The sequence below is a fragment of the Hesperophylax consimilis genome, chromosome 10 (genome assembly GCF_061612785.1).
Source record: "Hesperophylax consimilis isolate HC1 chromosome 10, BYU_Hcon_1.0, whole genome shotgun sequence".
Lineage (NCBI taxonomy): Eukaryota > Metazoa > Arthropoda > Insecta > Trichoptera > Limnephilidae > Hesperophylax > Hesperophylax consimilis.
In genome coordinates, this window is record NC_142845.1 from 35,123,087 (window position 1) to 35,195,175 (window position 72,089).

Genomic DNA, 72,089 nt, shown 5'->3' on the forward strand with positions numbered 1-72,089 from the left:
GTATTAATCTATTCCTCCCACTGAGGCGAAGTTGGTGGGCAGTCTCCAGACGTATTCTAGATCCGGACAAACTTCACCTAATGAACCCGGGCACCCCTGCTAAGTCACTCGCATCCAAAAAAGGATGTTTCTAATTATCTCTTATTTGAAAAAAAAACCTAAATTTCCCATGAAATTAAAAGATTTTTAAGTAGGTAATGAAATACATACCTACTTAATTATAACCATAAATGTTTCACGTAATATTTTTTTAAATTTAAGAAATTATATTTTTCTCAAGAAATGTCACAATATGCCGCCATGTGAGATGGCGTTCCATCTCAGTAAAATTATTTTTTTTAAACTTTCTTCAGGCCGGTAGGTACCATAATTGATTATTCCGATTTGTCAGCTAGGAACCACGATCACACGAACTCTGGCGGGCAATCAAAAGGTAGTATCTAATAAGGCCACCATATTGAACCAGAACCGAAACGTGACAAACAAATATACCTCTGTAAGATGAAATGCTAAATGGTCGAGTTAAAACTTGCTACGCTCAGCCAATTAGTAAGAATATGCAAATAATAATTACTTGGTTATTTTACACTGGTATCCCTAATGTCGACTGCAATGTTAACTGTGTCAAGCTGTATTGCGTTTCGCTAGTGCTTCTTTGTAAATTAAATCTATATTGATTCGGATCGCTTTCTGAAAACCGTTTCAATCGAACCGTTACTACAGTAATAACGGCTATAATCAGATAATGGTGTGGTAGTTAGAAAAAAGAAAGCGAATTTTAGGTTGTTCGTTATTTTAATTAACAATTAAAATAGATTTTATTAAATGAAACAAACGCATTGTTTTAAACCAATATTTTATTCAAATGTATTCATCAGCAAGCTTCATCAGGGTAAACATAAATGAAAAATAAACTTTTAAGCGTCCTTTAAAATACCCTTTTTAAATATTTCGGGATTTCACTCATCAAGTGTATTCTTAGTATTCTAGACCATATTTTCAAATTATGGAGAGAGTAAAAGTGAATTTATGCATTACTTTTATCAAAACAGGAAAATTTAATAATTAAACGAAAGATTGTAATTTGGAATCGAGTTGAATTCAGAAGAGATGAGATGTTGAACGGAGGATAGACAATTTTAGATAAGGCTTGATAGAAGAGAGGATATTTGTTTAGAGAAAGACAGTAAAAAATGTGTGATCTAAAGTTCCTCTTTCTAGGCCACAGTACAATCTCAGGAGTTAAGCACACGAATTTTAAAAAGGTCAGAACAGAGGCCATCTGACCCATTTTCAAATATCGCCTGGCTAGCAGATCACGGATATCAATATAGGAGGTAAAATTATGGCTGAATGACGCAGATATCGAAACGCTCTTTATACAGGGTGTCCGGAAACTCGTAGTACAAGCGGGAAACTGGTGAATCTACATCACATTTGGAGTCGATTTTGTAGTATATTTTTTTTTTTATTTGAGCTTTCGTTATCGAGTAAATCGAGTTTGAAGTTAATTTTTTTTTTTTTTTTTTTAATCAAATTCTTATAAATTATTACTGAAGATCAAAGTACCCAACTAACTAAAACTGTTTGAAAGTAAAACAAATGAAGAAACTCGGATTTGAAGCATTATTTTGAAATCACCCTTCATTTAACCCGGTGTAATCATAAAATATTTCTGCTCTGCAGGGTTAAAACATCTGTTATTCAACCCTAAACACCAGAAAAAACTTTAACCCTAAAATAGCCGAAAAATATATTTTTTTGGTTTTTTTTTTTTTTTTTGAAAATGCTCAAATCAAAAAACTTTATGTTTTTTTGGGTTCCCCATGTGGTGTAGATTCTCCAGTTTCCCGCTTGTACTACGAGTTTCCGGACACCGTGTATAATTTTATTGATCCTTCCTACAACTCACTTGCTGAAACTTTATAAACTATTGTACATAATGTTTTCTCTTTACTTTTATAATAACTATAAACAAAAAAAAACTTTTTCTACTTATATATAATTATTATACTTAGGTACTTGAAATATAGTAATGGTTTTATACTACCCACACTCAGGCAGTGCCTTAGTGGGTTTTCGTTTTCGGGTTTAAATAAAGTTAAAAAAAAAAAATATATATATATCATTGTCGCCACGCCCACACTTATAACACATCATCTGTCAGGTGTGACTAGGGTTGCCATATTCGGCCAGGGTCTCGTCGGGACGTTTCAAGATGGAACAAATAAAAATTTTGTAATACTTAAACAATTTCTTTATTTTATAATAAGTAAGTAAATATGTTTGTTTTATAGGTTACTTTAATTGGTACTAGCAGAAGTACTTGGCTGACCATACTTTTCAGAAGATTTCGCTTTTCTCAACAATTCTGGGTACCTTTTAACATAATTGTAGAACTCTGTACAAGTCATGTTATAATTGACTTGACACTGTAAAATCGACTCCACAGTCTCTGGGCTATGGGACACACGGAAAATTAAAATTTGCATTGCGCAATTACAATCGGGACATTTAAGGCTTTTGTCGGGACGTCGGGACAGATAGCTCAATAAAGGTGACAGTCCCGATATATCGGGACGGATGGCAACCCTAGGTGTGACAGGTTTGTATGGCGAGCGATGTGGTGTTATATATATATATTATATATGTTATGAGTATAGCGTACAGTGTTGCCACCCTAAAACTCAATAAATTAATGAAACATGATTGGTTATATTATTTATAGACTGCATGCCGCATAGGTAAACTTTTGTGATGTATGAATACCAGCCTTTTCCCCGAGGCAGACGTTGATAATTTATTGGCTCTGCTATTCCATACAGGTCTTGTAAACCCACTCAGGTCTATGCAAGTCACTGATGCATCGTGCAACAGAACAAAGTCGTGATTATTACTCTAATAATAAATATCTAAGTGTTGCGGAAAAAATGGTCACGATGCCATGGAAAATTCAGAGATTCTGAGAATTTTGTTTGGGATTGATAACGATGACCATTTCTACCTTGTTCACACCACTTCTCTTGCGCTTTTTATGAGATCTCGTCGAAGTCCAATGACCTTTGGAATTTAATTGGTCTTGCTCGATTTGTGTGGCCAACCCAGATTTTTTTAACCAATTAATTGATGGCTTTGTTATAGTTGGATGTTTTGAACCTAACGCTTACCAAACTGAAGACCCGAAGCGGCAGAAGTTGCTGGTTGATGGTTGGATTCATTGGACTTTGACAAATGCCAGGATTTTTGGTTTCTAATGCGAAGTTGTGACCAGTAGGAAAATATCAATTTTTAGAGACCTGCTCTGTTATGCCGTTTATTCTTTTTAAAAATACATATGTAAATATCTGAAGTTCCCTTCGTTGCCCTGGCTTTACAGAGTTTTTCGAAATCAAATAATTTTCCTCTTATTTTGAACGTCAAGTGTGCAAAATTTTATCCAAGAAGTTGAAGGAATCATGAACCAAAATTTAAAAAAAGTGTGATCATTAAGTGCTTTTTTTAACCTGAGGGGTCTGCCACCGGGTTCTTACTGTTCTTAAAATTCTTCTCAAAAGTTATTCCAAATACCGTTTCGTGCGGATTATCCGCTACGCCGGATCAACGGCACATCACCAATCTGAGACCCAGACACTGCAGACCTCAGACACGATGTGGGGGAACGAGCACAACAAGCGTGTGAGAGAGAGAGAGAACCGAGTGGTTCGGTGGGAGAAGGAGGAGAACAAGGGGGACAGATGCAGATGCAGATGCAATTCAGATGGCTGAATGTTCCAGTAGAGAAATGGAGTTTGTAATAAAAAAAAAGTAAAATTCTTTTGATATTTTGTTATCTTGATAAAATAACAATTCTTATGGAGAAAGAAAGGGGATCATCATTCGGAGTATCGGTTTGCACCCTCCCCCCCACAAATAAAAGAAAATAGAAAACGGTAGAGATTTGTGCTGTAAGTATTGTCCAATACTGTTTGTTTTGTTCTTCACCCATCCTGATACAAATATATTAGCATATTGAACAATATAACGCGAGTGCCTACAAATCTAGGACTTTTTTTTGACACCTCCAGAAGTTAAGGAGGAAAAGCACGGAGGAAGAATGTAAGGTGGAAGATCGAGGAGGAACGCTGATAGAAGGTCCTTACCGTGCAGAGAGCAAGGAGGAAAGGTATATAAGGTAAGGGGAAGAACGGGGTGGAACGCTGGTGGAAGGTCCTTACTTAGGGCATAAATAAACCACTCACCCTTAGGAAGAGCAAGGAGAAATGGTACAGAAGGTAGAGGGAATATCGGGAAGGAAATGTGTAAAAGGTAAGGGGGAGAGAAAGGAGGAACGGCAGTAAAAGGTAAGAGGGAGATCAAATACGGATGGCAGAGGAATATAAGAGAAGGAGAGAGGAAGAGGAGAGCGAGGAGGAAAGGCGGCGAGAGGAGGGGCTGACCTAGAAACATTCAAGTCTGCAAGCATCCACCAAGGTCGCGCATTCCGACCATTTCATTCACACCGCGGTGCGGCGTTCCTTGCCCCGGTGGCGGTGGTGGTGGCACGGTGATTCGAAAGCCACTCACTTCGGCTGGCAAAAAATAGCCGAAAAACAGGCTCTAGGAATTTGAATAAGTAGAATGAAGAATGCGTGGTAATAATAAATAAGAAGAAGAATTTTGTTTGACCAAATAATTATACTTGAACGATGAACATAATCTATTTAAAGTCGAAAGATGAAGTCACATATAATAAAGTTTTATGAGTGATAGGAAAAAGGTTTTCGGAGTCTTCGATTAATCATTTGAAAAAACGACAAAAAGTGTACAGTTCGTTGCAAAGGTTAGGGTTTATTTTGGCTCATTCACTTCCTTTCGAAAAAAAGCGAGATACAATATAGATTAATAAAATATAGATTAACAGCTAAAAATGACTGGGCCAATGTAAATATTCTTTGCAGGTAATAATTAACCTTTTTTCCCTAAATTATACTAGTAGAAGCATATATTTTTCGGTCTTATGTGGTTTTTTGTTCCGTATAAAAAGAGTGCGGTATTTCAAAATACTTTTAAAAGTGTTATTAATTTTACAAAAAATGTGTAGTTTTTTTTTCTAAGAGAATTCATTAGTCCTTGTGTATGTTCATAATTCCTAATTTATTTAAGTAATATAGGCGCATCCTCAAAACGCCCTGATTAGTCAGGATAACAACTATTTAGTAATTATAGGCGCATCCTCAAAATGCCCTGGTCAGTCAGGATAGCAACTATTTAGTAATTATAGGCGCATCCTCAAAACGCCCTGGTCAGTCAGGTTAGCAACTATTTAGATGATCTTTCAAAAAAATAAAAAAAATCCATATCGTAATCTTGGTTCATCACAAGGAGAGGCAAATTAAAATCAAAATGCTAATCTGATAGCCTGCGGAATGATTTGACAGCATCCGTTTTACCTCCCTCCTACAATAGGGATCTCAGATTCCTGAATCCCTAAAGGTGACATAGACCGTGAAGGAAAACAATTGCTTCCTGTGTTCGATCAAACACAAAGAAAAGTGGATGATGATACTTCACATACTCCGCATCACATATATGATCGATATATCCAAAGTAATACACCCAGTAGAATAAGGCTATTCGTGAGAATTTCTCCGGCTCCAAACTGTTGAATAACCGTTGCGGTTTGATACCGTTCATTACACTTCGTGTTATGGTTTCGTGGTACATACCTAACACCATTATTTATTAACATTTGGTTTCGTTGCCCGCTAATTTTCAGAAAAACCCATTATTAAACACCGTCTGAGATCGGAATTTACCGATTTGGCAAATTGAAGCCACGTTAGTTGAGCCACTGTTACACGTCTATGGCAGAAGACGAAGACACCGACTAAATAATTGAAAAGACATAGATAAATAAAAAGAATAAAAATAATGTTTTAAAACTTGTAGGTAAGGATTTATACGGTGCGAAGTGGACGCAAGATCGTTTTTGCATTTTCGTCGATCAAAATGAGCGATCGCCAAGTTAAAATGTAGCTCAGTCATGGTCATCAACACAGCTGAGTACAATTTTCGAGGATTACTCAAGCCATCAATTTTAATGTACAACGTTGAACTAATATTTAATGGTCTACTACGAAAATATTTCTCTGAGCACCTGATGAGAGGAAAGCATTTAGTTTTGAAATTACACGAGGCGGTAAGTGATGAGATCATTCCAACCTTATTTTTCCCCATCTCTTTACCCTTCTCACTTCATAATTCCTAATTTAGAGATTCCACGGTTCCAATGACTGCAAAATTGACTTTCATCTACGTGGCAAGAGCAAAAATCACAAAATTGTATGAAAGACCAATCGATAATTTACATCTTCGAAGGCAGGAGGTTGGCAACAACTATCAGTTTGTTTGATCTGCGAACGCACCGCCCCGGTCAAAAGGAGTATTCTGCAATGTCACGACAAGATGATTAAAGCCTTTTCTACAGATATCTTTTGGCAATAGGCAGCCCTATTATATTAGATTCGTGACAGCATCTCTCATGCTGCGATGATGGGTCAATGATCTCTGAAATGCGGTCAGAAAAATGCAGTCTTTTAACAAATTAATCTTCTTCTTGTTGTTTTACTTCTTCTATTTCGTATGGTTGGATAGTTAATTGTGGCCATTATAGAATGTTAAGCTTTGTAGAGTGGACATTCTTAAACAATGTTTGTTTTGTTTGAACATAATACAGTCCTTAAAAGTCAAAGTAATAACAAATAGGTGTGTTACTAAAGAAAATGTCTCATATATCTACTGATTTCTATATATTTATTAAATATGTCCTATATTTAACAACCGTTGTTCATATTGCTATATATATGTGCGTACTATGCCACTTTTATTTTATTTATTGACATAGTTTAGAAATGAATAGTACACAAAATAGGGTGACAGGGTATGTCATCAAAATGACAATTCAATACACCTCACAAAGTGATATAAAGTTATGTTCACTTTTAATGACTTTATATCACCTCTTAAAGGTGTGTTGAATCGTTTTCAAGCCATCTTAGAACGCTTACTACGGGGCCGTAACCGGAAGAATCTTATTACAAAACTAAATAAATAAAAGTGTGAAATACACAGCGGAATGTTCGTTTATAATAAAATACGGTCCATGCAGCATTTTCACCTGTATTCTCAAGCAGACTCTGTTCCGAGAAACGGCGGTGAATGCGGAACCATTATTATTATTACCTATTATCTTAGCTTCCCAACTATCGCATCTTGGTGAAAGTAACCCATAGCTCAGTGTTCAGTGCTAATAGTGGTATTCGGCCATTACCTTTGGATTAGTAGATAATTAGGTATAAGCTATCATTAGAAGCTATTCATTCACACCTCAGAAGTTCACATTTTGTGACATTTCTGAAATTAAAAACCGAAAAGTTTAGGTAGAGAACTAATATTGTACAAATTTGCATGATATGCAAATGATAAACTGATGTTTATAAGCCAAGTTTTTTATGCATAGCACAAAGGATAACAAATTCTTCTTCTTCGATGGCGCTACAACCCATATCGAGCTTTGGCCTCCTGCAACAGTCGCCTCCAACTCCTCCTGTCCTCAGCGGCTGACTTTCAGTTTGTCACCTGGAGAAGCTGTGCTGCATCCCCTCTTACCTCATCTTCCCACCTCAGTCTGGGTCTTCCCACTTTTCTCTTTCCACCTGGGTGACCAGTCAGAATTCTTTTTGGGACGCGTGTATCCGGCATTCTCTGTACATGCCCAGCCCATCTCAGCCTGAGGAGTCTCATGTGTGTTCTTGTAAGCAATAATTATTCACCTGAAATACTCCCAAGGAAAAATGAATGCTGCTACCAAGTAGCTTAATAGTAGAGAAGCTGACCGGCAGTCAGAAAGTTGCCGGTTCGATCCCCGTCGATGCCATTTATTTTTTCTCATGAGAATTTTACAATTTGTATGGGTGTCTCAGGCTAATAATTATTGCTTATAATAATTAGCAAAAACGATGTATGAATGTGAATGAGACAAGGAGCGTGCGCCAAGACAGAGTTGTATGACAGTCCGTCCTCTCTGCCTACCCTTGCGGGGAAACGGCGTGATGGTTAGTTAGTTTGTTAATTACCAAATTAAATTGTCTAGTAAAGTTTTTCTTTTCAGACTTGTTCCCGACCTAAGAACCTATATTCCTGTTAACTATAAAGTAGGTACTTACTTAGGTAGGGTTTATTTTTTCATAACCATTCTCACATTCTTACCTAATATATTTTCAGGAAATTTTAATTTAAAATCCGTCACAGACAGTCCCACAACCGAAATAAGTAGGTTTGATAATAATAAATAAATAAAAATTGTAGGATAAGGTCAATAGAATATCGGGTTTCCTGCACGTCCATTGACCATCTGCCATTTGCCATTTGACCCGCAATTTCGGTACAGGTGAACTACATCATCCATCACGCCCGACTTACGCCAGTTTTTGCCTGCTTAGTAGCCCGAGATGACATGATGGATGCTATTTGCCATGACTGTTTGACCTCAGAAAAGATATTCCTCCAAGACTGAAAAAACTGAAAATTCCTACTGATTTTAAATTTAAATTATAAACTACTGGTGGTTTTGTATGTGTTAAGATTTGTTTGGGCTTGATGAAGTCTTCAATAACAGACGCATGGTTTTTTTGTTTTTACTGCACAAAACTGCATTTTTTACTTTATTTAATGTTACAAAGAGTTAAATTATTCCCGACCCGGACAAAACACTTTTACTAATGGTCTGTAGACCATAATGACTGCTTGTTACTATTTTATAGGTGAGAAGAAGAAGGAATCCAGTCGGCGAGGCTTTTTATAATCTAACCAAGTAAAACACATTGACAAGCTAATTGTAAACAAACACTGTCAAAGAAAGCCAATTGATAAGGCAAAACATCTGTTTTATTTGTTAGCCCTAGTTTTACCTCTGACCGCTAGGTGCTAGACAGGAGCCTGTAAAGTAACTGGTGGTGAACTTTGCTAATGGTTCGTACATTTTTAACAGTATGATTGAAGTATGTTTGTAATGTTTGAAGTGCCGTCAATGACAATATTTGTGGAACTGGGACGATTTTGCTGGGCATGACACGTAGCTAGAACGGAAGAGAACTGACCACTGATGAGGCTTACATTTAACAAACATGCAAGATAAAAGAGTATTGGGAGGCTTAATTTTATGTGACTCTTGATATCGCCCTTGGGAATGGCAATCATTTTTTTTTTTTATTTTTTTTTTATTTCATATATATCCCGTTAAACTACAGTTAAGTAGTTTGTCAAACAGGATTTTTATTACAACTTTTTACAGATTACAACTTAGACCTTAATTTATACAATAACAATAAACTTACACATTAAATCGCCTAATACAAATTATTTCTACCTAGTAGCCACGTTTTCAGCAAATATCTGACTCTATTTGGAAATTCGCATTTCTTAATATTACCAGGTAGCATATTATATATTTTAGGCACATTATACTCAAGGGTTCGCTGTCCGTATTTATTATTATGTTTAGGTACAAGCATGCCTTCATTCTTTGTGAACCTAGTATTGTGCCCATGTTCAACTTTCCTCTTATACTCAGAGTCAGATATGTGCTGAATTAATATTTTATACCACAATAAGGCCTGCACCGGCAAAACTGTTAAATTTTGATACAAAAGTGAAATGTTTCGTCTTTGCGAAAAAATATTTTTTTTAACTAGTAATTTAACGATAGAATTTTGTATTGATTGTGCGTAATTTAAATTTGTTTTGCAAGAATGTCCCCAAGTGGTTATTCCATATCTTAAAGTTGATTCCGCGAGTGACATGTAAATAATTCTTAAGGTATTCACAGGAACGAAACACTTCAATTTGTATATTCTACCCACTATCGCCCGCAGCCGTTTACAAATTTTGTGTATTTGTATGTCCCATTTAAAGTAGCAATCAACAGTCACGCCCAAATAAACATATTCGTTTACTAGCTCAATCGTTTCGCATGAGCAGGGCTGCACAATATTTTGATGGATGCAGGTAAAGTTATGAGAAATTATTTCAGGCATGATGGAAACTTTTGCATGTGGAGATCTTATGTGCATGAGTTTAGTTTTTTTTGTATTTATAATTAATCCTACGTCATGACACCATTTAATCAGAGATATAAAGTCTTCTTGCATATATTTAATCGCAGTATATAATTGTTCATCCGATATGACCAGTGCCGTGTCGTCAGCATATACAAAGTGTTTAACATGTGAGAATAGTTTACTCATTATTGATACAAATATTATATAGAGGGTGGGTCCCAAAATTGACCCCTGCGGGACACCGGCGTACATTTTTTTTTCCCACTCAGTTTTTCAAATATTTTTACACAGATATGTCTATTAGATAGATAATTTTTAAATAAATTTAGTAGATTTCCTCTGATTCCTATTGCTTCTAGAATATTTAATAATTTTTGCGGATTAATTGTGTCAAACGCCTTGGAATTATCGATAAATAATACTAAAACATGCATTTTTTTATTTAATTCATTATTTACATAATTCGAGAAATCCTGTAATAATATTTCAGTACTCTTTTTCTTTTGAAAGCCATATTGATTTTTGTCTATAATGGAAAATTTCTGTAAGTATTTGTTTAATTTTAAAGAAATATATTTTTCAAAGATTTTTTCAAGTGCAGGCAAGATACTGATAGGTCGATAGTTTCCTATCTCTGAGTGTACTCCACCTTTGTAAATAGGTCTAATTATAGCACACTTTAGATCATCAGGTATTTCTGCTTGAGTAATAAGTCTATTTACTAAGTGCGTAATAATTGGGGCTAAAATATTTATATGTTTTTTTATGTCGTGCATTCTTATACTATCCATTGCAGCAGATTTTGAGTTTTTAATTTTTTTAACAATATTTGTTATCTCCGTGATAGTTGCTTTAGGTAGGTACATACTGTGAGGTAATTCTACTGTATCAATATTAGATGCTTTAAAATCACACTTGTGCAACATATGACATATAGTATCTGAAAAATAATTCACATATTGGTTAGTTACACTTTCCACTGTCTGATCTTTTATCACATATCGCGAGATGACTTCATCACAATTGCTTTTAGTTTTTCTTCCTAAAATTTTATTTATCTCATCCCACGTTTTTTTAGTATTATTGAAACATGTTTTAAATTTATCTTTAAAAAAATATGATTTTTGTTTAGTAATTAGTTTGTTAACATTATTTCGAAAGGCCTTGTATTCATTTTCGTAATTTTTATTGGTTGGTGAATTCTTCCACCTTCGAAATAGCAAATCTCTTTTTTTAATTTTCTCTAAAATATCAGTAGTTATCCAATTTTTGATCCTGTTTGGTCTTTTATTCGGTTTTTTCAGGAATGATACTGTGCATCTTTCGTATAGGTTAATAAAATTGTTTTTAATTTTTTGATACAGTGTAATACTGTCTTGTTCATCAAGTAAGGAATTCCAATTTATTTTATGTATTTGGCTGTCTATACGTTTTTGGGACAAAACAATAATCTCCTTCGCAATGTTTAAAGGTTCCTTTTGCTCGTCATATTTAATATTAACTGCGACCATGTAATGATCTGCTATAGCAATCTCGCATACGCACGCTGATAACGCGTCCACTTGTTTATGCCCGTTATTGTACCTAACATAAATGTGATCGATGCATGAGCGTGTAACGCGTCCGTCTACAATTGCTTCTCTAGTCACGCCGTCTATACACTTGATTAAGTAATTGCTAGCTAGAATATTTTCATATGAGATTACAGCAGGATCTTGGTAATTCATCAAATTTAGATTAACATCCCCAAAGAACAAAACATTATCGAGAGGATCTATGAAACTTGTCAAAACAGATGTTATTTCCCCAATAAATGATTGTTTGCTAAGATTCGGCGGTCGATATATTGCTAAAATACTAATATTTTCTTTATTTGGAAGAGTAATTACACCAAATACATTTTCAAAATAAAACGATTCTAGTTGTTTTTGTTTGAATACAATATTATTCCGAACATATAGTAGAATGCCCCCACCTGACTTGTTAGTGCGGCAATAGTTATAGCATGTGTAGCCCGGTATCTCATATAAATCAATAAGGTCAGTTTGTATGGAAGTTTCGCATAGCATTAAAATGTCTACAAACTCCCAGCAACTATTTAAGTATACATGTAATACATCCCAATATTTACATATTGATCTAATATTAACTTGGATGCAAATTAAATCTCCTATCTCACTTTTACGTTTCATTTTTACCCATTGATTCAAATTGTTTGTTCTTATAAAGTCCACTTCACAGTCATCTTCTATATAATTATTTAAAGCCATAGTCGATGGTTGCCAAGTCCCTGGATAGTGCTGCTTGATAAGCTGGGCATTCCTTGTCTCCCGTCGGGTGGTCCGCGGCCTTACCGAACCTCGTGCATGTTGCACATACCGGCTTGGCTTCAGCGCTTGGGCACGATTCACGTCCGTGTCCTTCCTTGGCGCAGTGAGCGCATCTTGGTTTTTCCTTACAAAATTTGAATGAATGTCCAGTCATCTGGCAATTAGAGCACACAGTAAGCCCTATAAAATCTCGTACACGGCACACCGTCCAATCCACGAATACCCGTTCCTGTTCTACTAACAGATGACGTAGCTTAGCCGGAACCTCATACACTCGATGACAGGTTGAGCCAGATCGAGCGCCAGCCAAATGGCTGAGTCGGCAATTCGAAATCATCTCTCCAGTGTCCATTTGCTCCATGTTTGGAATTCCAGCTAAAGCGCTATTCAGGAAGCTCTCATCGGATAACTCTCTAGGTACATTGAAAAATATTACCTTGGGATGTCTTTTTGCTGGTAGTCGTGCGCTTAAAGTACTTGAATTCGTATTAGTGAGCGCAATTAATAATTTTTGTTGGTCTTCAACACTGGCAGTATGAATCGCTACTCCCTTATTTCGTATGTTTCTCATGCCGGTTACTCGGACACCTAAAGCTGAGGGCTTTAAAGTTTTTCTTACATTTTGTTTTGTTTCCTCGCTGTCTTTAATGCTATCCAGCTTAGGAAAAACGCATATAGTAGGCTTTGTAGGTCCTACTGCTTGTCCTGTACGAGTGATCGGCAATGGAGTCGCATCTTTAGTTTTTATTTTGGTGATGTCCGCAAATGACATGGTCGCCTCAGTAGCTTCAGCGACACGTCGCATCACAGGTCCTAGGTCCGCCTCTAGCTGCTGAATTTTCTCCGCGAGGTGACGGTTGCAGTCCTCAACCGAACGTTTTTCCGCCTGGGCCACTTTCAAACCAGCCTGGGCAGTAGTCAGATCAGCTCTCAGTTTTTCTCTGTCCAATGTAAGTTGTGATACAGCACCAATTACGTAGGTTACGTTTCTGGCAATTTTTAGTTGCTGCTCCTTGCTTACCTTACATTGCTTTTCAGCTAAAGTGTCCTGCAATTCCTCCAGCGCCATCTGGACATCGCTTAGAGCTTCTTTCCCAGATCTAAAGTATTCTTCAGAATTGTCCGAATCCTCGTCCGAAATATCACCTAGTTCTAGCCTGGGACTGCTGCAGCTGGTGCCCGGGATCTCGGCGGCGGCGGTTGTGGGAGAGTGCGGGGGGGCGCCGCCTCTCTTCTTCCTTCGGCGTACGTTATCGTCCGGTTGATCCATAGATGATGGAAGGTAATTCTGGAGTGGTCTTCTCTGCGTTATTGTTCACTTTGTAAACATATAACTATTATCCTCTACTAAGCACAAGTTAATAATATTATAAACTTCACTCGGTACAGCCGCGAAAACAAACGTCAACTGTCAAAAACTACCGCAAACATAAACGTCAAAATTAACACAAAAAAAGGAATCTAAAAGTATGCTGAATTGACCGTGCCAGATTTCACTCGATGGGAAATGTTTTTTAACGTCTGGGTGGTCTCTTATTTACTAGATTAGAACTGACTTAAGTACTAAAACACTAACTTAAAGACCGGGTCCTTTGGACCGGGCCGAACTGTCACTTTCAAAAACACTAAACCATATAATTACGTTGATTTTAAGTTTTAATATTATGAAACTGATAAATTGGCGGAAAGCCCTTGACTTTCTACGTCGATTGAGCACTTATTTTCTTAATGAAAAACGCTATTTTGAATTTTAGAGTTGAGAATTGCACGGAGCAAGTGTTATTGTGGCCGGTTTTCGGTTAGGGTTCGAATCGTTGCATTACTTGAAATAGCTTTAACCGTTTTTGGTAAACCAGATCTGCATAGCCAGGTAAATCCCAACCTTCTTCCACCCCGTTTCCTTCCCTTCCTCACTTTATTCAGCCACGCAACACACATTTGCACTTTTATTAATAGCAACGTGTTTAGTAACAAATGTTAACTAAACTGTATATTTAGAATACATATTGCAGTCTTAACGCAAGATGTTTACTAATCACTTGCACGACGCACTCGCACTTGCTGCTAAATAATGTGAAATACAATAAAAAGTAATTAGGAGAAAAATCGTAATTGGTTCTACCAAAGAACTATTCATAGAAAGAAACACAATTTTTCTAATGAGTCCGTGTAATCAACCAACAAAGTCTAGACAGGGCATGTGTATGTTAAAAAGAGAAACCGGATAACTCATCAAAATGACAATTCAACACTTCTTTAAAAAGTGATACAAAGTTTTATTTTTTTATTTAGTGTTATTTTAGACAGTGCCAATAATAATAATCCTAATATCTTATAAGTAGCAACAACATTATGTTTATTAATAATATTATGTATACATATTTACATTGTAATTGAACATGTACATCCTATTGACAAACTGCTTAATTGTGGTTTAACTGAAAGAAACTTTAAATAACAATAATCAGATGGGGAGGTTGCTTACGAATTTATCCATTGGTGGGCCGAATAATTCAACCGAATCTATAAGACATGCCATATCTAAAGTTGATATATCGATTCTCCGTGTAAATCCAAGCTAGCAAACCAGTAATATCAGTTAGTAAACTGTCCTGAATTGATCCCTGACCTATAATGCTGAGAATACCAACTACCACGGCTCTGAAGTTAACTGAATCACTATAATCATAATTCGGTGTGAGAGCGATTAACGGCACAATCCGACAGAGCACCACTCCTGAACACTCGGAACAAGATATTAGCATCTTCTGCACTTGCGACCAAATTCTTGAAAAGAAGATTAAATCGGGGATCTACACTATAAATCACACAAAATTCGAAAATCCAGTCCTGCAACTTTTATATTTTAAATTTGTCATTTTCGTTAAATACCTACTTTTTAATGAACACTGATATGAGCAAGATATTTCGGTGTGGAGGTTCCTTTAAGAAAAGTAAGACGAAGTTCTGAGAAGGAAAAATATTTAAAGGGTGGGTAGGAACCTGGAGATCAGTGCGTCCAGAAGTGACGAACGAATTAATCCATTCCTCCCACTGCGGTGAAAGGCGATCGGTCGATAGGGTCCGACTGGAGAGATCAAAGAGTATCCCTCAACCGGCAACTTCTCCGGCTGATCCGGCCAGCTACGCAGCTGGTGGTCAAGACCTGGCCAAACATTTCTTAAATCCCCAAACATAGCTAATCATTTGGGATGGCCTATGGCAGAGGTCATCGATTCGTAGCTTTTTAGGAGACCCTGCGGGGGCCCTTTCCATCAGGACCTGTGTCATATCAGGGAAAGAAAGCGTTTTTGTGGAAATGAAATAGTCAACCTATTTTTGATCTATCTTCTACAGACTGCAACTCGTTGGTTAATATAGGGAATCTATCAAACAGACTGCCTGTTTCTGCAGAGTCGATTCGTCTATCTGTGGATTCATTGGTCCGATGGTTAGTTGTTTCACCGATTATTAGATTCGTTATTTAGGTTGTTTCGTCGTTTGTTGGTTGGTTGATTCGTCGGTTGGCTGTTTCGTTAGTTGGTCCTCAAGCCACCGGTGCTCCAGTGCAGACATTCCGTCGCCCGAGAGCGCCTCGGGCCCTGTAGACTTTCTTCTTCTCACAGTCGGCCGCGACATTGGCGTGATCGTGATCAATCTAGCGGCTCGCGACCTAAACCAGCGGGAGGAATAGGGGATTTTTACATTGATTTTTTTTATTAAAAAATACGATATTGATAGCATTTTAAATAAGTACATGTAGAAATAAGTAACTAAAAAAGAGCAAGATTTGTGGATGGTAGAAAAAAATATCAACAAAGGACTAAACATACATACGTAATTTTTCAATTGAAGCTGATTCATAAATAATTTCGATATATTTTTTTAGATTAAATAAAGGTTGTTCCTAGATAGTGTTCAATTTTGGGATGTTATTCTGATATCTTGTCCCATGATTTTAATTCTAAACTATTGCTAAGGATAATATTCAAATGTCACCCGTCACACCCGTCAGAGCCACTTTAAAAAAAAATTAAAATCCTAGATATTCGTCAATTATGACTATTCTTATATACATATGGGAAAAAAATTGAAGAAAACACAACAAAATATTCACACCCGTCACTAGTCACACCTAAAATGTGTAATTCCTCCAACAAAAACAGCATTCGCCCAGCGAATTCTCTTATATTGCTCCCAGGATATTTAATTCACTCAATATAGATACCAGAAAATTGGAAACTGATCATCATTCAAAATTGGCTATTGGTAAAGGGAAGGAACTATTTCAAAGAATGTCTCGTGTCATTAAATTAAATTAAGTCCTCTTTTATTCCATTCTATTAATATGTTTTCTTTTTTTTTTCATCTCTTTTTTTTCTCTCTATTATCTCTGTACATCTTAACATTATGATTATAATACTACGGGCATGAGCCTAGTATGGTGGTTGTAGACAACAAAATAATTGTAATCATTTTAATTTTTATGAATAAAGAAACACCAAAAAATAAATATATTAACTTGTTTCGTATTTAATTATTTCCCAATAAAACTATCTACTACATTAAATATTGTAAAAAATTCAGTATTATTTTTTTCTATTTTTATTTTTTGTATTAATTTGCCTCTGTGATTTTAATTTTAGTAGTGACTTTAAAGGAATTTTCTTATAAAATTTTCAAACTAATTGAGTATCATATTAAAAACTTATTATGTAAAAGCCCCCTAGGCGTCAAATAAAAAAAAATACGTCGACATTTAAATTTCACATTTTTGATTTGCCGCCAAAATGTTACGTTCGTTTTTGTTCGTGAATATGGCGGTGTTGACGTCGTGTCGACCAACGTTGGTGGCAGCCATTTTACCAAACAGTAGCGTTACCTACATCAAAATGACGTTGTAGCCAATTGGAAACATTTACGAATGTGAGGTTTTAGATCTTTTTAATATAAATAAATTATTAACGAAAATATTAAAATTATACATATTTTAGTTCGATGATCAGAATCATAAAAATAATCTTTATATCTTCCACAGATTTTAACGGTATCCATAGTTTATGAAAATACCCTTTGACCATTGGGCTGTGAACAAGTTCAAACTAATAGGTAAAAACGTTAAAATTAAGAAAAAAAGTAAAATATGTAAGTACTACACAAATATGATACAAATTTGCATAAAAAACTTTTTTTAAATGTGTTACTTACCTACTGATTGTAATGGAGCGCATATAACTCTAGCACACACTTAACCTATCCTAAATCGTGCATTAAGTTGAGTAAAATGAATACAAAAAATCAGAAATGTTTGGTTTATTCCTCTGTGTGAAGCCGCGAGCATCGCAAGGTCATTGTAACCCATACCGGTTCCGGCATTGAAACTGCGGAAAGTAGGTCGGCAGTCTGAGGCCGTTACTGGAGACTCGGCACCGCCACACCGACACACAAACACACTACTGCAACATACAACCACACCAACAGAAAACCATCCCAACAAAATACACCACCAACACCAACCCAACAGATTGCTACAGCTAAAAAATACTACACCAACCACTAACGAAATACTAGCAGAATATCACCTCGATAAAATACCACATAGACATAATGACACACCAGCAGTTTACCACCCCTACAGAATACTACATCAATACACAACCACACCACACCAATAGAATGCCACTCCAACAGAACATAGCTTCAATATAATACCAGACCAATAGAATACAACACCATCAGTTTACTACACCAACACACACTCACACCACACTCTCTGACAGAATGCCAAGCCAGCAGAATACCACCTCAAAAGAGTACCACACCAAAAGAATACTACACCAGCAGTTTACCACCCCAACATAATACTACTCCAACACACAAACTTACAATACTACCAAAATATTGTCTTAATATAATTCCACACTAACAGATACCACACCAACAGATTACTGCACCAAAAGAATACTACACCAATACACCCTCACACCACACCACTCTGACAGAATACCAAGCCAGCAGAATACCACCTCAACAGAGTACCACACCAAAAGAATACCACACTAGCAGTTTACCACCCCAAAAGAAAACTACACGAAAACACAATCTCACAACACTACCAAAATTATATGGTATTATTGATTCACCTTCTCTACTGCAACTCATTCCCTTCAATATCCCCTCGCACAGACTCAGAAATAATGAACTGCTTTTCCTCAACCATCATTCGACAAATTATGGATATTATTCACCATTGTCCAGAATGTGTAGACTGGTCAACTCAAGTCAAAACCTTAACTTTTTTGGGATAAGTCTGAATGATTTTTGCTAGTCTTGCCTTATGTATTTGCTTTCATGTACCTTTGTCTACTCCTGTATTTTTCATTTTACTCTATTCGTGTTATTATTTTGTAATTTGGACGATGTCCGTTAGTAAATAAATAAAATATTGCCTCAATAGAATGCCACGCTAAAATAATACAGCCTCAATAGAATGCCACACCAACAGAATACCACACCAAAAAAATATCGCACCAGTAGAGTACGACCCCAATAGAATACCACCTCAACACCAGACACATTAACACATAACCACACCCCACCAACATAATACCACACCAATACCACATCGTACCAACGGAATACCATACCAGAGGAATTTCATGAAACGACGTATCATACAACAGACTGCCACACCAATAGTACGAATAATATCCGGTGCCAGTAGAACTATGGTATCTTGTGACGCTGAAGTGAGTGGAGATGGGAATTATATGAGACATAGAAAAGTTGTGAAGTTCTCGACTTCAGCATTGCATGAAGAATACACAATATCATGATAAGTAAACCAAATGCAAGCTGTACCGTGGAGCATTTCCCACCAAAACGTCTCACCTTGCAAAATAATTATAAAATCTCAAAGCTCATGCAAACAATGAAAGCGTGATGACTCTCTGAGAATTAATACATATTCGAATTGCAGGTGGGTACAGTTTGCAATACTTAACTTTGCTGTCGGTTGCGTCGCATCTGTAGACGTAGGGAAAATTTTCTTTAATTATTTATTTTTTACATTAACCCTACACAGGATGCTCGGAGGGAAATAAAATCCTGGACACACTCATCAGATGAACCCTGGCACCCCTGCTAAACCACCAAACGTGGCGAACCACTTGAAGGAATCTGTGACAGAGGTGTTGGTTATGCAATAAATGGTTCCCGGGGCGGCGGTACCCAAAACCGCCACCCAAATTGAAATATTGAATACAAAATCTAATAAATCTGAATATAATAAAAATGTAACTGTCAGTTTGTTAGAAATCTTAAATCTCCGATAGTACTTCACCGATTGCTTTGAAATATTGATACAACGTTGTATTTGAATACGCGTGAGTTTTTATATACCTATAGCATATAGATGTCACCTATGACAGGTAAAAACATAATTTTTTTGAAAAACAGCGCCATCTGTTGGACGTAAAAGCAAAACGCACTGTTATTTCTCTATCTGCACAAACAGACCGAACCACAGCAACGCGTAGCGGGGAACAACTAGTTTATAAAAAGGCAAAAATGGCTAAAACATGAAAAAAATAAACCTACGTATTTTTTACAAAAATAAACAAAACTCCTTATATAGCCATTTAAACTAAAAAAATGTACGGCTTGGCAATACATTTATAGTTAGTTGATAACAATAATACTCCACTGTAAACTAAATACGTATAACAAAGTACTTGTGGTGGCTTCCATAAGCCACAATTATTTTATATTTTCTTCTTCTTCTTCTTCTTTGAGAGCTTTCTCGTGTCCAGCTTTAAATATGGGTCTCTCTAATTTTTTTCCAATGACGGAATTCGCCGATTCTGAACAGCTCTCAACTATCCGATCTCAGCAGTCCGCTACAGATCATCAGTCCATCTCATCTACAGGCGTCCTCTGCTCAACGAATGAAGTCATGCATGCGCTCCTTACATATACATAGTGCAGTATTAAATTTTGATGAGAAAAATTAAAGAATTAAATTAAGTTAAAACAAATAAAATAACAGTAAAGAAAGAAGCAATGACAAAAGCCTGTTATGTAGTGACCTCATTAAAATAAGTGGCGTTAAAATGTGTTATTAGTGCAGCTTTATACTTTATAAGGGGAATATTAAAAGTATCTGCAAATTTAGCATAAAAGTTTCCAAGTGTGTGCAATCTATTTATAACTGAATTATATCCTGAGACTGTGGTATAATTGTCACAATAATACATACTAGAGGACCTTGATCTAATGATAGGTACGTGAAATTGAATCAACATTAATATGTCAGGGCTATCCAACTGATAATTTATTATTTTGTATAAAAATATAAGATCAAAAATTTTTCTTCTATCACTTAAGCAATTTCAATGAATGTAATAAGAAATCATAATCTATTGTTTCTAAAGGAATTCCAAGCCTAAAATTAATACACCTAAAAAATTTGCGTTGGACTCTTTCAATGGTATTAATTTGTTAATGGTATTAATTTGACGGCCGGCATAGTCCAGTGGTAACGCATTGGACTGCCATTCCGAAGGTCGCGGGTTCGAACCCGGCGTGCGCAAATAAATTTTATTTGATTAATTTGTGTTATTTCACAATTAATTAATTAAAATAATATATAGTATATTTGCGGCACGTTCCAGAGTGGAAGATACTACCAGTATCGCCCTGGTGTAAGACCACCATTCAGAATTGAAACGTTGATCCAAATGGCTTTAGCCGTGTTTAGTGACTAGATCTGAATAGCCAGGTACTTCCCCACCTTCCTCTTTCCTTCCCCACTTACCTTCAGCCTCACAACATCCCCCAATTGGGGATGCCATAGTCTCACTGGCTCCAGACGGGAGCAGTTGGGACTCTTGTGAGGTATTCACTATAAAAAAATATGTGATTATAAAAGACAGGTGACATTCTAGAATACTTCTAACGAGAGATGTGAACAAAATTTTTAATGTGTTGATATTTTTAAAATCCTTGGACATTCTTACTATAAAACCTAACATTTTTATAGCCCTGTTAGCGATGGAAGTTATGTGAGATACAAAGCAGAGTTTCTGATCAAACATTATGCCTAGGTAAATTTATGTTGAAATACGACACAGATTCGTTCGTTTTCTTTCAGTTTCGGTGACTTCTTAAGACGGGCTAACCCTAGTAGTCGATAGGTAGGTACTGTATGTAGTTATCTACATCTACAGTATACGACTGCTGGTGTCGTGGTCGTGGGCCAGGCGGATCTCACCGCGCAACTTTTACCGAGAATTAACATTTCGCTGACCGAAACACTGTGAATTTATCAGATCGGTTCCTTCGGCCCAATCAAGTCATGAACACATTCTTACGTTCGTGCGAAACCATTGGTACGAGATTATACTTTTTTAATATATTTATTAAGTACTATTTTACTACGAAATATTTTATGATGTATGGTAACTCCTTAAGGTCCGGACTCCACTGCGTTTTTAGTCGCGCGATTGTTCAGTCGCAAATAGAATTTTTTTCCAAGTACAGAAATCGCAGTGGAGTCCGGGACTAATAATATTAATGGCTGATTACGTGATTCTGTTTTTCAATTACTTTTAAAATTGTATTTTGCTTGTGTATAACTTACATGGAACCATTAATTGAATTGTTTATTTTTAAAAGAGGACATGTCACTCGGAACAAATTGTTGGGAAATGAATAAAAACATTGTAATTTATTTATTTGATTTATTTATTTTAGTTTTGATAGTTTAGCACATAGCACATTGCTTGAGTCTGTGCAAAGGAGAGCGATCCGTCTGATTGACAATCCGTTGTTAACAGACCGATTGCCTTCTCTGATGCATAGACGCAATGTAGGCATGCTGTGTCTGTTCTACAGGTATTTCAATGGAGCCTGCTCCAAGGACCTAGCAGCATTGATTCCTGATGCACCGGTGCACGTGCGCGAAACTCGACGGACACGAACTGAACACCCGTTCACGGTTGACGTTGGCTTCATGAGAACGGGCCGTTTTTACGACTCGTTTTTGTGTAAGTCGGCTCGTATGTGGAACGAGCTACCGGCATCTGTTTTTCCTCCCTCCTATAATCCGAGCCTCTTCAAGGCCCGCATTAACAAATCCCTTCCTACAGCCCCTACCTTACTCCGCCTCACAACGCCGCCCAACCGGGTGGTGACATAGTTCCCCTGTCTGTGCACTGCACAGGCAGGGATACTCTTGTGAGGTGTCACATAAACAAAAAAAAAAACAAAAAAAAAAAAACATAGTCAACGTCATTAATCGTCGGGAAATGACTTGTCAATAGGATAATATTGTTTTTTTAAGTTTTGTGTTTTACCACGCCATCAATATATTGATATTATTGTCAATTTAGATTTGCCCCCCCTCCCTATCTGCCTCACCATTGCGTAGGAAAAACAGAAAATCATATACGTAGATTACATTTCTGCAAAAATAAAGTATTGTATTTTTTGGTGACCAGATAACTCATCAAAATGACAATAATAGTGACAAAGTCATGCAAAGTGATGATTTTTTTTTTGTTTAAGAGGAAGCTACAAGCCAAAAATGTGTATATTCTTGGTATACCTTATATTGTAGGTAATATGCATTAAAATCGCTTGACAAACGGAGTCTAGAAACGTTCGGTTTCAAGCCCAAAAATGGTTCTTACTTATTTTGCAAATATTTTTATAAGAAAACAAAAAAGTTAATCAAGTGAAAATGTCACAGATAATCTTAGCTATAATACGGTATTTTTGAAAGTTGTTTTCTTTACGCCTTTCATACATTTCTATTGAAGAAATATTTTTTTTAGCAGTTCAGATTTATATTTTTTATTGAGTAATTTATTATTTTATTTGTATTCCACTCAAACGAAACGATAGGGAAACCTTCAATTTATTTAAAGCACATTTTTTGGTATTCATAATGTACACCAATTCGGGATAAAGATTAATCAAAATAGTGATTTAGCATTAAGCTTCGCCTTAAATAGGTGACGCAGGTTAGATTTGTGTGTTAGTTTTTTTTCATCGCTTTAAATTTTATATCTCTTTTTTAAATATGTGGAATTGTCATGATGTTGAGTTATCATGGAACTATCGTATTTGTATGCCTTTCTTGAAAGAATTGAATTTTTATAAGGACAAAACAATTTATTTATAAAATCGGGCGCAAACAAAAAAATCGTCAGAATAAACGTAAAGGTTGTCCATGCCTTCAGAGGCCGCATGAGAAAAGAAAAAACGTGGCAAAGGTCTCTCGTCTGTCCGGATCTGTGTCGCGACTGTGACTGTATTGTGACTACATGACTGTGACTGTATTGTGACTACATGACTGTGACTGTTGTGTGCCTTGACTGACTGTGCCTGTGTTAGTGCCTGCACTTTCTACCGGAGGCGCGGACATCCGGCTCGCGGCTCGGGAGGGCCTGCCGAATCCGTAGGCCATTCACCCGCACCGGAAGGTCGTTCACCCAAAAGATTACCAGATCCGTCTCTTTCTTACATATACATACAGCAGACAAACACACAGTCATTAATTATCTTAAATACATCCATACGGTACTTTATAATATCGATATGTTTCTTTGGGTAAAGATTTCTAAACGGTTCACGGGGTCTAGTAAAGTGAAATCGATAACTTTGCAATGTCGGATCAATAGGCGTAACTACCGATGATTTAATACCGATTTCCCGAGCACGGTCGCGATTATTGATGTCCAGACCGATGTTGATAACGCAATAAATCAAAATCTATATACACTGGCAACACTATATACACTAATATAAAATACTAATAAATTGACAATGTCGAATTGACACATTAACTATCGTTTTTTATTTTATTTTTTTTTTTTTTTTTATATTTACTCCACACAGGAGGCCCTGAAGAAAATAATTTCCCTCAGGGCCTATGTCATCTTTGGGGATGCTGTGTGGAGGGTCTTTTTGTGGAGAGGAAGGAGTGAACATGGGTCTTGAAGAGTCCCATGTTGTAGGAGGGAGGAAACACAGAGGCCGGCAGTTCGTTCCACAGCCGAGCTGTTGAACTTAAGAACGAATCGTAGAAGCGACCCGTTCTCATGTGACAAGTGTCAACTGTGTACAAATGTTGGGCGCGCGTTTGGCGTGTATCCCGACTACGCACCGGTGCCGAAGGGATCAATGACGCTAGTTCTTCAGAGCATCTTCCATTGTAATACCGATAGAACAAGGACAGCATACCTACCTGACGCCTGTGCTCTAAAGATTGCAGTCCGTTTGTTAAGATTGGGGAATCTATCAAACGGACCGCCCGTTTCTGCACAGAGTCAAGGGTTTTTTTCAGGTATTTTGGGGCTCCAGACCAGAGATGGCTGCCAAATTCGACAGTAGGGCGCACTTGCGATTTGTACAGGGTGAGCAGTTGTGTACTATTAAAGTATCTGCGGGCCCTGTACAGTACGCCCAGCTTCTGAGAGGCCAACTTTACTCTAGCTTCGATGGAGCCCCCGTACCTGAGCTGGTCACTTATAGTTACACCAAGCATATCAATGGAAGGCCTGTTCGGAAGATTGCTTCCGTTGAAGGAGACTAGATTATCATTTGGATCCCTTTTAGACGTAATCAGACAGGATTGGGTCTTTGAAACATTAAATTCGACGAGATTATTTTTACCCCAGGAGGAAATACTCTCGAGATAACCGTCCATTCTCTGCTTCAAAGCCCTCCGAGCCGTTGGAGTTTGTGTGCCCTTTGGGGGCTTGTCAAACAAAAAGCTATCATGAACTGTACTGTCATCCGCGTAACAATGAATCGGTGCACATGTCAAAAGGTCATTGATGTGCAACAAAAACAAAGTTGGAGACAGAACCGATCCCTGTGGGACGCCAGCATTTATGGAGTGCGAGGAAGAGGTGAAACTGTCAGCAACCGCCTGAATCGACCTATCCCTTAAAAAGTCAGCAATCCACGTACACAGGGATGCGGGAAGTCCGTAAGAATGCAATTTGTTGACAAGTCCTCGGTGCCAGACCCGGTCAAAGGCCTTGGATATGTCTAGTGCGACCGTTTGGGTCTCACCGTGACGTTCCAGGCACCGCCCCCAAACATGCGTCACATACGCGAGAAGATCACCGCACGAGCGGTTCCGCCGGAATCCGTATTGACGGTCGTTGATAATTTTGTTCTTCTCGAGGTATGTGAGCAGTTTGTCGTTGATCACACGTTCCATCACTTTGGACAGAACTGATGTGATCGCTATGGGGCGGTAGTTGGCCGGGTTGGAGCGGTCACCTTTCTTGGGAATAGGGTGAATTACCGCTTTTTTCCAACCAGAGGGCACAGTGCCACACTTCAGGGACATTTTGAAGAGCTTTGTCAAAACTGAATCGTTGGCAGTCCGAGTGTATTTTTGACACTAAAAAGGGAATTAATTAGTTCATGAAGTCAATATTGACAACTAACAAATATTGTTTCTCGACACTGCGCGCTGGAACGGAATCAAATTGATAAATGAATCAAGTCGTTTGGATTGCATATACGATTTCTGTCAGTTCTAAGGGCTTAGTTAGTTCAACCCCATTTATAAATAAGCCTGTTATTTTGTATAACGAACGAAATTATCCTAAAAGTCGTGCATGTGGACAGTTTATCCGACATCTCAGAGGCCGCGCTAATAGTTGCGGCTTTTGTCTACCGACTGTCGAAATCATATTCTGACCGTGCTCGCAAATATCGCAAACTGACCAAGATGACGGATTTCGACAATTTCATATTGACATAAGGCTTTATCGATCGTCCGTGCTATACCTCCCGGACAGTGGAGAGAAAACCGACAGAATCGGGTATTTCATTGGGCACTTCGATATAAATTATAAATGAATTATGTAGGTACTTACTTATTCAAATTAATTAGGCATAGAAACATATGATTTTTTTTAAAGCAACACAAACGTTCCCGGGTTACCAATAACCTGACAATATTTGAAAATCTCCTAATACCTGATACCACCACAGTAAGCGGAAAATGTTGCTCGTGTTGTGATGGAGGACTTAGCCAGCCGAGGAATTGAACACACTACGCCTGGTTGGGACCCAAACGCGATGTCAACTCAGCCACCTACCGGATTATTAGATTTATATTTATTTTAATTCAAGCTCACCTAATTGACAATGATAAAACAATCCAAAAATTTTATGAAAAACATAGCAGAGGAAGACGAAATCGAAAATTCGAAATCTACATGACTGGTACGAGTGCAGTTCCGCTAAGTTGTTCCTGGCTATGACCTACCTACAGAGTGAAGATTGTAGTAATGATAACCAACCCCCGATATGATAGGGCACCAGAAGAGATGTTTCAAGACATGCCACCCTAACCACGACTTCCGGCATTTTTTGGTACCTAGCATATTGTGAAAAACTTAATTTATTTTTTTCTTATTTTCTATATTACTATTAAAATTCTTTTGAAAAAATACTGTATTTTCACAAAATTAAATGTTACATGTAAAAATATAGAGACATCTATTTTTCAGGAGACGAAGTTAGGTCATCAACTACCCTTCAATCCCTAAGGCTCCATACAATAACGAACTATCGTAAGAATATATAATATTTTTTCATATATGTATTTCCAGCTTAATGATTTTTAAGATAATTACATTGAAAAAGACGTTTAAAAATATTATTTTATAAATTTGAAAAAAAATATGTACCCCTGGTGGGACTCGAACCCACAATCCCCGGCTTAGGAGGCCGATGCCTTATCCATTAGGCCACAGGGGCCGGTGCCATTATTGTGTATTTCTTCCTACTGGTTCTATTATGACCCAAATAAACCTAAATAGTGAAATAAATTTCTGGAAACAAAATCTGCACGATGTTCACTTTTGTTTATGTCTCTTTTTACTTGTCCAAAACCTAACCTATGCCTAACCTCAAAAAACTTATTAGCTGTCAAAGTTGTGTGTGTGTTTACCGTAGATTTATAAAAGAATAGCTTGTGCTACATCTTGTTTTTTAAATATATAAATCAATCTTAATTTGGAAATGTCGTGTACAATTTGCGATGCAGAAGTATCTAAATACAAATGTCCTGTTTGCCGCGAACCGTAGTAAGTTTTTCACGTGCTGGAAACAGCTCTTTAAAATTGATTTATACTAGTTATAATAGTCGTGTCTATGTTTTATTGGGATCCTATTAAGTTCTTTTCTCATTTGATTTATTTTTGTATATTTGCATTATCTTAGAATGCATCTCACAGCTATTTTTTTTACTTTTAGTTGTTCAGCTTTCATTCATTGGCCAAATGATACCATAGAGCAGTAATTTAAATATGGAGTCACTGTTGTTTTATAAATAAGCTCTGCAGTATTTATTTTGTTTCTCAGTCTTCTATTGATTTTCAGTGCTAATGTATCATTCTATGTCTACTGTTTACAGTTGTTCCGTCATTTGTTGTAAGCAACATAAAGAAAATAAATGCTCACCTCCCCCACGTGCTGAAAATGTAGAAGAAGAAAAATCCAGCTCCCTGTCGACGTACAGATTTCCAACTGAAGACACCGTGGCCATAGAAAAGTTGCAGCTTTTAGGTAAATATTACACAAGAGATACTTACAACCTACATGACTGTGGCTCAACCACAAGTAGCCTACTGATGTGCACTCTTTGAAGCTGGTTTCCGTAAACAGCGCTACCCGAATTACCCTAAAGGTTGTAGCAAAACCCGGTCGCCATTAAGAATAAAAAAAAAAAGTAATTGTTTTATTTTATATTATAATATCATGTCACAAAGTATTTGCTTAATAGAATGAACTTTGTCATTTGTCGCCTAGGAACTACTTGAGAATGATGTGACATTTCATATGTCAATTGACTTTTTTTTCCAACCTTAACCCACACCTTCTCCGCTAAATCCTTTCTTATGTAAGATATCGATAGGGGGGAGGTATCAATCGGGCTCAGGAAAAAATAAGTGTCTTAGTTATGGTAGTTTTATTTACAACTGTACAGTTCACATATAATATTCGTTCAATGCAGCGCCCTTGAGGTGTTTTTGCACAAAAACGGCGCTATACAAGTCATCCAAGTATTATTATTAATGCTAGAGAATGGTAGAAAAAGAGCAAAGATAGAGAGCGTCTATTTCACAAATAGTCTTAATACTACAGAGCGTTTAGTCTATTGAAATTTGTACACAGACGGTGGCACACGACGGAGTGCTTTAGTATGAGGGCACTGAATTTAGTCTATAAATTACTTTTCGAATTACACTTCGCGGTGATCTACTTCCCAAAGGGCGGTCACGGTCCTGAGGGGGGACTTCCACAGTCGGACAGTCCGCGGTAGGGTTGGCAGTTAAGAGTCTGCAGCTTAGGGAGAACTGACTTTGGCTCCAAAAGTCGGCCTTTTTGATGGAGCTCGAACGTGACTGCATGGTTTTGGTTCATTATCATCTCGTATCGAGAGATTTCAGGAAGTTTTAAAATTAATACATATTCTGGTAAATTATAGTTATATTTTTCCCAACTCCAGAATAAATTTAACATTCAAATCATGCTCGAAACCATTTCTGTCTAACGAGAAGTAGATGCATATGCAACTAGCGTAGCGTTCTACCAGCACTGTCACTAGGATGCAGCTGATGTCAAACCTGTATGCGACGCTTACAAAACTCAAGTCGTTTGTAAGTATGTCAATGTAAAAATGGCCTTAAAAATGATTTGACTGTAATTACTGTGTAGCAGTATTCGTATTTGTTTTTATGAGCATATTAATTTATTTTTTATTGCCTACAAATATGTTTATATTATTTTTATTTTTAAAAGACTGATAAATATTAATGGATTACGGATAACCTGACAATATTTGAAAGACTCCTCCTGTCATGATTTTAAGTAGAAGATGTTCCTTGAGTAATGATGGAAGACTTAGCTAGGAGAAGAATTGAACCCATGACTTGTCAATTCAGCCCCTAAATGGACAGCTTTTATACCAGATTTAAATTAGTAGCATAGTGGTCCAAAAATGTAGGTTCCTCCCAGCTGTTGCAGGATTAATCCTCTGCTAACTAAGTTCTTTGTCAATGCACAAGAAACTTTTTCCACTTGTAATGGTGGTGTTAGGAGGAATTCAAATGTTGAAGGGTTTATTGTAACCATAGAATGTTTATTTCTTTTTAAAATATAGAAAACTCGATACCTCCCTAGTTTGTTAGTTTTTCTTTTGGCCGCTTGCAAAGATGATGATGTCGGCTTGTGGCACGTTCCCACCTCATCTATGAAATAGATCAGTGAGAACAGGCTTTCTATGCCATATAATGCCCAATAAAAAAAATGTTAAATCAACTTCAACTTTCATTCTATTCTATATAGAATCGACAATAAAATAGAGCTAAAGTGAACCCGCAACAATTCCTTTCCATTTTCGAACAATTTGTTTTAAGAAATATTATATAGAATAGACCACTCCGTGGTCAAAAGGTAAGAATCTCGACCGGCAATCTGCAAATCACAGGTTCAAATTCCTGCGTGCATAAATTTTATTTGATTAATTTGTGTTTTTTTAATATCACAATTTATTAATTTCAAATAATATATATTATATTTGCGGCACGTTCCGGAGTGGAAGATACTCTCATTATCGCCCTGGTGTAAGACCACCATTGAGAATTTAAATGTTACTTGAAATGATAATACAAATATACAAAGAATCTAAATTATTTAGCATTCGTAAATTATTTATATTACAAACAATGAAATATTTATTTAAAAACAAAAATAATTTCAAAATAAATGAAAACAGAATGAGCAAAAGAACAAATAATATATTTTACACCCCCCAAACAAATACTAAATTAATGCAGACACATAGCAGTTTTATTGGTCCTCGTACATTTAACCTTCTACCACTACAAACTCAAATGATAAATAAAACAATAGAATATGTTAAGGAGGTAAAATTATGGCTGAATGACGCAGATATTGAAACGCTTTTTATATAAATTTATTGATCCTTTCTACAACTCACTTGCTGAAACTTTATAAACTATTGTACATAATGTTTTCTCTTTACTTTTATAATAACTATAAAAAAAAAAAAACTTTTTCTACTTATATATATTATACTTAGGTACTTGAAATATAGTAATGGTTTTATATTACCCACAGTGAGGCAGTGCCTTAGTGGGTTTTCATTTCTTGTGTATACAATTTTGGTAATATATATTATGTTATTATTTACTGTCTATTATTATGTATAATATATGTAAAGAAATGAAAATAAATAAAGTAAAAAATAATAAAAAAAATGGCTGAAATGGCTTTATCCGTGTATGGAGACCAGATCTGAATAGCCAGGTACTTCCCCATCTTTCTCTTCCCCATCTCCAACCCCTCCCAATTACCTTCAGCCTCACAACATTCCCCAATTGGGGATGCCACTCTCTCACTTGCTCTAGACAGTTGGTAGCAGTTAGGACTCTTGTGCGGTATTCACGTAAACAAAAAAAAAATATATATCTGATGGAATCCCAGTTATACATTGGAACTTTTCATTTTTTTATTAATAATTGTCTAAAACTAACTAACCATCACGCCGTTTTCTCGTAGGGGTATGCAAAGAGGATGAACCGCCAAACAACTCGGTCTTGGCACACACTCCGTGCCTCTTTCAAAATCATGCATCGTCTCTTACATACTCTTCTATTATTCTGACTCTGGACATGACCTGACTCAAATACCTTCTTTACTTGATCGTGCCATGTATTCCTCGGGCGTCCCCGACTTCTTCCGTATTCACATTTGCGTCATATATTCTCCTTACACTCCTTTCTTCGTTCATTCGTTCCACATACCCAAACCATCTGAGCGTTCCTTTCATAATCTTACTCTCATTACGCTTACATCATCCTTGAATTATTTGTGAATCTCCACATTTCTCATACGATCGATCATACATGGTTTTACCAAACAGGGATCTCATTTCTACAACATTCGGTCTACTTTCATCCTTCCTTAGCCAGTTCCATGCTTCACTTCCATACATCAGGGTAGGTATAGGTAACGCAACGAAAGAAGGAAGCAATAAAAATGCTTAGAATTGATGTATTGGTCTATCTGTGTGAACGTCAAGCGCCGCCCACTAACGCGATAAGGCTCTCTGTCTTGCTTACGCTCACTTATTGTAACTAGTTAGAAGAGAGGCAAGTTTTAACAATACCGTTACGGGGTATACTTACGGGGTGTCCTATTCATTCAGTTCGTAATTTGATTTAAACATACGTGCACCTACATATCGCAAGTGAAATAATTACCAATTTTTGAATTTGAAATAATAAATAGTTTTCATCATTTTTAATTCGAATTAGTAGATTTACAGAGTGTTTTTAAAGTGTGCAAGTGAATATTTATTACGACATCATGGAGTCCTGTTACAAAACGGGACGTGGCAAATCACTGAATGGACAAAGTTGTGAAATTTTATTCCGCGTGTTTAATTATTTTATGCATAATATAAAAAACGGTGGTCAATTTTTAAGCATGACTGACTTATATGATTTGACGTCTATGGCAACTGGAGTATCGCAGACTAGTATTCGACATATCGTAACTGGAGTGGCAAAGGAAGCAGAAACACAACCGTCATCATCGTCAACTCAACGACCAACCTTCAGCACACCAGGGAAGAAACGACGCAGACTATCAACCAAATCAGATGTAGATGATTTCGATAAGGAAGTTATTAGAAGATGTGTGTATGATTTTCATTTAGTTCATAAGTCTTTGCCAACGATGAAAAAGATTCATAGTGTTCTGAAAGGGGACATCGACTACGCAGGGTGTATAACTACGTTAAGGAAAGTTGTTCACAATTTGGGTTTTCGATGGAGAAAAACAGAAACAAACCGAAAGTTGCTTATTGAAAAAAATGATATCCGACTTAAACGTACCACATATCTCACTAAATTAGAAGAATATAGGAATGACGGACGTCCAATTGTGTATTCTGATGAAACATACATTCATAGTACACATACAACACCGCGTGCGTGGACTGACAACTCCAATAAAGGAGCTAAAGTTCCTGTGTCTAAAGGCAAACGTCTAATAATACTTCATGCATGCAGTGAAAATGGTTTTGTACCCAACGCACTGTTAACATTTAAATCTGATCAGAGGACTGGCGACTAACATGGTGCTATGAATTCTGCCAATTACAGAAAATGGATCACGGAAAAGGTTTTGCCAAATCTGGAACCAAAATCTGTGCTTGTTATAGACAATGCGTCATACCACAATGAAGAATGCGAAAGGATCCCGACATCAAGTTCAAGAAAAGGAGTTATGCTGACCTGGTTGGAAAAGCATGGAATACCGTATCCGATTAAAAACACAATACCAATATTGTATGATATTATTAAGCTCCACAAGATACGAGTCAAGAAATACATTCTGGACCAATTGCTGGAAAAGCATGGTCACTCAGTATTGCGTCTGCCACCATACCACCCGGAGCTGAACCCAATCGAACTCTGTTGGGGAATAATAAAAGGACGCGTAGCTGTCAGGAATGTTACTTTTACGATGGATTCCGTCCAGACTTTACTTGGAGAAGAAGTTGTCGCAATTAATGCCCAGACATTCAAAGACATTTTTAGAAAGGTCAAGGAACAAGAGGATAAATACGAAAAATTAGAACCCAAGATCGATACTTACACTGATGAATTCACAATACATCTTGGGGAATCAGATGAAGATACCTCCGTTGGATCATCTTTGGGATCTTCAATCAGTGGGGAAATAAGTGGTATAGGTGAACTTTTAGATGATTCTGACTAATGTGCTAAAGGTCCAGTGGGATAGTTTTTATCGTAAATTATTGATATTATCTCACTGTTCTTAAAAATTTTGTTGCTTATATTTTCATTTCATTTATATACTTTTTATCTCCATCATAACTTTATTTATACTATTTTTTTCTCATGTTAAAGTATTTTATCATGTTAATATGTACTGCTTTTATTATTTATGTAAAAGCCCTCTGGGCGCAAAACAAAATAAATAAAGAAACAACTAACAAATTAATGTTCTCCAAAACGAGCTTGAAAAAAAAATCATTTGTCATATACTTGGTTTATAAATGTGTAAAATCTACTACTTAAGAAATTCTAAAAATTATAGTACTTTATTTAAAATTAAATATCTAGTCATATAAACATTGGGAACTCATATGTCATAAATATATTGGTTTATAAATGTGTACATTCTAATTATACAATTATAAATGTTCTCTAAAAAATGGTATGGAAAGAATCTCCTACTTATGATCTCACTGAAGAAACCACTCATTCACTCTGAATGCAATTATTGATGTTTTCCGAAATGACCCTGTAAAAAAAATCACATCTTTGCGATTCTTTCAAAGACATAAAGAAACCATCCCTTCGTTAAAATAGATAAATAAATATTCTAGGAAACGATAAAATTTTGGAAATGTGGGTTTATTATACTTCTAGGAAATATATCAAATTAACATTAAACATGCTTTGTAAAATAAATATTTCTGGTCAGAATAATAATTATTCCCCGAAAAACAATTAGGTATAAATTCCAATTGCCGTAATTTCCGTGAATTAGGGTCATTATCGATGGAAGTTTGTTATGTACAGCATTCTTACATAAATGACTAAGAATTGTTAGCAATACCATTGTCTTTTTTAAGAATACCTACCCATTTGAATTCAATCCTGAAAATTATCACATTAGTTTAGAAAAAAAAATGATAAACTTCAATATTTCAATAACGATGTCGTAAAACAAAATAAGTTTTATGTGACCGACTTCAACACGCTTTGGCTTAGGACGGGTTGTTTCGGAAAATTTGAACAATTCATCAAATTTCAACGTTCATTTTCGGGTTCTGTGAAAGACTTATTCAAGTTCTGTTTTTATATTATTGTAGGCTAGTTGCTTGACAAAACTGAAATAAAAACAGAACTTGAAAAAATCTTTAACAGAACTTGAAAATGAACGTTGAAATTTGATGAATTATTCAGATTCTCCGAAACAACCCGTCCTTAGAGTTCATCAATTGTTTTTTTTTTCAATCTTAAATCGAAACACGCTGTATGTAAGTTTTGCATCTGTGTGAGTACTGTGATGAAGCCAACTTAACTTGCGAGACCTATACCAGCACTCACACATTGTGGACTGCTAGCTTCGCTTCTTTGGACAATTTTTTGTTAGCACCAACCGCGTTCAGTTCTCCATTAATGGAGTTTCCTGCATTTACCCTTCTTTAATTATCTCTTATCAGCCTTCCCATCTCTCGTACTTCCCAAATACAGAAATAATAATATTGATTGGAGGACCATTGACTAATGAATTATTTACCTGTTCGCAGAGCAAAGTGAAGGCTTGAGGAATTGCATCCGGAACCCACATTTGAAAGCTATCCTTAAGACCTTGGACAGTTGTGATGCCCCCGCACAAATGCTGAAAAACTTCATGCAGGAACCAATCTTCATAGAGTATGTCGAAGAGTGCCTTAAAGTTGTAGCACCGGAAGAAAACAAAAAGAAACCTGATATTTTAGAAGAACTATTAACATCATAAATTAATAATAAACATATTAATATAATAAGTTGTCAATTTTATACAGCGCCTTTTAGTGATTCAATCACTTGGGATCTACGATAATTCAACACATCACTTTTCATGACTTTATATCACTTTTTAAAGGTGTTTGGAATTGCCATTTTGATGAGTCATCCGGTCACCAATCACTTCAAAGGAGCTTGGCATTGGTTATAGTAAAAGGTAGACTTTTATAAAGAAAGTTTGTGTTTTAATTGACTATAGATCCTTCTTTCAAAGGGATCTCAAGTATCCAATACTCAACAATTCAATTATCATGGCGATAATGCCATAAATCTGCGCGGAGGTGTCGGCGAGGTTGTGAAAGCATTCTAGTTTTGACGATTAGTTCATCAACGATTGGTAGCGACACGGAAATCGTGATTTCAATAGCGACTTGTTCAGACTGTGCGTGACAAGTTTTTTGCGACATGAGTACACAATATTAATATTGGATACTTGCATATCCCTGTAAAAAAAGGGCCTTAAAGTTAACAAAGCCAGTTTTTGACTTGTTCAGATTAAATGGCAGGTCATTCCAATAATGCGTACCTGGCACATTGAATGCTCTGTCCATCTCTCAAAACTTTGGAATATTCATAGGAGAGGGTTTAACCTTGTTGGATGCATCGGACTTGACTGACCTGAGTATGATCTGCTTTGCTCAGTTGTCCCTTACACAATGATTAATGATTATGCAAAAATAGTTTAGGTATACATTGTAAGGCCCACTGTGATTTTAAATACTGGGTAGACAGTGTCGGTTGTAGTCATGTACAATCAATTAACGTCTATACCTTTCAACTGATTCTGTCTGCATATTTTGCAAGTTGTGTTTACGCAGGCCTGTAGAAGTTACTTCCTGTTATATATTGACTGCTCCGAGATTGTGTAAAATGGGCTACATGCACTTGTTACCAAAGTGTTTGCATTGTACTTACGTCGCTGATATCAGCATGTCTAAATTGTCTGCTCCAGAATCGACGATCTTGTGAAATCTTTATAAACCCATGAGGGTTAATTTCTATTTGTAAAAATGTATCTAAATACTATGTAATTAGATACATTTTATTATATATTTGTGCATATAAATTTGTCTAAATAAATCTTTTGTTTTCTCATTTTTTAATCTTGTTCCTATTCTACTACAGCTGTGAATATTTGTTTGGTAGTTCCTTCAAGCAGATTCCAAAAACACCCACAGAACAGAATCAGCACTAGTAGACTGGTAGACGGTAAGTGCTCTAAAAAATTCCCTAAATCGTTTAAAGATGCTATTGATGATAATTCCGCAGGCTACCCAGAGTACAGGAGAAAATTTTTCTGAAAATTACGTCATTTCGGATATACGTATCGACAATCGATTTGCTGTTCCATATAATGCATTCCTTAGCAAAAATATGATGCTCATATTAATGTTGAAATTTGTTCCTCTGTGGACAGTATTAAATATATACATATTCATAAATATAAATCTAAAGGTTTTGATTGCGCTAGAATCGAAATAATACAAGAAGCTGGAAATTTGGAAGAGAATGCGGTTATTCAATATAGTGAAATTACGCATTATATCAATTGTCGGTATGTAAGTGCCCCTGAAGTTGTCTGGAAAATTATGGAAAATCCTATGCATGATCAATCTCATTCAATTTTACTTCTGGCTTTACATCTGTTTATTTTGTAGAAGAGCGGGAGGAACAGGTTCTCAGGGAAGCATCTACAAGGAACCTCTTTAACAGCGTGGTTCCAATTGAATCTTCAAGATATTGAGGGACGCTCTATTCTGTATCAATATGTACCAAATAAGTCTTTTCAGCTGGTAAAAAGTGGACGAGGCGGCAACATCATTGGACGAATACCTTCAATTTCTCCTAGAAATATAGAACTGTATCATTTACGGCTGATTCTTATAAAGGTGGCTGGAGCTACATAATTTGAATCTTTGCGAACTGTTAATGGCAATTTACTAGCTACTTTTCATGATGCCGCGCGTGAACTGGAGCTCATTGACGATATAGGAGAATGGACGCAGTGCGTGACGGAGGCTTCATTGTATTTGATGCCTAAAACTCTTCGACATCTATTTGTTTTAATAAGCGGAGCGGGTTTTTAACTATCAGTTATAATTAATCCTTTATTTAAAACTATGTAACATCAAGTCCTTCAGATAGACGCAGTAATGTCGATCTGATGAAAGGACGCAGAAATTATAGTGGGATGTAAATATAATATGTTTATTCAATTTGGTTTATTTACTATGTATGTTTGGAAAGGGAGGAGGGGGGAGAAAGCAGAGCTTTTTTAAAATTGTTTTATTTTATAAGAATACCACACGACAGTTCTAACTGCTCCCAGCTGTCCAAAGCCTGTGGGACTATGGTATCCTCAAGTGGGGTACGTTGTGAGGCTGAAGGGAGCGGGGAGGGGAAGGAGATGTGGAAGAGAAAGGTTGGGAAGTATCATTAAGATAAAAATGTGATCTTAATCTAGCCTTACAATGATTGTACTGATAGTACTACTTTATAGTGGGTCCTGAGGGATGAGTTCACAGCTCGGAGTGGGGCATGTACGAGCTACTGCGGCCGGGGGTGAGGTAGGGGAACAGATCTGCCGGAGGGTTCACTCCGTCCAGCTCCTTTGCCAGGAGGTTGTACCTGCCCCGGAGATGGTGTGCTGAAGCTTTGGGCTGTCTCTCGCGAGTGAAGATGCCCTTTTTGTTACCACCGACGCGGATTATGGCTGAAATTAAAAAAAGATATATATACGATAAGGTCACCATCATTGAATAAAGAAGAACACAAGAAATGTGATGTGGGCGTGTTTTGTGGTCCAAAACTCAAGACCGACCAAACGTAAATTTAAAATAATTTTTGTGTTTCATCATCATTATGAAATTTTCATTTGTATCAAATGTATTTTTTCCCCTTCTACTAACATAGAAACAGAGGCAAGTACTCTACTAACAAACTAACACTGTACACAGTAAGCACTCGCAGACTGCTTCCCTAAAAACGTATGCGGGGACATTCGAGGTTTAGCTTCGTTCTTATTAAATGTAGAGTCGTTCTTAACAAAAAAATTAGCGTACTTGCAAGAGCCCTGAAGGGGTAACCATAAGTTACCTATACCGGGGCGGGTAAGTGGTGGGATCCTCGAATGTATCAAATGTAATAGCGATATACAATGTCAGGCACTGTAAGAAAGATGGAACGCGTCCTAAATGGGCTAGAACCAAAAGGTACTAAGTCAGAGGTGGCATATAAGGCATTTATTATCTATTCAGAGGTCACCACCCAAATGTCTACTTTAGGAAAGAGACTAAACCATCATTAAACAATTGCAGTATTATTACACCAATGATACTGCAATATAGTAACACAATTTTTACAATGAATTTCTATATTTGTAACCTGTTAATAAAATATTATGTTGTAGGTAAGTTGTAACCTCTCTCTTTCATGCGTTATCGGTCGTTTATGAGAAAGTGGTAGAGGTTTCAACGGAGCTATCAAATGAATGCCGATGTGTGTTACTTACATTGACCAGTCATGAAGTCAGCAAAGTTCCAAATGAATTCACCGATGAAGAAGCCATTTTCTCTCAGTTCATCAAAGGCTTTGAAATGCCTCGACATTAGCTGCACTTGATATTCTTCGGACCACACATATTCTGGACTCTGCAAAGCAGAACATGATTTTTCAAGTTTACATCAGTACAAAGCTTTCAATATGATTATATAATATTCTGTTTAGAACTGGATATTATCATGGATGGATCTGGGTACCTATACATATATGTTGCTAGCTGACGTGTACCCGGCGTTGCTTGGGGTTATCTTTAGGAGATAGACATATACCATCGGGGACTTTTCGGTAGGCTTATTTAAGATATACAATTCCATAGTACATCATTTTGATATATCTCATAAGGTACCGTTTCGTAGTTTATAAGAACTAAGCGCACAAACAGAGAGACGCGGATAGCAACTTTGTTTTATACTATTTAGAGATGTAGCAATGTAACTAACCATGTGTAATCCAGTAACTGTGTCTGCTCCATATTCGGAGATGAGGACGGGCTTGTTAAACTTTGCGTTCCACGCCTTGGCTTCGTCCACCACTTGGTCCGTGATCATGTCCAGCCGGCCTGTATTGTTGTACCAGCCATTGTAGCTGTTGAAGCTCACAATGTCCAGGTGCTGCCCCTAGAACAAATAAATAAACTACTGTTACCGTTACTTTGAGAAGTGAAAAATACAAGTTAACCCAATTGGGAAATATTTATGGCAGATGCACCACATCATGATTAAAAACTTTCTCGACTGGTAAGATTGCAGTTCTACTGTAAGTAAAGATTGCCTTTATGAAGGGGCTGCCTCGTATGGTTGGGGGATGGGGACATCTAGGTCTGTGAGCCAGTAAAGAGCCTCAGGCGTCACCCTGTGTTGTGACTAGTGAGCGCTACAGAACTGTGATCAACAACTTCTTGCTCATACAAATTTGACTTTAGGTTCGGAGAGCATAATGTAGTTCCAGCAGGGCGGTGCACCCTCACACACAACACGAGCGACGGTGGACGTTCCGAAGAAAGATTTTCCCGGCCACTGGGAATTTATAAAGTCACGGGTCTTTAGGAACAAGCCACAGACCATGCAGGTCCAAAAGGAGAACACCTGACAAAAAGTGAAGAATTTATCACTAGAAATTTTGAGAAAAGTCACGGAAAATGGTTGGAAAGGAACCCGAAGTGCGTCAACTCTGGCGGCGGCCACTTGACCGATATTATCTTTGTAATGTAATGGAAGAAAATTTGAATGTCGATAAAAACATAATCAACAAACAGAATGAATTATTTTTATTTACAATTAAAGTTATTTTCTTAGGAAATTGAGTGAGGACTTTTGCAGCACCATGTACTAGAAAATGAAAGGAATTAAAATGACTATCTCGATACGTATTTTAGATCTAGGAATTTATAGGATTAGTTTAGTATAAAAGTATTCTTACAATTTTATTTACAGAGGAACTTCCAAATACGGATAATGTTATAGCTCTGGATGAATCCAAGTCCTTAGCATGTTTAGCAACACTCCTGAAAAAATAATGTCGTTGAAATAAAAACAGATTTCGGAATTGAGCAAAATTTCCAGAAGAATATATTTTAGTGTATTTTACCTACAACTTCTAATCATATTTTTTGATTGCAAAGCACTACTACTATTTGTAGGTATTTATGTAAGTGGCAAATGGCAAAAATTTTAAATGGTGCTGATTCCTGATTTGATGACTATGTCAAATATGATCTCGGAATAATTGATATTCTCTCCGTTCTGGCCATAGATATTCAAATTGATAGACTATCCAATCAAGGAAAGGAACAAACCAATAATTGCACGGAGCGCGGGAGGCGCGTGACCGTCTCCCTCTCTGTGATTTATCAATAAATGAATCTGACAGTACACAGGCAACTCGCATTGTAATATCATTATTCAGTCCTCGAAAACATAATCTGCTTAAGAAATACCAGTACTTTTTACAATGGCGCTCAAATTGCTGCCTGTGTAAAACTTAACTACAAATCCCAAATCGGGTAAACAATAGTTCCGGCTATTTAATAGCTATTAAAACTATTTAGTTAGACACTTGTGTTATAATTTACCCACCTCACTCATTTTTAGTGTCGCTACCCCAGGCGGTTCGTTTAAAAACAAACATTCAGATCCTGTGCAGAAAAGTCTTCCAATGGACTGCGCTGCAAATCTTTTCCTTACTTAAACAAACTCTAATTTTCTGCGTAGGGTCTGGTTATTTCAATGTGCGCTCTTCAGCGGTCAATGTACGACTGATGTTCTAGTTTATTCAAAGCATTCTGGATCCTTCCTGGTGCCAAAAATATGGTCACGTGGTTTGCCTTCAGCTCGTCGAAATGATACCCAGATTTCATGTTAGGTCAAGTCTATCAATTTGGATGTCCGTGGTTCTGGCCAAAATCATAATCTTCTTTTATTATATACAGGAACCCTGAGGGAAACCATTTCACTCGGGACATATGTAGTCTTTGAGGATGCTATGTGAAGGATAACTTTAACAAGTTCTCATTTCTGATGGAATAATGAGTGATGGATTAATTCGAAACTAACCTAATAAAATGAATTAACTCTCCGAATAATAACAATTCCAATTGTTAAGACTTCAATAGAGAATTATTATTCTTGAAAACTTACCCAAAATAAACATCGGAAGCATCAAGGTCAGACCTGGGCTCATTAGCGATGGACCACATGATAACACTTGGATGATTCTTATCTCTCTTGATTAGTGCTGTTAAGGAGGCCTTGTGATTCTCTAACAGAGCCTCGGAGAAGTGACTAAAAGAGAACAAGATTGTCCATTAGTCCACTGACAATATGAGAACCTTTCAACTAACATTGGAAGCAGCAATTATGGCTGAAAATATATTTATTATAATTATTATTTTAAAAGGAAACATCTCTCATTTACATTTATCTAAATATGTACATATTTAATTTTAAAACCATTATTTTAAATGACTCCTGATGAAACATTGAAAGATATGAGAAAAATAATAATATGGCCATTTGTCTTGTTTTGTGACGAATTAGGAAATTTCAAATCTTTTTACATTAACTCTATATCCTCAATTGCTCATGATGGAAAATACGTTGCAAGCTAAAAACAGTTGTGAAGATCTTAATTGTCTGGACAGAAAAGCTGGAAAAATTTCATAACGCCACCTATTAAAGAAAACAATGTCCCAAAAAATTAATGTTACCCAATTTAATAAAAAAATTTACAACATGTTAGTCAATTTAATAAATGTTTCACAGTTTTATTAAAAATTAACAACATTTTAGATGCACGCTGAAAAAATGTTTATGTGAAAAAGATTTTTGCACTAATCTTTTCTTTTTCTCATTTTCACTGCAATTTTTGTAATTTATTTTTTACAATTATGAAATGGATGTATATTTTTGTTGTTTTTTTCTGTAAATATCATAGGTCTTTGCATAGGTCTATGCAAAGTTTGATAAAATTTGAAAAAATAAAGGAATATTTAAGAAAAAAAAAGAGACACCCGGTGACGCATTCGTGCGCACAGCTATTACTGCTTCAGCAAAATTCAATTGAAACCATTTATTTATCCATACATTTACTTTTCAGGTTACCATTACCGTTTTATTCGAGAATTTATGTTTTATGTGAGAGAAAGGTTCACAAAACATCACAAATTCTCGAAGACATCACAAAATTTAATTCTTTTTGTCTATTTAAGGATTTGTAATGATGTGATTATTTGTAAAATCATGATTGTGTGCACCAGTGGAAGCATGCCAGCTACAGACCGAGGAAGAGATAGACTGCATAGAAGAGGACTGGATTAGGACGAGAAAGACTATAATAGTAGAGATCATTGGTGGAGGAGGTCAAATCTCAAATGCCCCTGGGAGGAAAAGCCGTGATGGTGATGATCATAAAAATAACACCAAGTAAACTTACTCTGTGTCGACACTTGGGCATTCATCGATGATCATAATACCCTGTTCATCGGCAAAGTCATACAACTCCTCAGAATATGGGTAGTGGGAAGTCCTGTAAGTGTTGGCACCGATCCAGCGGATCAAGTTATAGTCCTTGGTAGCCAGAGTCAGGTCCAAGCCTCTCCCGTGAATCTAATTACAATTTCAATTGAAGTTCATGCACATACCAACTCTGTACAAGTACAGTTAAAAGCAAATTGACAATAAAATGTAGAAATTCAATAAAATGGAAGCACCTTGGTGTTGCCATATTAAGCAATTCAAAGAATTGCATCGATCTCATTTTTTCCACATTTACACTGTATAGCCATTAAGATGGTAACTAGTAACATTTGTCTCACGTTAGAGTCTTCGTGCCTGCCAAATCCTCGGAGGTACGCGGGTTTATTGTTGATGAAGAATTGGGTATTAGACCATGTCACTGTTCTGATGCCAACCTTCAGTCTGTAGATATCAGCATTTGGAATGGAGTCTGTAGAAATGTGAACCTGAAAACACATTCAAATTGAAACAAAGTATTGAACATTACAAATTAAGAAAGTCAATGGTGTATTCAAAAGAAATATTAAGATATGGATTATGGACACGAAAAGGAAGAATATAAATAAAATGTTGCAACCTTACAAAGATTAACGTTATGTTTTTCTTCTATATGTTTTTCCACTATATATTTTTTTATACAATGTTATGTTTTTCTTCTATCATTTCACTTTATAATTTACCTCTAACTTTATTTTGACACACTTACAAAAACTTTAAAAAAATTAACATATTCAATAATCTTGACCAAATTGATAATTTACACAAATAACCATGTACAATGTGACCTTAGAACGGGGTACCCCAGTAAGGTCACATTCTTTTCAACAGTTGTAAAAAATTATAAATCAAATAAATAAAAAAAAAACAATGAACATGCTTCTTTTTTAGATGCATGCACTGTTTTGAGAAAATAACTAAAATTAAGTAATGCACCCACTTCCATATTTAACATTCTGGCAGACTGGCATCATCAGCAAGAGAACCTGGACGAGCGTTATCTGTAATATTAAGATGTCAACACGAGAGAATACGGGTTGTGGCATCAGACAAGGGGGAAGCTTATCCCCGATTACAATACACTAGAAGAATACTGTATATGTTTGACAGTTGACATGGTCATGATGTCAAACATACAATACAAGAAAACTTTTGAGCAACAATGAAACCTCTTGATGGGCATGGCCCAAATCAGAATTCCGGGCGGAATACTATGCAATCCTAAAGACATGAGGAGATTGTAAAAGCTACATTTGTGAGTAAAATACCGCTGAACACAACATAGTCTACAACCTAACTAAATCTGTGTTACTAGTATTCAAGGCCGGCGTACCACTGCGCCAACCTGTACACCTCGTTTTGGACCAATTTCAACAAAACAAACTTTCAAAATAATGGAAATAAATACAATATAACAACTCGTACTGATTGCTTTTTGAGCTGTACTGGTACTGTACTGCCACTAAAATAATATTTGATAAAGCCTAGTCAGAAAACGGATCACACGAGCCTAAAAGCTCTTGCGATGACTTCAGTGACTCCTGGTAAGGTCCCATTTACAACCAATTGAGCCAATTCTTAAATGTCTCTAAGATGATATTTTTTTAAGTATTTTTTTCCCTTTTTACCTTAATAATGATAATAATATACAGGGTGTCCGGAGGTAAAGTGCAATAACTCCGGGAGGTGATTCTACATGATGGTAGGAGTAAAAAAAGTACACTAGCTTCGGGAGGTGATTCTATGTGATAGTACAAGTAAAAAACATAACTAACTTTTGCCGAAATTCCACATTTCAACTTTTTTTTCCCATACAAAAAGATATACCTACTAAAAATCCTTAGTGTGAAGACAAACTTACCTGATAAATTCGCTGTGAGCTTGCTAAGAACTAGGTGACAATGTTATGATCGGCTCGTATCCATTGAAACAGCAAGTAAACAATAATGTTAGGCCTAGTGTTTGAAATTTACAATTATGCTACAATTCGTATGTTTTAAACCAAATTCAAAAGAGAACTGTACTATAATTAACAAAATTTTAACACTTAAAATTAACAAAAGTTATTTTACTATTAAACACTTACTAAAATCACTGTTTTCGACTAATTTAACGAATTTTCAAAATGTCCACTTTCCATCAATGTTTGACTTCACCCATTCTTCGTGGGTGAAGCCAAACACTGTCACAGTAAATAAAATTTCTCAAAAATAAACACAACGTTAAAAGTAAGTCTTTGGAAAAAAACACGCACTGAATAGAGATGTTCTTTCAAGTAAGTCTTAATACATGCAGACTAAGATAAAAACACACTACATTACCAAGTTTTGATTAAAATTATCAAATTTTTAAAGATAAACACTGGTAGATACATTAAATTATCAGATCTTTTGGGATTAAAACGAAATTATCGACACAAAGCGCAGCAATTAAAGACTGATGGAACGCGCGAGATTGTAGATTTAGCAACAGCGCAGAAATAATTCCAGACCCACCCCTAAATGTTGAAATTTCGTTATGTTTTTTAATTATACTATCACGTAGAAACACCTCCCGAAGTTAGCGCACTTTACCCCCGAAGGCCCTGTATTGTATGTATTAGATACATGGAGCTTATAGGATTGCACCATCCTCCCCAAGATATTGAATAAACAATAAATATATATTTTTATTTAAATGATCGCCTTACCTCCAGTTTGTAAAGGTATCCGGGTTCGGGATGCATCAGGAATGGCCACCATAGATTGGCATTTGGTATTTCTATGCTGTTAATTAAGCCCTGACTTGTGGCTACAATAGTGTCTTCCTTGTCCAAAACATTGACATAACAATACACCTCTTGGTCGCCAGAAGAACCTCCATATGAAACATTGTACGATATAATACCTGGGAACAAAAAATGATATTATTTTAATGTTTGAGAATTGAGAATTTGCATCAATGCTAAGTTAATAATTTTGTTGATCAGTAATTTTATTATTAATGCTGTAAATTTCCTGGATTCCAGATAGTATTATTTTTGCTTTGAATTCATTGCCTACAACTCTGACGATTATTGACTGAGCGTAGCGAAGACCTATTTTAACTCAACCATTTGTCATTTCATCTGTCTAGATTTGTTTGTTTCGTTTCTGTTCCAGTTGAAGATGGCAACCCTTTTTAGGTACTACCTGTTTATGCAGAGTTTGGATGATCGATGATCTACGAGCTGCCGGAATAATCAATATTATGATACCTAACGGCCTGAAGAAAAGTTTTGTCATTGAGATGGTGGTATTTCTTTATATAAATTTTATAATTCCTTATTTGAAATTTTAAAAAAAATGAAGTAAAATATTTATGGTTTATAATTAAGTACCTACTCACAAATGATTCTTAATATGATTTCAGAGGAAATTTTGGTTTTGATCAGAGAAAATTAGAAACATACTTTGATGGGCGCGAGGTCTATTGTTCAGAGAACCAAATAAAATCATCGCTAAATAAAATACGAACTAGTACTAGTTTTAATTTCTCCTTGAATGTACAAATAGGTACGTTCTTCGCCTCACTAAACAATGTCTATTTCGATAAGTATATTGATTATGTACCTGTGATGTTGTCGTTGTCAATATTTGTGTTGATGATAATGTCGTCAATGTAGAGGTTGGGAGTGGTGTACAGGACAACCGGACGGTCGATACCGGCGTAGTTGAAGAAGTCAAAAGGATAGGTCTGCTCCAGTTTGATGGTCACGTTATTTCTGAAATATTAAACAATAACACAGTGTAACAGTTGATTTAATTTTTTTTACATGATTGTGCCCTTGCTGCTCTGCGACGAAGGCTAATTTAGTTAGGAATGAAAAAAAGTGTTTATTTACGATTTTATTTCGGTAACTTCTCCCTGTGGAATGGTGTCGTTGTAAAGTCTATTGTCACAAGCCACGGTGAGCCTATTTTCCACTCCGTAGTCGATGTACTCGGTTATTTCCTGCTCGAAGGGAAGGTGTCCTATCTCGTGAGTCATCACCTCGTTGCCATTCACCCACTGAAAATAAAATAAATTTAAAAACCTTCGTCAAAAAAACATTAATAAGATTTTCATATAACCTAACTATTAATCTTTTTACTATGTTTTATATTACCTAACTACTAATCTTTTATTTTTCAAGGGAAATAAAAACTATGAATATTTATTAACCCTTCAGCATAGACTAATAGTATAATACGAGGGTGGGTCAATAAGTCCTTAGAAAAGCCGACAGGTGGCGCGACTAGTACTGTAAGCGGTTTGTTTTCATGCAGCGGCACTACCGATTCAGTATAGAGGTGTGAATAACGGTTCTTTTCCGATACCTAATATAACAAATAACACCCCAACCCAATAACATAATATCATACCTGTTATTTAATAACATAGTATTCCGAGAATTTGGATAAGCTTGTAGATACGTAATAACGAACGGCATCGTTATTCGTTGCTGGGGCCGAGCGGCTGAGTCGATAATCAAATATTATATTCATATTAGGGCAGGAGAGGAGCATAAAATAAATAATGTTTATAATTTGATGATTTTTATTGCTTTGCACTTTTCTAGTGACAGTTAGGTTTCATATACATTATGAAGTACATAAAATTGTTGAATTAATTTTGAATAAATACCTCAAATAAAAAATATATATTTTTACCACTGGAGCGATTACAGAAATAAAAAATATTCTCCTTGATTGCTTGACGTTCCTGCGCGAAAAAATTTCATTCCACATTAAAAATATCTAACCGCCGAATTTGAATACGGAGACACACAAAACTGATTAAATTGATATCTAGGCAATGAATCCAACTATATTTAATCAATTTATTTATTGTTTTTGTGTTTAATTCGTAGAACTCCATTTAATTTTTTTATAAATTTAATTTAGATTAAATTTGATAATATTATTATTAAGTTCTGCAAGTGTTTTAGTTTTTTATTATTGTGACAGCTGTTTCGGCTTACAAGGCCATTTTCAAACTGTGGTTAGTCCACATTGAGACGACGTTTTTATACTATTTCAAATTTAAATTTTGAAGGTGCATACATTGATTTATTACTGGTTACACCGATGACATGATCTATTGTTGGTTAAACCAATCTATGTTTTCCCCTCAGTAAATGGTAATGGGTTCTTAATTATTTACTAATGACTTTATTGCTATGAATTATTTGGGTGCATTATACTGCTTGGGTTTTGTGAAAATACTAAGAAGTGGTGAGTAAATTATTTTCCGTACTTTATTAATTAGTGTTAAATTTAAATTAAAAATTTAAAAATAATATTATCAAATTTAATCTAAATTAAATTTATAAAATAAAAAAATAAAAAAATAAAAAAAAAATATATATTTAATCATATATTTTTATCACATATTTTTAGGATTTAGCTATTAAAAAATTAACAACTTTTTTTGTAGTTATTTAAAATATTGCATTTTTCACGTAACATGGCGATACTGAAAGTACCTATCTACCATTCTTGAACGTGCTGCAAATATACCATATAGGTACTAACGAATTATTTAAAACTAATAAATATTGTGAAATTATACAAATTTATCAAATAAATTTTACTTGCGCACGCCGTAATTTGAACCCGCGACCTCCGAATTCGTAGCCAAGGATCGTAATCTCAATCTCAACGGCGAAACAATGAACAACTATTTTGTAGTTATTTAAAATATTGCATTATTCAAGTAACATGGCGATACTGAAAGTACCTATCTACCATTCTTGAACTTGCCGCAAATATACCATATAATTATCAAACAATACTTCGTATATCTTCGGTGATCGAGAATTACCCAAATTACGTTCTTACCTTCTTAGAACTTGAAACTTCCAAGTTCCAAGAAGTTAACATTATTTCATAATTTTGTTATTCCGTGCCGTTCGTTATTCGTTATTCGAATTATTTAGTTATTCAGTTATTTTACAAGTCAACCGTTCCATGTCAGAACGGTCGACTTATAAAATAACGGGAAGTTATTCAATACTATGTTATGCGGTACTAGAGTAACAGGTATGCCATTATTTGAAGATACTATGTTATCCATACCTGTTAACGTTATATTAGGCACACCTCTAATTCAGTATGCTGCGAAGTTTCAAGCAGATTGGTCGGGTTGTTGTGTGTTTCTCGTACATTTAAAAAAAAAATTTTTTGCTTGTTTACAAAAATGGAGAAAATTGAGTTTAGAGCTGTTATTAAACATTTTAATATAAAAGGGTTAACAGCAAAGGAAATAAAAAATGAGTTGGATTTAGTTCACGGCACATCTGCTCCTTCACTTGCAACTATTTATAACTGGTTAAATGAATTTAAACGTGGTCGTACATCAACAAAGGATGAACCACGCTCAGGACGTCCTGTAGAGGTGACTACACCAGAAATGATCAATAAAATCCACGATATGGTGTTAAGTGACCGAAGATTAAAGTTGAGTGAGATAATTGAGGTTACAGGGATCTCAAAAGGTAGCGTCATTTCTATTTTACATGACAAATTGGGCATGAAAAAAATTTCTGCAAGATGGGTGCCGCGTTTGCTCACAGTCGACAATAAACGCAATAGGGTGGTGGCCTCTAAAGCCCTGTTGTCGCTCATGCAACGCAATCCGGATGAATTTTTTCGTCGCTTTGTGACTGTAGATGAAACATGGATACACCACTATACTCCCAAGACGAAAGAACAGTCAAAGCAGTGGATTGCGAAAGGCGGACCATGTCCAAAGAAGGCGAAAACCGTAAAATCAGCTGGTAAGGTTATGGCTACTGTATTTTGGGATGCACGTGGAATTATTTTCGTTGACTATTTGGAAAAAGGAAAAACAATAACAGGGGATTATTATGCATCTTTATTGGACCAGCTAAAAAACAAAATTGAAGAAAAACGGCCTCATTTAAACAGGAAAAAAATCCTCTTTCATCAGGACAATGCCCGTGTTCACACATGTTTACGATCAATGGCTAAAATTGAAGAATTGAAGTTCGAATTGGTCGACCACCCACCGTATTCGCCAGATTTAGCCCCCACTGACTTTTTCCTTTTCCCAAACTTAAAAAAATGGCTAAGTGGACAACGTTTTTTTTCAAATGAAGAAGTCATCGATCGGACAAATGCTTATTTTGAGGACCTTCCGAAAACTTATTTTTCTGACGGTTTAAAAAAAATTGAGAAACGTCTAACCAAGTGTATTGAGCTCCAAGGAGATTATGTTGAGAAATAAAAAAAAAATACAAAAATACAAACTGTTTTAATGCTTTTTTCTAAGGACTTATTGACCCACCCTCGTATATCAATGCCTTTCAGACTACTTGTTCACTTTTGGGATGTTTCCACAGCTGTGCTCATATGGTCTTATAGAAATCGTTGCATCTCACTTACTGTCATGGTGAGAAATATAATTTAAACGGAGTTAGAAAGAGAACACACCACGCTTTATATTCAAATCTAGAAGCTAACCACAATATAGTTAAAATATGAATCTTTATGGTACCACAGGTTCCAAACCACAGACATAGGAATTAATAGACGAGAAGATAATGGCGAGGGGTAAAATCAACTGTTGAAGAACGAAGGGAGTAAGGCTGACTGTGATTCGTCAATAAATCAATCTGACAGTAAATAGGCATCTCGCATTATAATATCACCATTTACCTCTTAAAAGTAAAATCTGCTTTTGAATGAATAGACATTTCTACATGGGAGCGCAAATTACTCGCCACGTTATGAACTAATTTGCGAAGTCCAAATTCGGCAAAGTAAGGCAGCTTCTATTTTCAGAGTCGTAGTTAGTTTCAGAGTATTTAGTTAAGACACTTTTACAAATGTCTCATAATTTACTTACCCCAGTAAACAACGATGAGCACACTTTAGAATCGCTACATTGTGATGTGATAGTATATGTTTCTAAAACTGATCCATATAATACGGTGTGAATAAGCTTAAAATAAAATAAAATAATGCTTACTTATGGAATGTAATACGACAATTGGGTTTATTCTCTTTTTCACATCTATTTTTACAAGTTTTCATATCACAAGTCAACATTTTGCCGTGTTATTTCGTAAAATGATCCGATGATGCCTCGACCATAGTTCGCACAAGAATGATGACGTCACGTTTTCAAATTTCACTTGAGGCCATACGCGAGCACAGCCGGCTCCAATGGAACCGGTATGGGGAGTGGGGATAATACGCTTTTAATCACTTAGGGCAGGTCTACTAATATTCATATGTCTATGTTCCAAACGCAATTTGAAAATAAAATGATGAAATATGTGAATTATTAATTTATTATTTTTATATGAAACTACAAAAAAGTGAGGTGACAGAAACATTTATTATAAATTTATCTAATAAAATGAGGGTGTTTTTGTATATGTTCTCGTTATCAGTAATTTTAGTTACAAAAAAGGTATAGTTTTTTTTATGTTCGCATTTAAATTTTAATGTATCATAAAATAATTATTTATCTAAAATAATAAAATTTGAAAGCGAATTTTATCGCCTTTTTTAAAAAACAGTTTCTAGTTTTCGGATACATTCAGAAATATTCCATTTATTTTAATTTTAAAATCATTCATCTTATGTCGAAATTTGGCAGAGCAGTCTAGCAATCTTAAAATATGAGTTTACACTTTCAATCAGCTTTGTCGAGTTACCCACAGTTAAGAAGGGCTAATTACTACAATTTTTGATAAATATCAATTTCAATATATATTATAAAAGTATGTGTACAATGTACGTGCCGCTAAAACTCAGAAACGAGTCCCGGTATGATCAAGGGAGTTATATGGTGAGTTAGCCCTCTATCCCCCATCCATGAAGTTGGTTCCCGTTTTTACCTGAAGGGCGTGCTTTTGAAGATATAATATATATTTAAGGGCTGGAAGTTTCACCCTCTAGAAATTTCTAGAACAGTCCAGAACATTTGAGAGTATTCGAGAGCATTCCACAACATTCCAAAACATCCCGGAACATTCTGGAATGTTCGGGAATAATCTGGAACATTCAGGAACATCCCGGAACATCACAGATCATAATGAACTAAAAAGGGGATCACAGACCGTTTCCTGATAAACTTTTAGTAAATTCGTAATCGTGACAATTCATTGGTATCTCTAAATTGTATGAAACAAAGTCAATCCGCGCCTGTCTGTTTGTGCTCGTAGTTCTACTAAACTATGCAACAGAGTTTGATAGGGTTTTCACTATCATTTAGAGAATTTTTTTCAGGAAGGTTTATATACACGGTGTCCGGAAACTCGTAGTACAAGCGGGAAACTGGAGAATCTAAACCACATGGGGAAACCAAAAAAACATAAAGTTTTTTGATTTGAGCATTTTCAAAAAAAAAAAAAAAAAAACCAAAAAAAAATATTTTTCGGCTATTTTAGGGTTAAAGTTTTTTCTGGTGTTTAGGGTTGAATAACAGATGTTTTAACCCTGCAGAGCAGAAATATTTTATGATTACACCGGGTTAAATGAAGGGTGATTTCAAAATAATGCTTCAAATCCGAGTTTCTTCATTTGTTTTACTTTCAAATAGTTTTAATTAGTTGGGTACTTTGATCTTCAGTAATAATTTATAAGAATTTGATTAAAAAAAAAAAAAAAAAAAAAAAAATCAACTTCAAACTCGATTTACTCGATAACGAAAGCTCAAATAAAAAAAAATATACTACAAAATCGACTCCAAATGTGATGTAGATTCACCAGTTTCCCGCTTGTACTACGAGTTTCCGGACACCGTGTATAATACATTGATATTATATTTGTGAAAGTATAGAAAATTCTAAACTTACAACTTGTGCTGCGTAGTGCACGCTGCCAAATCGCAGCCAGACGCGGCTGTCGGCATTCTTCCAAGAGTCTGGTACAAAGAAGCGGCGGTCGTACCACGCGAGGCCCACGTGGTCGCGCACCTCGGGGTCCTGTGTCACGTCGTTGTAGCTGCTGGGCACGGACATGAGCTCCACAGGGCCTGTCTGGAATTATTAAAAAACAAAAAATAATAATACAAAAGACTTAAGCCATGTGATTGATATGAGTATGCAGTTAAGCAGTTGTTATGCGGTGAGACTATGGCATCCCCAATTGGGGTATGTTATGAGGCTGATGGTAGTGGGAAGCGCAAGGCGATGGGGAGGAGGAAGGTGGGGAATTAGCTGGCTATTCAGATCTCGTCTCCAAACATAGCTAAACGTATAGTCCCTATTAAGTGTGTCAATAAAATGTCTTAGTAATTTCCTCTAGGACGAGAATAGTTCTTAATCTTAAGCCCCCATGTGGGGTAGGGTGTATCGATTTTTAACTTTTTTTTTGTTTTCAAATTCCAAGTTGAGAAAAAGTTGCTACTATGTACCACAACTTACCACAAAAAGTTTTGGATTTTTTAAAAAATGTTTAGGTCTCCCGCACAAGGCTTAAAGTTTTAATTTTTTTCAATAAATATTATAAAAAATTTAAATTTAAAAAAATAAAATCGTAACCTTTGTGTTCTGAACTCATTTTATGCCTTCTGTAAGAAAATTAAAATTAATTCCGGTGGTTTAAACTTTAAAAAAAAACATGGTTCATATATGTACACAAAATTACAAAATTTCATCAAAATTAACAAATTTTAGGGCTTGAGCGGGAGACCTAAAATCCATTTTTTATAAAAAAAATCGTTTCTTCCTTATTTTTATGCCCTAATATTACTGTTTTTTAACTTGGAATAAACACAAAAGGTACGATTTTATTTTTTTAAATTAAAAAAAAAAATTAAACTTTAGGCCTTGTGCGGGAGACCTAAACATTTTTTTTAAAATCCAAAACTTTTTGTGGTAAGTTGTGGTACATAGTAGCAACTTTTTCTCAACTTGGAATTTGAAAACAAAAAAAAAAACTAAAAATCGATACACCCTAATGTACATGGGTATGTACCCAATTTGTACCGATTTATAACTAGTTTCTTATTAACTCTTTAAGTTTTTAAGTTCCAAAAAAAAGTTATTTTTGAAGATATTATATTGATATTATCTTTAAAAAAATGTTAACTTAAGTCTCTTTATTACCCGGTCACAAGGATTGAGGTAAAAACATTGACAATTTATTTATTTTATTTATTACACATCTTTATGTATAATTAGGGTTAAGACATATTTTTTACGACACCCGTAACTAGGTATATACTGTGTCGAGACTGACTTGTTTACTAAAATTTACATAGGTACCTTCTACATTTAAGGTTAATCTCGATAGGTACATTTTTTTGATAAGTTGGGAGCATAGTTATTTGATAGAATTATGTAATTCGGTTTGGTATTGGTAACTTGGTGACAATAATAGGATTAGAGATCTTTTAATTTAGACTTATGTGAGTTGATATAATTATTTGATATTAATACTATAGGTTATGTATTTAGTTTTATTGGTGTTTAATGCAAGAATGTTTAATGTAATGTATTAGTTTGGTTAACATAATATTTCACTACCTTTTCAAGATCCGACTGATACCAGAAGTTCGTGATGCCGAACTCGGGGTCCTGCGGAGACAGGCGGAAGTTCCAGATCCCGTCCAGGGACTTGACTTCGCGGGTCTCCGAGTCCTGGGGGTACAGGACCCCACCACGGGCCTGCGCTAGCGCCCCCTGCGCCATGGCCAGCGTCAGGACTGTCAAGTAGTAGGTCACCTTCTAGAACGTTAAGACTGTTAAGGTAAAGCAGTTTGAATGTTTTGGGGGCAATTCGTAAATCATTAATTATATTATTAATGTTTTCTTACAATTTTTTTAAGTATCCTTAAAAGTTAAAAAAAATCACCTATGGCGCATTGTTTGGCATCTGTGAGATATAAAAGTTTGAAAACTAGTAAAAAATAGATTTCTTTAATAATAATATAGTAATATTACAAAATATGTAGAATAATCATTTGATAATTTAAACAAATATGGGAGAATAACGTGATTGACATACCTTCGCGTCCATGACACAACTTTCAAAAGTGTTTACTGAAATCAGAATGGATACTTTTATTGAGATTATTAGTATAATTATTATTTTATTGATAAAATGTTCATAATCTTATCTAGGTGCACTTTTTATCAGTTAATTACCTTATCACCTGGTGTTATTGATGAGATGAGAGAGATGAGTATCTCCAGTTTGTAATGACTTGAGTCACTAAAGGTAGGAACTTATCACGGTGGAATATTGACTACATCAAAATCGGGGGTTACTGATTCGCAAACGAATTTGGTAGATAAGATGAGATATACAAATAAAATAATATTATTAAAAATATAAATATATATTTGATATAAAGATAAGATGTACAAATAATAATTAAAATATGATTATCTTCGTTGATTTCAAACGACTTAACTTTTTTATTCAAATTTCGACTGTTGCGAACTTCTGCAACTACAATAACAACACAATACCTACAATACACTATTCGACTGCAGCACACATAAGCGCAATGACATTCCCAATACCACGATTTCACACTATGGGAAACCAATACTTGATGTCGATATATTTAATATTAACTTTGTGGATCACGTAAAAGATATACAAATACGAAAACTATTCCTAAATAGAAGTTGTTTTTTTGTAAACCAGTCAAACCGCTGTACCTATTCTTTAATTTATGTTCTTGTTTTTTTTTTATATTCTATTTCTTGCATTTTTCATGTATTTTAATGTATTTTTTCATGTAATTTTATTTTTACTATTTCTTTCTTATGTTTCGAAATTGTCTATCATCAAAATTGTACCACATAGACGTAAAAGCCCGCTGGGCGTTAAATAAATTCCATTTTTCCATCAGGGAAAAACTCAACTACTATTTTTGACTATTTTTATATACCTACACTGTTTACAATACAAACGCACAAATGTTAGACCTTTTCTCCGCTGGTCAGAGAAGATATTCGTCATCCATAACTTTCATTCATATTCGATTATATAACTAAATCACATAGAAAACCAGACATATTGCCCCCGGACAAAAATATAGGTTTGATTTTTCACAAAGCTCAGATCTTCAGGACGTCCTGTAGAGGTGACTACACCAGAAATGATCAATAAAATCCACGATATGGTGTTAAGTGACCGAAGATTAAAGTTGAGTGAGATAATTGAGGTTACAGGGATCTCAAAAGGTAGCGTCATTTCTATTTTACATGACAAATTGGGCATGAAAAAAATTTCTGCAAGATGGGTGCCGCGTTTGCTCACAGTCGACAATAAACGCAATAGGGTGGTGGCCTCTAAAGCCCTGTTGTCGCTCATGCAACGCAATCCGGATGAATTTTTTCGTCGCTTTGTGACTGTAGATGAAACATGGATACACCACTATACTCCCAAGACGAAAGAACAGTCAAAGCAGTGGATTGCGAAAGGCGGACCATGTCCAAAGAAGGCGAAAACCGTAAAATCAGCTGGTAAGGTTATGGCTACTGTATTTTGGGATGCACGTGGAATTATTTTCGTTGACTATTTGGAAAAAGGAAAAACAATAACAGGGGATTATTATGCATCTTTATTGGACCAGCTAAAAAACAAAATTGAAGAAAAACGGCCTCATTTAAACAGGAAAAAAATCCTCTTTCATCAGGACAATGCCCGTGTTCACACATGTTTACGATCAATGGCTAAAATTGAAGAATTGAAGTTCGAATTGGTCGACCACCCACCGTATTCGCCAGATTTAGCCCCCACTGACTTTTTCCTTTTCCCAAACTTAAAAAAATGGCTAAGTGGACAACGTTTTTTTTCAAATGAAGAAGTCATCGATCGGACAAATGCTTATTTTGAGGACCTTCCGAAAACTTATTTTTCTGACGGTTTAAAAAAAATTGAGAAACGTCTAACCAAGTGTATTGAGCTCCAAGGAGATTATGTTGAGAAATAAAAAAAAAATACAAAAATACAAACTGTTTTAATGCTTTTTTCTAAGGACTTATTGACCCACCCTCGTATATCAATGCCTTTCAGACTACTTGTTCACTTTTGGGATGTTTCCACAGCTGTGCTCATATGGTCTTATAGAAATCGTTGCATCTCACTTACTGTCATGGTGAGAAATATAATTTAAACGGAGTTAGAAAGAGAACACACCACGCTTTATATTCAAATCTAGAAGCTAACCACAATATAGTTAAAATATGAATCTTTATGGTACCACAGGTTCCAAACCACAGACATAGGAATTAATAGACGAGAAGATAATGGCGAGGGGTAAAATCAACTGTTGAAGAACGAAGGGAGTAAGGCTGACTGTGATTCGTCAATAAATCAATCTGACAGTAAATAGGCATCTCGCATTATAATATCACCATTTACCTCTTAAAAGTAAAATCTGCTTTTGAATGAATAGACATTTCTACATGGGAGCGCAAATTACTCGCCACGTTATGAACTAATTTGCGAAGTCCAAATTCGGCAAAGTAAGGCAGCTTCTATTTTCAGAGTCGTAGTTAGTTTCAGAGTATTTAGTTAAGACACTTTTACAAATGTCTCATAATTTACTTACCCCAGTAAACAACGATGAGCACACTTTAGAATCGCTACATTGTGATGTGATAGTATATGTTTCTAAAACTGATCCATATAATACGGTGTGAATAAGCTTAAAATAAAATAAAATAATGCTTACTTATGGAATGTAATACGACAATTGGGTTTATTCTCTTTTTCACATCTATTTTTACAAGTTTTCATATCACAAGTCAACATTTTGCCGTGTTATTTCGTAAAATGATCCGATGATGCCTCGACCATAGTTCGCACAAGAATGATGACGTCACGTTTTCAAATTTCACTTGAGGCCATACGCGAGCACAGCCGGCTCCAATGGAACCGGTATGGGGAGTGGGGATAATACGCTTTTAATCACTTAGGGCAGGTCTACTAATATTCATATGTCTATGTTCCAAACGCAATTTGAAAATAAAATGATGAAATATGTGAATTATTAATTTATTATTTTTATATGAAACTACAAAAAAGTGAGGTGACAGAAACATTTATTATAAATTTATCTAATAAAATGAGGGTGTTTTTGTATATGTTCTCGTTATCAGTAATTTTAGTTACAAAAAAGGTATAGTTTTTTTTATGTTCGCATTTAAATTTTAATGTATCATAAAATAATTATTTATCTAAAATAATAAAATTTGAAAGCGAATTTTATCGCCTTTTTTAAAAAACAGTTTCTAGTTTTCGGATACATTCAGAAATATTCCATTTATTTTAATTTTAAAATCATTCATCTTATGTCGAAATTTGGCAGAGCAGTCTAGCAATCTTAAAATATGAGTTTACACTTTCAATCAGCTTTGTCGAGTTACCCACAGTTAAGAAGGGCTAATTACTACAATTTTTGATAAATATCAATTTCAATATATATTATAAAAGTATGTGTACAATGTACGTGCCGCTAAAACTCAGAAACGAGTCCCGGTATGATCAAGGGAGTTATATGGTGAGTTAGCCCTCTATCCCCCATCCATGAAGTTGGTTCCCGTTTTTACCTGAAGGGCGTGCTTTTGAAGATATAATATATATTTAAGGGCTGGAAGTTTCACCCTCTAGAAATTTCTAGAACAGTCCAGAACATTTGAGAGTATTCGAGAGCATTCCACAACATTCCAAAACATCCCGGAACATTCTGGAATGTTCGGGAATAATCTGGAACATTCAGGAACATCCCGGAACATCACAGATCATAATGAACTAAAAAGGGGATCACAGACCGTTTCCTGATAAACTTTTAGTAAATTCGTAATCGTGACAATTCATTGGTATCTCTAAATTGTATGAAACAAAGTCAATCCGCGCCTGTCTGTTTGTGCTCGTAGTTCTACTAAACTATGCAACAGAGTTTGATAGGGTTTTCACTATCATTTAGAGAATTTTTTTCAGGAAGGTTTATATACACGGTGTCCGGAAACTCGTAGTACAAGCGGGAAACTGGAGAATCTAAACCACATGGGGAAACCAAAAAAACATAAAGTTTTTTGATTTGAGCATTTTCAAAAAAAAAAAAAAAAAAACCAAAAAAAAATATTTTTCGGCTATTTTAGGGTTAAAGTTTTTTCTGGTGTTTAGGGTTGAATAACAGATGTTTTAACCCTGCAGAGCAGAAATATTTTATGATTACACCGGGTTAAATGAAGGGTGATTTCAAAATAATGCTTCAAATCCGAGTTTCTTCATTTGTTTTACTTTCAAATAGTTTTAATTAGTTGGGTACTTTGATCTTCAGTAATAATTTATAAGAATTTGATTAAAAAAAAAAAAAAAAAAAAAAAAATCAACTTCAAACTCGATTTACTCGATAACGAAAGCTCAAATAAAAAAAAATATACTACAAAATCGACTCCAAATGTGATGTAGATTCACCAGTTTCCCGCTTGTACTACGAGTTTCCGGACACCGTGTATAATACATTGATATTATATTTGTGAAAGTATAGAAAATTCTAAACTTACAACTTGTGCTGCGTAGTGCACGCTGCCAAATCGCAGCCAGACGCGGCTGTCGGCATTCTTCCAAGAGTCTGGTACAAAGAAGCGGCGGTCGTACCACGCGAGGCCCACGTGGTCGCGCACCTCGGGGTCCTGTGTCACGTCGTTGTAGCTGCTGGGCACGGACATGAGCTCCACAGGGCCTGTCTGGAATTATTAAAAAACAAAAAATAATAATACAAAAGACTTAAGCCATGTGATTGATATGAGTATGCAGTTAAGCAGTTGTTATGCGGTGAGACTATGGCATCCCCAATTGGGGTATGTTATGAGGCTGATGGTAGTGGGAAGCGCAAGGCGATGGGGAGGAGGAAGGTGGGGAATTAGCTGGCTATTCAGATCTCGTCTCCAAACATAGCTAAACGTATAGTCCCTATTAAGTGTGTCAATAAAATGTCTTAGTAATTTCCTCTAGGACGAGAATAGTTCTTAATCTTAAGCCCCCATGTGGGGTAGGGTGTATCGATTTTTAACTTTTTTTTTGTTTTCAAATTCCAAGTTGAGAAAAAGTTGCTACTATGTACCACAACTTACCACAAAAAGTTTTGGATTTTTTAAAAAATGTTTAGGTCTCCCGCACAAGGCTTAAAGTTTTAATTTTTTTCAATAAATATTATAAAAAATTTAAATTTAAAAAAATAAAATCGTAACCTTTGTGTTCTGAACTCATTTTATGCCTTCTGTAAGAAAATTAAAATTAATTCCGGTGGTTTAAACTTTAAAAAAAAACATGGTTCATATATGTACACAAAATTACAAAATTTCATCAAAATTAACAAATTTTAGGGCTTGAGCGGGAGACCTAAAATCCATTTTTTATAAAAAAAATCGTTTCTTCCTTATTTTTATGCCCTAATATTACTGTTTTTTAACTTGGAATAAACACAAAAGGTACGATTTTATTTTTTTAAATTAAAAAAAAAAATTAAACTTTAGGCCTTGTGCGGGAGACCTAAACATTTTTTTTAAAATCCAAAACTTTTTGTGGTAAGTTGTGGTACATAGTAGCAACTTTTTCTCAACTTGGAATTTGAAAACAAAAAAAAAAACTAAAAATCGATACACCCTAATGTACATGGGTATGTACCCAATTTGTACCGATTTATAACTAGTTTCTTATTAACTCTTTAAGTTTTTAAGTTCCAAAAAAAAGTTATTTTTGAAGATATTATATTGATATTATCTTTAAAAAAATGTTAACTTAAGTCTCTTTATTACCCGGTCACAAGGATTGAGGTAAAAACATTGACAATTTATTTATTTTATTTATTACACATCTTTATGTATAATTAGGGTTAAGACATATTTTTTACGACACCCGTAACTAGGTATATACTGTGTCGAGACTGACTTGTTTACTAAAATTTACATAGGTACCTTCTACATTTAAGGTTAATCTCGATAGGTACATTTTTTTGATAAGTTGGGAGCATAGTTATTTGATAGAATTATGTAATTCGGTTTGGTATTGGTAACTTGGTGACAATAATAGGATTAGAGATCTTTTAATTTAGACTTATGTGAGTTGATATAATTATTTGATATTAATACTATAGGTTATGTATTTAGTTTTATTGGTGTTTAATGCAAGAATGTTTAATGTAATGTATTAGTTTGGTTAACATAATATTTCACTACCTTTTCAAGATCCGACTGATACCAGAAGTTCGTGATGCCGAACTCGGGGTCCTGCGGAGACAGGCGGAAGTTCCAGATCCCGTCCAGGGACTTGACTTCGCGGGTCTCCGAGTCCTGGGGGTACAGGACCCCACCACGGGCCTGCGCTAGCGCCCCCTGCGCCATGGCCAGCGTCAGGACTGTCAAGTAGTAGGTCACCTTCTAGAACGTTAAGACTGTTAAGGTAAAGCAGTTTGAATGTTTTGGGGGCAATTCGTAAATCATTAATTATATTATTAATGTTTTCTTACAATTTTTTTAAGTATCCTTAAAAGTTAAAAAAAATCACCTATGGCGCATTGTTTGGCATCTGTGAGATATAAAAGTTTGAAAACTAGTAAAAAATAGATTTCTTTAATAATAATATAGTAATATTACAAAATATGTAGAATAATCATTTGATAATTTAAACAAATATGGGAGAATAACGTGATTGACATACCTTCGCGTCCATGACACAACTTTCAAAAGTGTTTACTGAAATCAGAATGGATACTTTTATTGAGATTATTAGTATAATTATTATTTTATTGATAAAATGTTCATAATCTTATCTAGGTGCACTTTTTATCAGTTAATTACCTTATCACCTGGTGTTATTGATGAGATGAGAGAGATGAGTATCTCCAGTTTGTAATGACTTGAGTCACTAAAGGTAGGAACTTATCACGGTGGAATATTGACTACATCAAAATCGGGGGTTACTGATTCGCAAACGAATTTGGTAGATAAGATGAGATATACAAATAAAATAATATTATTAAAAATATAAATATATATTTGATATAAAGATAAGATGTACAAATAATAATTAAAATATGATTATCTTCGTTGATTTCAAACGACTTAACTTTTTTATTCAAATTTCGACTGTTGCGAACTTCTGCAACTACAATAACAACACAATACCTACAATACACTATTCGACTGCAGCACACATAAGCGCAATGACATTCCCAATACCACGATTTCACACTATGGGAAACCAATACTTGATGTCGATATATTTAATATTAACTTTGTGGATCACGTAAAAGATATACAAATACGAAAACTATTCCTAAATAGAAGTTGTTTTTTTGTAAACCAGTCAAACCGCTGTACCTATTCTTTAATTTATGTTCTTGTTTTTTTTTTATATTCTATTTCTTGCATTTTTCATGTATTTTAATGTATTTTTTCATGTAATTTTATTTTTACTATTTCTTTCTTATGTTTCGAAATTGTCTATCATCAAAATTGTACCACATAGACGTAAAAGCCCGCTGGGCGTTAAATAAATTCCATTTTTCCATCAGGGAAAAACTCAACTACTATTTTTGACTATTTTTATATACCTACACTGTTTACAATACAAACGCACAAATGTTAGACCTTTTCTCCGCTGGTCAGAGAAGATATTCGTCATCCATAACTTTCATTCATATTCGATTATATAACTAAATCACATAGAAAACCAGACATATTGCCCCCGGACAAAAATATAGGTTTGATTTTTCACAAAGCTCAGATCTTCACCTTCTGCTCTGGAAAAGTTTGACTAGAATCATTATAACCACGAAAAATTAATAATATTGTCGACTTTCGTTTAAAGAAGAGATCCTGACGTATACTCACAGGCGATAGATAATATTCAAAAAGGTTTACTGGGGAGATAATTCACCACAAACGAGAGAAAAAGAAAATACACTCTCTTTGGGAAAAAAAATCGAACTTGCCTTGAGTTAATTTCAAATATGAAGAAAATTAATCCAATTGTTAATTGGTCAGTCCTTCACTGTCTTTACACTTGAGGCAGAGAATAATGTAACCAAAGACCCCATACTATTTTGGTCAGTCCTTCACTGTCTTTACACTTGAGGCAGATAATAGTGTAACCAAAGACCCCATACTATTTTGGTCAGCCCTTCACTGTCTTTACACTTGAGGCAGATAATAGTGTAACCTAAGACCCCATACTATTTTGGTCAGTCCTTCACTGTCTTTACACTTGAGGCAGATAATAGTGTAACCAAGGACCCCATACTATTCTTGTGAAATCTTTATAAACCCATGAGGGTTTATTTCTCTTTGTAAAAATGTATCTAAATACAATGTAAATCTATTTGTGCATATAAATTTGTCTAAATAAATCTGTTGTTTTCTCATTTTTTTATCTTACTTCTTCCCATTCTTCTACAGCTGTGAATTTTTGTTTGGTAGTTCTTTCAAGCAGATTCCAAAAACACCTATAGAACAGAATCAACACTCCAGACTTTGTCTTAGGACGGGTTGTTTCGGAGAATTTGAACAATTCTTCAAATTTCAAAGTTCGATTATTATGTTAGTTCCGTCAAGTATCTAGCCTATAATAATATAACAACAAAACTTGAATAGGACTCTCACAGAACACGAAAATTAATGTTGAAATTTTATGAATTGTTCAAATCCTCCAAAACAACCTGTCCTTAGTGTCCCATTGTTCCATGGTTTTACTTGACATTAACATTTTTTCATTGGAAATACATAATCATTACTTTTTCACTTTCAACCCTAGTGAAAAAGTTGAAAGAACTGCTTGAAAAGTTGAAAAGCTTGTCGAACGCGTTCAACATTTTCAGGAGTTCGAACTGTTCGAGGAGCTCCTCTTGGTCTTCTGTTGATCAGTTCACCACGCCTGCGAAGTGATTCAACCCAACGAAGGATGGTGTTTCGAGAGGGAACAGCTCTATTCCGATGAATGTTGAAGTGGCGACGAAACTCACGCTGTACGACGGTGACTGACTCATTATTTCGGACGAAACAATCATAGACGAAAACGCGGTGCTCCACCGTCCACGGCTCCATGACGACAACTGGCAAAACAATGCTAGGAACTAACGAGTAAAGCGGTACCCCCCCACCTCTCTCGTAGACGGATGGGGAGAGTACTACCCATCTCAAAAACGTCCGTCCTCTCTGCCGCACCCTGTATAACAAATAATCCCATAACAAAATAATTCAGAAATATTTAAACAATGCATACTTACGTATTTTTCTTCTTAGGCAATATATCTAGTGTGTTCGAAGGGTTACACAAATGATTAAATATAATTGCATGTACAGACGTAATGCGAGCAATGCTGGGTCTGTTCTATAGGTTTTTCAATGGAGCCTGCTCTAAGGAGCTAGCAGCATTGATCCGCGGTGCACGTGTTCACAGTTGATGTTGGCTTTATGAGAACGGGTAGTTTCTTCGACTCGTTTTGTGTAAGTCGTCTTGTATGTGGAACGGGGTACCGCATCTGTTTTTACTCCATCATATAATTCGGGCCTCTTCAAGACCCGCATTAGTTAATTCCTTCCTACAGCACCTACCTTAACCCGTCTCAAAACTCTGTCCAACCGGCTAGCGCACTGCACTAAAGAGTTATCACATAAAAAAGTAAAATACTTTCATTTAATAATAATCAGTGTTCACTTCCTCATAGAATTCTAGCAGGTGTATAAAATCATGTGATATTATAATTGTAGAATTTGTGAAGCTGAAAGAATTTATAAAATATTTGCCATTATTAAACTTGAAAAATCATGAAATTTGTAAAATTTAAAAAAAAATTTGAATAAATAAAAAAATTTGGATTATGAATAAATGAGGAGAATATATGACGCAAATGCGAATGGTAGCAGAAGTCGGGGACACCCGAGGAAGACTTGAGTCGGGCCATGTCAAGAGTCAGAATAATAGAAGAGTATGTATGAGGCGATGTATGAATGTGAATGAGGTAATAAATATGTGCAAAGACCGAGTTGTTTGGCAGTCCATCCTCTCTGCCTATCCCTGCGGAGAAACAGAGTGATGGTTAGTTAGTTAGTTATTAATAAATTAATTAAAATAAAATAATTTTATAAATGTAGCTGTGTACGTACTTTATTGCTCGTATGAACTATTATTCACACAATCAGTTCTAATTTTGATAATGACACTTAAATTCAAAGCAAATTTGAGTTCATTGAATGTGAAAAATTCACACAGGAATAACTAACGCACATCATCGCAGACAACCGAAATTAGAATATTTGCTACTTACTAGGAAGCAAAAGAGTCGATATTGCTAAAATAAATTACGTATGTATACCTTTTATGACAAAAACTAGATAGCACCTACTTGTAATGGTGAATATCATAAGCTATGTACACACGTATATTCATGCTCGACGCTTTGGCTCGATCGAACACGTTGCTTTAGGAGCATTCTCGTTGTTGCGTCTAAACGCCCGAGCAGCATTAGTCATATTCACATGAGCGTAAAACCATTGAGCATGAACGAGCGTGGGTACATAGCTTTACCTTTGAAATGCAATTTTTTTTATATATAAAAAATGGCAATGTCCTTTAAAACACTTTGATGTTCCTAGGCCTCAGATGGACCAATGTATTGATCATCTGTTCAAGAAAGAATCTTATCTGATCTGATCGATTTAACCAGAAGTAAGGGAAAATTTAGCTTACTTTGGGCGCACGGACATGCCACAATACACTTTTGTCGGTTAATCTCTTCAGTGCGACACCAGTGTAATAGACATAAATCATTTTTAATATTCAATAAAGAATTGAATTGAAAAATATATCGTTGCCCAACTCAGCCTGTTGGTGAACGCGACGATCGGAGAACCTTTTGATGAAATCTTTAGACGAACAATTGAAAAATTAATATTTAAATAAAATTTGCCAGTAAATAAGTAGGTACCTACAAGAATAATTTAAGTACAATATTGATTTAATGATTATACAATCTTTTTTTAAATATACATATTTTGACGAGCAGATAATAGCGGATTCTTGGAATATATAAGACAGTTCTCTACAACAATGGTGAGTAATTAAACATTAATTTTATCTTTATTTGAAATGAAATTATTTCTTAATTGTAAAAAGCATTCACTTTGTGGCTCATCATAATTTACAATAAAAACACATAAATTTGTTTTCGACCACTATAGTTTTATTTTCACTCTACCGGTTTCGGAAGAACAGAGCGGTTAACTGGAAATATGTCTAGAATAGGACTATAAGACAGATTAATTTGGTTGTGTTCTTCCTGGAATTCCCGTAATTACCCCTTCCACTTTGTCCACCCCTCCCTCAAACACTTCACATTTTTGTGTATATATGTCAATATTTTGTGTAGTAGATCAGTTTTTAATATTCTCCTGACGAAGGAAGGGTTCTTTCGAAACCGGTAGAGTGAAATTTTTTTTAATTTTTTTTTTTATAGTGAATACCTCACAAGAGTCCCAACTGCTCCCGTCTGGAGCCAGTGAGACTATGGCATCCCCAATTGGGGGATGTTGTGAGGCTGAAGGTAAGTGGGGAAGGGAAAGAGGAAGGTGGGGAAGTACCTGGCTATTCAGATCTAGTCACTAAACACGGCTAAAGCCATTTGGAGCAACGTTTCAATTCTGAATGGTGGTCTTACACCAGGGCGATACTGGTAGTATCTTCCACTCTGGAACGTGCCGCAAATATACTATATATTATTTTAATTAATTAATTGTGAAATAACACAAATTAATCAAATAAAATTTATTTGCGCACGCCGGGTTCGAACCCGCGACCTTCGGAATGGCAGTCCAATGCGTTACCACTGGACTATGCCGGCCGTCATATATAAAACTATAGTGGTCAAAAACAAATTTATGTGTTTTTATTGGAAATTATTTATTTTATAGTAAATATATTACTAGGTTTTAAAAATAAATTCGGTACTTTCCTTTTATTAGGAGACTTTTTTCCAAAGTCTTGGGAAGACCCAGAACGCATCTAGCACACTTAAATCCACAAAACACACAGCCTCCGTGGTCGAGGGATAAGGCTCTCGACTAGTAATCCGAAGGTTGCGGTTTCAAATCCCAGCGTTGGAAAAGAAAATTTTATTTGATGGTTGAATAATATATAGTATATTTGTAGCACGTTCCAGAGTTGAAGATACTCTCAGTATCACCCTGGTGTAAGACCAGCATTCAGAATTGAAACGTTGCTTGAAATGGCTTCAGCCGTGTTTGATGATCAGGTCTGAATAGTCAGGCACTCCCCCACCTTCTTCTTTTCCATCTCCTTCCCCTCCCCACTACCTCCAGCCTCACAACACATCCCGATTATCGGGGATGACATTCTAGAGAACCAGATCTGAATAGCGAGATACTTCCAAACCTTCCTCTACCCCATCTCCTTCTTGTCGTCATTCCCATCAGTTTTACGAAATACCCCAACGGGGTTTCCATAGACTCATTGTCTTTGTTCAGTCGGGAGTAGTTAGAACTTTCATATAATATTCACATAAAAAAAGGTGACTTTGTGAGTACTTTCTAGATTATTAAATATCACAACTTCACACTGTGTTGATTTATTGTCATTAAAATTTATGATACAAAATGTCACATAAAAACATATGTGTTTTATAAGTACAAAATGTTAGTATCTACCTACCTAGCTAAAGATTTTTTCCAGATCGTTGGTAATGAATTAAAATAATTATCTATAATATTATTAAATATTAAAATTTATTTGCGTCAGCCCGAGTACCGAACCTGCTGTCTTTTTATCCAAGCAACTTAACTGCTCGGCCACCGAAGCCGTCATGTTTGGTTGACTTCCAAAGAAATTTAATCCAAGCACTTTATAAGTTAAAAAAGTATGAAATTTCACAGTGGATTTCACCAATTCAAAATACTGTGTAGAAAACATTGAAAATAATAATAATACATGTTTTATTATTTTCCTTTGTTTTGTAATAAATAGAGATAGTGATATGGGATCTCCCGTGCTGAGGATATCATTAAAATTTTATGGTAACTAATGATATTAACCCATCGAAGCCGGCAATAATATTCAATATATAAAAATACAAGCCGACAGGCATATATATATATATACAGGCCAACATGTTCCCCTATCCTTCATTCATACCCGTATGTTAAAATTTATTCTGTCATTCCAGACAGTCATGTACTACTTGACATTCCTGACGCTGGCCATGGCGCAGGGGGTGCTGGCGAAGGCACGCTGCGGGACCCTGTACCCCCAGGACTCGGAAACCCGCGAGGTCAAGTCCCTGGACGGGATCTGGAACTTCCGACTGTCTCCGCAGAACCCCGAGTTTGGCTTCAAAAACTTCTGGTACAAATCAGACCTTGATAAGGTAAAAGAAAAAAATAAATGTTAACCGAACGATTACACCGACTTTTCACAGTGGTTTGACTGGTTTACTATGGTAAATCGTTAAAAAATGACTATTAGACCAGTGCAATTAGCGCTAAAAAGGGGGTCGCGATCGTTATTATTCCGGTAGTCTCAATTTTTTTTATATGTTTTATAAACTGATCCCCTGATGTAAAATCTGAGTTTCCGACCTTGGCGCACCGGTTCTTGCCCCGCCATTTTGAAGAAACCGGCCGAAATCGCGTCAAATTCTGGTTTTTCCCAAATATCTCATTTCCAATGAAAATTTATGCTAATTATCTACAACTTCTGGAAAAACAATTTTCTTCTATCTCTAATAGGTACCGAGGTAGAAAGTCGAAAAGGTGCGTATATTTTTGAAAAAACAAGTATTTGCGCGACTAGGTTTGGTTTTTCGTAAATACCTCGTTTTCAGTACAATTATGTGAAAAATTTATTGATAATAATTTTGTAGAAAATAAAATTTCGTTAAAGAAATAGGTATATAATTTATATTTTTTATCTCTATTATGTATCCAAGCTCTAATCCACCAAAACCAGGCCAAAAATTGAAACAAAGGTAAAGTGTTTTAAACTTAGCATTCCTTGATTTTATTTTTCTTTGACAATTATTGTTGTAAGAACATATACGTTGACAAAAATCGTCATGCCTGTGTCAGACCTAGCTATAAATGTAGTAGATGGCCTATTTCAGCATATCGGTAGTCATACATTCCCAAAGGGAAGACCACTAAAATAGGCCAAGCCACTACATTTATACTCGCAGCTAGGTCTTAAATATAGGTCCTAATTAATTATTATTAATATAATTTAGATGATAAGGTACATAAAAAAGAGAAAAATTGTGATTTTCGTAAAATTAACATTTTCAGGGGATCAGTTTATTAAACATATAAAAAAATTGGGACTACCGGAATAATTACGATCGCGAATTGCTAATTGCACTGGACTATATCTTCGTGACCGAGCGATTGAGAATTTCGACTTCCGATCCAGAAGTCACGGGTTCTAGACCTGTGCGATCAGGTTTTTATGCTTGTTGTGGGGTGGTGTGGCTGGTACTTCCCGGTGGGTTTACGACCAACATCTCTCGCCCACTGGTAAAATCCAAAAGAGGCCGAACAATATTCGTATGTTCGGAGGTAGTTGATAATGTTGTTGCAGTCACACGGTCCTCAACCTTGCGGTGCAAAAACTGTAGTATCATAATATTAAACATTACCAACATATTGATTCATAAAATAGGCACTTTACAAGTAAAAAGGGATCCACTCATGAATTGTACAATTACTCCTTGGTTACGAAATGAATTTCGTAGGTAGTTCAAATGTAAAAATATCATAATGGTGCTGATAGTTGATAAATCGTAAGTTTGTGTAATACGTTATCTTTGGAGAGTCCTGGTAATAATAATTATAATATTTTGATGATTTGATTAGCGCCGTTTTTTGTGCAAAATCACCTCAAGGGCGCTGTACAAATATATAATACATTTTTACAACGATCTATCTTAATACTAACTATAGACTTGTCAAACTACTTTTAATTTATTGCATCCTCCGGTTCATCAATCACTAGTACATGCACAATGCATTTGATGAATGAACGTGATGCTAGAATGTACATATATTATTGTTGATTTAAAAAGGGTGTATCGGTACGTACCCGACAAACTTTAACCAGCTATTCCTTAGCATATTTGAAGTAAAAAATCTTATTTGCACTTTGCTGTCCGGTAACGTTTTTTTTTAATAAAAAATTTACTATTCATATTTTCACCACATGTCACCACTGTTTTATCTTTTGTCAAAGTTTGAAAACCCATCTGGCAATATTTTATTCGCATTACGTTGAATAATGCACGTGTGTACCTATATTGGCGCGCTTTTACAATCACAACGAAATGGCACGGCACCATTCGTCTCATTTTTAACTATTATTATTTAGTGTGTGCGAAAGAGCAAAGACGCTTTTCGACATACTTGCTTACAATAGCTGTTGGACACGAAAAGCAATGCCAATGACAGTGATGTAGTGTGGAAATTTTTAATTTTTTTGTTAATTGAAAAAAAATGCTACCGGACAGCAAAGTGCCCATAACATTTTTTACTCCAAATGTGCTAAGGAATAGCTGGTTAAAGTTTGTCGGGTTAGTGCCGATACATCCTGTATATTTTACAGGCAGATAATATACAGACCATACCATCGATAGATCACATACTTAGTTTGCAGTAAAATTTCTTTCAAAACCAAACGATTGTAATAAAATAGCATGTGTTATTATTGTAAGTCCATACTTCTCCGCGTGCTTTGCAGATGTTTGTTTTACTTATACTAAAATGCCAAGTGTTTGCGATGTTTGAGTTCCTTGCCGACCGCATAAATCTGACACCTAACCACGTGTGTTCAACTTACCGACCCTCTTAAATTATGTAAATAATACCACTATAGTATTATGGTAACTCTTGGGCAAATCCATTCAGGTATAATTAAGTTAAATATCATTGCTAGTTATTTACTGAAAATAAATGTGCACAGTTTTTGTTCTGATTTTCATAAAATCATTCCACGAGAAACCCCGAAACTTTCCACATTCCTTTCCAAAGAACCAACTTAATCTTTTGCGAATGTGTAGACTGTAGTATACAACATCTACTATAACTGCGGTGGTGGTGTTTACGGTGGTGGCAAGATAATTCGGTGTCCTGCTTTCTACCTCTAGTTACTTATACCCAAGGAAGCAATGCTTGTCTCAAACTGTCGTCTCAAACCGTCTCAACAGCCACCTACATATAAGAATTTGTATTCTTCTTCTTTGAGTGCCCTCTACCATCGGAAGTTGGCTATCATCAGGCCCTACCCTATCTACTGCAACCCGGAACAACTCGGCGGAACTTCACTCAAGTCATGTAGATTTTAAAGCAATTATTTGTATTGACATTAGTTATATAAAATCTGGTTTATCATTTTAACACCTGGATTGTGTGAATGTTTATAGACAGGGCCTGTGGAGCCCATGCCCGTGCCCAGCAGCTACAATGATGTGACACAGGACCCCGAGGTACGCGACCACGTGGGCTTCGTCTGGTACGACCGCCGCTTCTTTGTGCCAGACATGTGGAAAAGTGCCGGGAGCCGCGTGTGGCTGCGATTTGGTAGCGTGCACTATGCAGCACAAGTTGTAAGTGCGATAATGTGTATTTATTATTAATAATATTGATATATTATAGTCCTGCCGCTGAAAAGTATTTTTTTTTTTTTGGTTTTAGGCATTTCACCCTGAAAAGAGTGCTTTGTGCCGGTAACAGTTAAAGTGGATAAAAAAAATCGGTTAATCTATTGGGAGAATAATAAAACAAATTAAACATTGGACTCGTTTAGATCGCTAAAACAAATTAAATGTTGAATTCATTCAGGTTAATAAACTTACGTAAAGCTGTATGAACACGAGAATTGTTAAGAGATAAAAGGTATGAAATGTTAAGGGCGGACTGGTGTGTGATTTTAATAAGACGGCGGTATATGTTCTTGAAAGATGAATGATTTTTACAGTTAAAGAAAACGTGGTCGAGGGTTTCCTCTTCCACACCGCACTGGCAGACCGGATCATCCAAAACTCTAATTCTAGCCAAGTGGGATGCAATTGAACAGTGACCAATTCTCATTCTCGAAATACATGAAATGAATCGTTTTGACAGTTTTTTACCGTGAAACCATGGCTTAGCAGGGATATGGTTTTGAATTCCAGCATAGAAAGATCCAGTTCTTATTCTGGAGACTGCCCAATTTTCTTCCCAGGCACGAGTCATGTTGGATTTAAGAATCGGGAAGACATTGGAGATAGGGATTCTAAAATTTAGTGGGATAGTTCCGGAATCTGAACCAGATCTGGCGAGAGAATCGGCCATCTCATTACCCTCTATACCCAAATGGGCAGGGACCCAGGCCAATATCGTCTCAAACCCAGATTCACTTAGAGAATTGAGAAGATTTTTTATTT

At 35.7% G+C, this 72,089-nt stretch overlaps 4 protein-coding genes and 1 non-coding gene across 5 annotated transcripts in view; 3 read left to right on the plus strand and 2 right to left on the minus strand.

Moving 5' to 3' along the window:
- Window positions 1–27,144: 27,144 nt before the first annotated feature.
- TRNAR-CCU (transfer RNA arginine (anticodon CCU)) lies at window positions 27,145–27,217 on the minus strand. Its single transcript has one exon. It is a non-coding gene; the product is annotated as a tRNA-Arg (tRNA).
- Window positions 27,218–27,346: 129 nt separating this feature from the next.
- On the plus strand, window positions 27,347–36,171 carry LOC149420690 (zinc finger HIT domain-containing protein 3-like). The gene is made up of 3 exons (XM_089636274.1): window positions 27,347–27,546; window positions 27,876–28,027; window positions 34,839–36,171. Exons 1-3 carry the CDS (start codon window positions 27,482–27,484, stop codon window positions 35,048–35,050), a joined length of 429 nt encoding a protein of 142 aa, XP_089492400.1. The 5' UTR covers window positions 27,347–27,481; the 3' UTR covers window positions 35,051–36,171.
- LOC149420691 (uncharacterized) lies at window positions 32,636–33,419 on the plus strand. Its single transcript, XM_089636273.1, has one exon. It carries the CDS (start codon window positions 32,636–32,638, stop codon window positions 33,272–33,274), a length of 639 nt encoding a protein of 212 aa, XP_089492399.1. The 3' UTR covers window positions 33,275–33,419.
- Window positions 36,172–37,611: 1,440 nt separating the features above from the next.
- On the minus strand, window positions 37,612–54,268 carry LOC149420692 (beta-glucuronidase-like). Its single transcript, XM_089636888.1, has 12 exons — window positions 54,172–54,268; window positions 52,498–52,680; window positions 46,531–46,697; window positions 46,259–46,410; window positions 45,358–45,554; window positions 42,971–43,117; window positions 42,589–42,761; window positions 41,295–41,438; window positions 40,078–40,162; window positions 39,099–39,275; window positions 38,609–38,747; window positions 37,612–37,810 (listed from the first exon to the last, which is right to left on the minus strand). The coding sequence occupies exons 2-12, from the start codon at window positions 52,660–52,662 to the stop codon at window positions 37,617–37,619; spliced, it is 1,740 nt and encodes a 579-aa protein (XP_089493014.1). The 5' UTR covers window positions 52,663–52,680; window positions 54,172–54,268; the 3' UTR covers window positions 37,612–37,616.
- A 13,585-nt stretch (window positions 54,269–67,853) lies between these two features.
- The window catches only part of LOC149420693 (beta-glucuronidase-like), a 24,959-nt gene continuing 20,723 nt past the window's right edge, over window positions 67,854–72,089 (plus strand). Inside the window, exons 1-2 of the mRNA XM_089635984.1 lie at window positions 67,854–68,048; window positions 71,088–71,270. Coding sequence (XP_089492110.1) covers window positions 67,854–68,048; window positions 71,088–71,270 — 378 coding nt within the window. The remainder of the gene's footprint in view (window positions 68,049–71,087; window positions 71,271–72,089) is intronic.

What these genes read in the sequence shown, in the direction of transcription:
- LOC149420690 (XM_089636274.1), top strand. Translation starts at nt 27,482, where the DNA reads ATGTCGTGTACAATTTGCGATGCAGAAGTATCTAAATACAAATGTCCT. An exon ending in CCTGTTTGCCGCGAACCGTA is followed by an intron (nt 27,547 to 27,875) that starts GTAAGTTTTTCA and finishes TACTGTTTACAG; the next exon opens with TTGTTCCGTCATTTGTTGTA. An exon ending in AGAAAAGTTGCAGCTTTTAG is followed by an intron (nt 28,028 to 34,838) that starts GTAAATATTACA and finishes ACCTGTTCGCAG; the next exon opens with AGCAAAGTGAAGGCTTGAGG.
- LOC149420691 (XM_089636273.1), top strand. Translation starts at nt 32,636, where the DNA reads ATGAATTCTGCCAATTACAGAAAATGGATCACGGAAAAGGTTTTGCCA.
- LOC149420692 (XM_089636888.1), bottom strand. Translation starts at nt 52,662, where the DNA reads ATGTCCGTGCCCAGCAGCTACAACGACGTGACACAGGACCCCGAGGTG. An exon ending in GATACCTTTACAAACTGGAG is followed by an intron (nt 43,118 to 45,357) that starts GTAAGGCGATCA and finishes ATGTGTTTTCAG; the next exon opens with GTTCACATTTCTACAGACTC. An exon ending in TGCCCAAGTGTCGACACAGA is followed by an intron (nt 41,439 to 42,588) that starts GTAAGTTTACTT and finishes GTTCTCTTTTAG; the next exon opens with TCACTTCTCCGAGGCTCTGT.